This window comes from Cupressus sempervirens, chromosome 3, assembly GCF_028749045.1.
Source record: "Cupressus sempervirens isolate cs-2001-9-10 chromosome 3, ASM2874904v1, whole genome shotgun sequence".
NCBI lineage: Eukaryota > Viridiplantae > Streptophyta > Pinopsida > Cupressales > Cupressaceae > Cupressus > Cupressus sempervirens.
The window spans coordinates 1,101,255,205-1,101,327,293 of record NC_143120.1 but is presented as its reverse complement, the minus strand read 5'-3'; the positions used below and the strand labels follow the sequence as shown (position 1 = coordinate 1,101,327,293).

The 72,089-nt window shown below is 33.7% G+C and overlaps 1 protein-coding gene and 1 long non-coding RNA gene across 2 annotated transcripts; both read left to right on the top strand.

Annotated features, from left to right (window-relative positions):
• Window positions 1-19,835: 19,835 nt before the first annotated feature.
• LOC149570631 (uncharacterized) lies at window positions 19,836-32,510 on the top strand. Its single transcript, XM_089817226.1, has 8 exons — window positions 19,836-20,460; window positions 20,966-21,253; window positions 27,746-27,768; window positions 28,790-29,047; window positions 29,142-29,406; window positions 30,012-30,409; window positions 30,640-31,547; window positions 31,627-32,510. Exons 1-8 carry the CDS (start codon window positions 19,946-19,948, stop codon window positions 32,167-32,169), a joined length of 3,198 nt encoding a protein of 1,065 aa, XP_089673352.1. The 5' UTR covers window positions 19,836-19,945; the 3' UTR covers window positions 32,170-32,510.
• Window positions 32,511-36,423: 3,913 nt separating this feature from the next.
• On the top strand, window positions 36,424-50,053 carry LOC149570630 (uncharacterized). The gene is made up of 3 exons (XR_016362986.1): window positions 36,424-42,850; window positions 42,958-43,042; window positions 49,674-50,053. It is a non-coding gene; the product is annotated as an uncharacterized LOC149570630 (long non-coding RNA).
• Window positions 50,054-72,089: the final 22,036 nt, after the last annotated feature.

The following is a 72,089-nucleotide window of genomic DNA, read 5'->3' as shown; positions in this document are numbered from 1 at the left end:
TGGATGAATCCAATCTTCATTGTCTAAAGTATCCTTTACTATTTTGGGTTCAAATTCACAAATTAAGCATGTATCATCTTTGAGTCTTTTTCTTGTCATAACACTTGATTCAACATCACCAATGATTTATTTGGGTTTGTGATGTCTTCTCACATATTTTGCTAGCACATGTAGTTTCCTTATTTCTTCTTCTATGGGTTCATCTTGGAAATTAGTCTCAAGCTCATTTTCTCTTTCTTGTTTTGGTTCTGGTTCGGCTCCTGCATGCTCTACATTTGCAATTTTATGGTCAGCATTTCTTGTTTGTGACTCAACATCTTCAATTTGTTGCTTGACACCCACTCTCTATTGCTCGACAATTTGATGCTCTATAGCATTTCTAATTTGCTGAGAGACTTCAACTTGGTTTTCTTGTTAATTAGGATTGCTTGGAGCATCATCATCAACATAGATGAATGTACTATAGTCTTCTGGTTCTTCTTTTCATGCAGTGTCACTTCTTTTTGCAAACTCATCAATTTTTACATTTGTACTTTCCACAACTTTGTCAGTGTTGGAGTTCAAACACTTATAAGCTTTTATCTTAGTGGAATATTCTAGGAATATGCCTTCCTCACTCTTTGCATCAAGTTTTTCATTCCTATTATTTTTAAGTATATAGCATCTACTTCCAAAGATTTTTAAATATTTCACATTAGGAGCATATCCATACCATAGTTCAAAAGGTATGGCAATTGTACCTTTCTTGACTTGAGTATAGACAACAGTACTAATAGATTCTCTCCATTATCTCTTTGATACACTCTTCTCCATCATTAATGTCCTTTCACAGTCCATTATTGATATATTCCTTCTTTCAGCTATCCCATTCTAAGGAGGGGTCCTCGTTGCTGAGATCTATCTTTTAATTCCTCTGTCATTGCAGAATGTATTGAACTCATTGAAAATAAACTCAACACCTTTGTCAGATCTCAAGCACTTTAGATTCTTCCTTGTTTCTTTTTCAACCTTGGCTAAATACCACTTGAATAACTGAAAAACATCATATTTAGCTTTAAGAAACATCACAATTACCATCCTAGAATAATCATCAACAAATATAATGAAATACTTATCTCTATAGTAGCTTTGAACATCAATGGGTCCACATAGGTCAGTATGAACCAATTCTAAAATATCACTAGCAGTATATGTTTTTCTCTTAAAACTAGATTTGGTCATTTTTCCCAATTGACATTGTTTACACATGGCATTGTCACACTTCTTTAGTCTAGGAAATCCTCTTACTTTCTTCATCTTACTGATATTCACCAAATTGTCAAAATTTACATGACATAACCTCTTGTTCCATAACTAAACATCTTCTTGTTGTGCAAAAAAAAGTCTCATTTGATAAATCTAAATAGAACAAGTTACCTCTTGTTAGTTCACCACTTCCAACTAGCTTACTATCAACATCATGTATCTTGGCCTTCCTTACTTGGTAACCTGATTTGTTCAGCTATGAAACACTCAAGAAATTATAGTTAAGTCCTTCAACCTAGTAAACATTGTCACATTTTATCTTGTCAGATAGTTGAATAGTTCCTTTACCTTTACAACACATAGAATATCATTACCAAATTTTACACATCCACCATTGTATGGACCAATTTCCTCAAATTTTTCTTTATCACCAATCATATGTTTTGAACATCTACTATCAATATCTATCACATTATTTACATATGAAATCAATGTAGTTTTCTCATCTTCATTAGAATCTTCTTTCATATCAGCATAGACAACTTCATAATCATTACTTTTAAATTCATTATCAGTTTCTTATTCAGCAATATAACATGATTTCTTACTTTTGTCATCTTGAAGTCTCGACCATCTCTTCTTCCTTTATACTTGCTTTCCTTCCTTTCATCTATATCTTCTTTGTCAGGACACCTAGCAACAATATGACCTACTTTGTTGCATGAAAAATAGATAATAGGTAGTTTGCCTTTGTATTTACTTTTTCCTCTTCCAAATCATTTTGCAATGATGGCTTTAAGTTCATCAATCTCATCATCGAAACTGTCATTGCCTCTCTTCAAATGTTTTCCTTTTCTTTTGCTAAGGAAAAATTGTGACTTAAAGGAAGATTCAATAGTAGTAGGCGTGTAACTATAAAAGTTAGACATTTCAAAAGTAGTAAGTCTACTAATTACACCTTGGAAGGTCAAAGTGTTTGTTGGCGTGCATCTCAGTTCTTGGATTGTAGATACTTTAATGGCACAAATAGGATCTTATCACAATTTCATCTTTGATCTCTCCATTTACACCATGAATTGCATTAACAACTTCTTTAACTCTTGTGCAATATTGTACTATATTCTCACCTTCCATTATTCTCATGTCATCAAATTTACCTCTTAGGTTTTTTGATTTGGCTCTCAAGACATTGTCATCACCTCCATATATGATCTTCGGTTTGTCACATATTTTCTTTACACTATCACAGTCTTTCAAGTCATCAAGCTTAGCATAGCTTAGAGCTAAGGCAGTCTCCAAAATTTCTTGATTGTGTTCTTGCTTCTACTCCACTTGATTATCTGTCAGAGGAGTAGTAGTCACCTTTACACACTCATTATCCACAAAGTTGATAGCAACATCACTGATACTGGATATGTGCAACCTCATCAAGGTTTTCCATGAAGGAAAGCTCTCCTTGTTAAGCTTGGGTACATCTCTCTTATGACTCATGATCTTTGGCTTTAAGTACCTTCAAACTTTTCTCTGTAAGTACTGTTTTCTGAGACCAATTGTTAGAAATGTTTAGAATAACTGGGGGGGGGGGAGGTGTGAATCAGTTACTCAAAAATTAAACATAAAACTCGTATTGTTCTATTTATCCTATTCTTGCTTGGTCTCTATTATAAACTAAAATTATTGTTCCAAATATAACATGATTTTTTGAATATAAAATGTAAACATATAAAGCATTCGACACAAATTTGACACTAGGATTTTTATGTAGAAACCCAATTTGGGAAAAACCACTAGCAACATGTCGCAAAATTTTCACTCTTTCAAAGTGAGCTCTATTAAGAGAAAACCTTGATAAAGGTTACAATACACACTATTAAATGTGACCTGGTTAGAGGATTAATCACCCTGTTAGGAGTGGCCTTGTCAGAAGACTTTGATCATTCCATTTAGAGTGTCACCTTGTGAAAGGATTTAAACAGACTCTTAAGTCCTTCAAATGACTATTAGGTAAACCTTTATTAAAAGGATTTCAATACAAACCGTTTACAATGATTTGAAAGAAAATAGTAAGGTTTTGATCTATGTGATTACAACTCACTTTGCAAGTTCAGATCTCTATTCGGTCTAGGTGTTGATGTCAAATCTATTGATAAGATGTTTTAAAATGTCAAAATATTTTGTTAGGTGTAATTTATCCCAAAAAATGCCCCTTTTAAGATCTCCATAGTTTAGAAAACTAGGTAGGTATTGGGATGGGAATACCACAATAGTACACCAATTAAGGATAGAAGGTGGTGGTAGAATGCAACACATTGAGCAATAGACTATTAAATGCACAAACTTGGTGGTTTCTCTAGGCCACCCTATAGAAACCTTAGTGATGATCTAGGGAAAAATATCATGACCTCTTAATGGTAATTAATGAACAAGTGTTGAGACCCTCATACACTATGCAATCTACAAGTGCTACCCTATGTAGGTTGGTGATTGATGTTAACCTTATATACAAGTTGTATTCTAAAAAATGACAAATATTAACCACTTTTTAAATCTCATCTGTATAGTGATGATGTAAGACCTAAATAGTAGTGGGATTTCCTATAAATTGATAAATAATTGATATACTTCAATGATATGATGATTGTATAGTCATACAATTTGTACTAACTATATTAATTTTAGTACAACCATCATTAATGACATCCTAAAAAGTAACTAAACTTCTTATTGATATACATACATATGTACACACACACACACACACACACACACACACACACACACACACACACACACACACACACACACACACACACACACACACACACACACACACACATATGTATATGTACATGCACACATATTGAAGTTGATGAAAGATCAACCCTATAGCTCCCAGAATCGGAATCACCTGCATGCAAACACCTTTCAAAGAAAAAGAAGAGCAAAAGCTATGGAGGTTGGAATTCATGGGTCCACATATGAGGCATTCTTGATGAGTGAAAAGAGAAATTGTTATTAATCAAAAGTGAATGAATCAATACATTACAAAGAGAGATCATCTTTATAAAGGAGATCAAAACCCTAAATGGTAAAACCTAAGTTGCATGATAATAATTAATACAAGAATTAATTATTATATGCCTAAAGTTTAGCTTAAGTAAAATAGAGTTAATTAGAAAATATCTAATTATGCTAACACCTCCCTTAAGATAAACTTAGGGAGTAGCTAAAAACCTAGAAATTATTACTGAAAGTAGATTTGGGTCCCAACAACAAAGCTTGACAAGGTACCCAAGCGTTAACCAAATCTCTGAAAAGAAGAGTAATAGAGAAAATGACATGGGAAAAACACTACTCCAAGAAGAGATGGAATTTTTTTGAAAGAACTAGTGAAGGACTGAAGAAGCCTCCAAACTAGGGAATGTCCCAGAAGATAGGAACAAAAGATATGATCATATAGAACACCACTGAAGTGGGTAGAAGCTACAAAACTTTGTCAAAAGTAACTGCTAATCTAACGAACCTCCACTATAATAGAACCTAACTAGGTAGAAAAGACTATAATTTGTATGAGTGCTCTCATAAGACACTACTTGAATAAGGAGGAACACAAAAGAAACAACTAAACTCAAAAAAAAAGCTAGCATAAAACACCAAAGCCTAAAGAGCTGATCAATCAGACATGGAAGGCTTCAACCACAGTAAAATTAAAAGAAACATGTCTATATGATAAATAATCCATCTCACCGAAATCCATATGTAGCCAGCCATTGCATCTTCCTAGCACATAGGAACAAAAAACTAAATACATTGATCACTCCATCAAACCAAGGAAGCATAAGAAACAATAGAAGACCCCCCTCTCCCCTCCTAATGCAGACAAGGGTAACATGACAGGCAACTAGAAAAGTGAGCCAAAAGAAGTGAATGTCAAGGAACCATGATCAAGTTGCACAAAAGAATACATATGTGTGTACTAATATAATAAATCTCAGACATGTCATGACGCTAATTCCATGGAAGGAAAACTTACTAACAAAGGAAGATGGAAACAAGGCAAAATATCAACCCCAAAATGTCACTTTAATCAGAGTAGTGCATGTACAATAAGGCACAAGATATGGTGAATCCCAAGAATAGAGTAATCTATGAGTGTCCTTAGATGAAACTACTCTAATCAAAAGGCAAAATAATTGAAACAAAAATATAGATGAAATATGACACTTTATCTTAGTATGTTTGCAAGAATGTATACAATAGATGTCTAAATAGACTAGAAGAGATATAAGGCTGATATAATAGATAATACAACATATGAAGAATCATCTGAAGCAACAAAATTAATCCTCAAACCTGAAACAACTAAGATATCCACCAGAATGCAACAATGCAAAAAACTAAATAGAATGTGACAGGAGTAGAATCTAGAAAAATAACCAGCATCATTGTAAAGAGCTCTGAAAGGTCTTTCAAATGATATAAATAATTTCCAAATTAAAGATCAAATGCTCAATATATGTCTCCTAGATTGCAAAATAGAACTCCTCACTTTGATAGCAAAGAAATCCATTAAAAAAATCAAAATAGAAAATAATTTGCACCAGTATGACAAGCTCAGAACCAACTTTTCGATGATATCTCATTTGTGGAAAACAAAGTCTGTATGCCTGAGATATGAGTGAAAAAATCAATGTAGGTCTAAACAAAGCTAGAAGGGCTTGCAAGGTATGCTGATGTAGTGCTGACATCAGCAAGTGAAGATCCCAAATTTGATGGTCAAATGGCTATTGAGGTAAAAAAAAAAAGCCAAAAAATGACCCCTACGAAAACAAATCTTGCCAAAAACACATTGTTGGAGAAAAGATAATCATGGCAGAAAAGTTCGCCTATAAAGATTGGTTCCAGAAAAATAAATTCAGTGGTCATAAAAGCACATATGCAAAATAAAAAATATTGTGAATCCTTAAACAATCATAGTCAACTACTAAATAAATGACATGAAATCACCTTGAAGCTTGAAACACATTGTCAAAAGGACAATGACTTCACATTATGCATGCACAATACATATGTGTGTGGGCCCAAATGGGCATTGATGGAAATAGGTTGCCGGTGCCAGAAACAAAAATATAGTGGCCAAAACATGTCAAAAAACATCTAATAAGGTGGGTTGTTGAGTGTGGCTCAATCCAAAATCTTCCCACAATAATACATGTATGCTAATTAGGGGTGCATGAAAGGTGGCACCAAGTTCTCAAAATTAGGCCCCTCACATCCTAAAATTCAATTGCTAATTAACCACATAGAGTATGAAAAATAGAGCCTTAGCAGACCGTGGCTTGGAAGAGCACATACCCCAAGGGACAGAATGGATGTTTCTAAAAATCATTAACTCCCAACTATTAAGTGTTGAATCTGGCACTAACTAGGAGAGCCCAAGGTGCAAAGAAGCCTGATGTGGGAATAAAATGATGCATGGTATGGTCAAAAAGACCACATGGGACCAATAAAGGATGTATAGGGGCCAGTTCACAAGATATGCATTGTCCAAAAAATTGCAAGGGTCTCCAAATCCAAAGCGTAATGCGGCAAGAACACGGGTGCAAAAAAAAATCCCATGTGTAAGTTGAGGTCGCTAAGTGCACCAAAAAATGGGTGCCAAAATACATGCAACATGGTACACAAAAGACATAATGATGACCTGTGAGCAGAGGATGAGGAGAGCCGATGTGAGGTGCAAAAGAATGGTACGGGCTTGTAGTCCTTTAAATGAGTACCCCTCCAATCAAAATCAAGGGTACTTCAACACCATTTTTGAGGTTTTTGTAGGATGGGTGAGCAAAAGCCGACGCCGAGTGCTCTCCAAAAACCAATAATTCTATCCCCCAAACAATTTCCTCCCAATCAAATCACATGCTAAAAAATAAAAGCATGCATCTAGTATTAAAAACATATTTTTGAAACAAAAAGAATTTTTTTTTGTCCAATTTTTTTTAATATTGTTGTCTCAAGTTCTATGCTTAGGTCAAAACAACATGGGTGCAAAAAAGATTTGCCTCAAATTTCAATAGTGTCCAAATTATATGTATTTTATATGGAAATGGGGATTTTTGAGTGCTCCAACTCAATGGTGATGTTTGTTTGGGTTCAAAGTACTCTGAAAATAGGTCCCCCCAAGATCCAATAAAAAATCCTCTAAAAAGCATATATCTTAAATCAACACAAAAACTCTCATGAAGAAAACATGGGAATGAAGATTCAGTGCTCTGATACCATGTTAAGGTTGATGAAATATCAACCCCACAACTCCTAAGAATTACGTGCATGTAAACACTTGTCACAGAAAGAGAAGAGAAAAAGCTATGGAGGTTGGAATTCCCAAATGCATAGATGAGACATTCTTGATGAGCAAAAAGAGAAATTGTTATTAATCAAAAGTGAATGAATCAATAAATTACAAAGAGAGATCATCCTTATAAAGGAAGTAACAACCCTAAAAGGTAAAACCTAGGTTGCATGATCTAATAATTAATAAAATAATTACTTATTATCTGGCTATAGTTTAGCTTAAGTAAAATAGATTTAATTAGAAAATATCTAATTACTCTAAAGTATATATGCATATATACACACACATACATATACATATTTATATTTACTTTTTTATTTAATATTTTTTTGGGGGTATTTTGAGATAAATCATGAGATTAGTTTTTCTTAAAAGGGCACTATTTAAAAGTAGCTGACTATACTATAACCTGTGCAAATTTTAGAAAGGAAAACGTATTCAACGCTAGCTTTAGTATCACATTAGAGTCGTCAAGAGTAGCTTAAAAAATAAAATTAAACTTTGTAAAAACAATAAATATTTTGTATGTATACATTTCATAAAAATATACCAAAAATATTTACATATATGAACAAGGATGAGAAGACAAGTTAGCACCCATTGTAGTGTGTAGTCATTCTTCTATGCATGTTAATGAAAATAAACTAAAAAATATGTTAATAAATAGTAAAAATAATTAGATCAAACTTCATTTCTTCAAGAATAATATCTTTCTTACTATAAACAAAAGTTGTGTGCAACAGGATTCATTGCCTTATGTAAAGGAGTGTGATGGGGTTTAAGGTAGAGAACAAGATGAAGAACAAATTGCCAATAAGTTTTAAATTATTGTATATAGTATAGATTGCTGCATATATCCTAAAATTATAGCCTTGATTTTTATGTAAAAATACAATAGCAGGGGATGATTCCCATAGGTCTCCATACAATCTAGGATGGGTCCCAAATCTTGAAGGTGAGTATTGCGTTTTGTGCTCTTAACCAAGGTATCATCGACATAGTCCTCCATGGTCTTATGCATCATATCATGGAAAATTATAGTAATTTCCCTTTGATACGTGGTACCAACATTTTTCAGACTAAATGGCATTACACTCCAATAGAAGGTTCCCCATGCACAACTGAAAGTAGTCTTTTCATGATCTTTTGGTGCAATTTTGATCTAATTATAACCAAAAAATCCATCCATGAGTGAGTACATCTCATATCCTGCTATCATATCCACTATCATATCAATGTTGGGGAGTGGAAAAACATCCTTTGGACACGATAAGTTCAGATCTCATAAATCCATATAGACTCTAATAGAGTTGTCATTTTTGGAGATTGGAACAATGTTTGGTATCCATTCAGCATAATCAATAGCACAGATGAAACCAACTTTTAGAAGCTTTTCTAGTTCAACTTTGACAAGTAATGTAACATGAGGATGCATTTTTCTAAATTTTTGTTTAACTGGTTTAACTCCTGGTGCAATAGATAAATGATGCATTATGAGATTAGGATCTAAGCCTAGCATGTATGAGTATGTCCATGCAAAATTTATCTTTTTCTCTTGGAACAAGGCAATAAATTCCTCTTTTCCTTCTAGAGATAGTGACTATGCAAGATGTATCATGTGAGGTTGTTTCTCTATTCCCAAGTTGATTGGTTGTGTCGGCTCTATCAACACTAGTATCCCATTTTTATTAGATCTCACACAATGGGTTATACTTAGTAGAAAAACCCATTTGTTGATCTAGGTTGTTAAATTGAATATTAATCATCATATCTTCTTAGCCTAAATATTAAAATGATATTGAGTATGTGAACCAAGATCATAAGGCAATACGTAGGATAGACTTGTACAACAATGCATGAATCAAAATATAGATCGAACAAGATCAAGTACTTGACTTTTTTTCTAAACAATATAATCTTCAATAGCCAAGAGGTGAGAAAATATTTTTGTGTATTCCAATTCAATATTATTAGATACAATCTTTTTAAAACTAAATAGAGAGGGTAGTCTGCTAAAACATTCAACCTCCACAATTTTGACTATGATAATATATACTATCTCATTAGAATATTTACCTTAAGCATGTTTGGGGAATAAGTCTAGAAATGCATAAGAAATATCCATCCACATATTAGTTCATATTTTTCTAATTCTATAATACATGTGCATATTCATCTTTCCTGACTAGAAGATTAGTATCAACTATTGTACCATGCACAAAAGTAATAAAATATCATACATGCGTGTGTTGTAATTATCATAACTTTTTGCTTTTTGCACAAGGTTCACCCATGCCAGTGCTAGTGTCAGTGGGATCAACTACAAATGGATTTGAAGATTTAACAAATTTTGTCTTGGGATGACCTTCAGAAGTAAAAGTATAATATTTTTTTCCCTTTCTAGATGAATCATCTTCAATCTCATCAAAGAGTCCAATGTTTGGTTTACTTCCACTTTTGGGTTAGTTTGGTACTGCAATTGGATTCCAAATCCCTTCACCACTTGCACCAATGGGTCCTAGACTTGCATAACCCATTTTTTGTATCATAGTTTCCCCTTTATCATATGTTTGTTTAATAGAGTCACTCATTTTAAGATTAACAATATGCTTGGTTGAGCTAAGAGCCTAAGTACCTTGAATGTCTTCATTAGACTCGAGGTCCTTCTATCTTAGACTATCACCATCACTGCAAGTGCCAAATTGATATACTATAGATGGATGCTCTTTATTCCAATAATTGCTGAAAATTTCATCCTCCTCAATTTCCTCAAAACCTACTGAGGTCTTTGGTTCACCCAAATTTTGCCTCATTTTCCAAAAATCAGTCATTTTGGTTTGACACCATAATTCAAATTTGCATGCAACTCTTAGAAGGTTGAGATGCTTTCTTGTAGAAATTTAAGTATGTCAGAGGCTTTGATTTGTGTGACTCTAATATGTGCAATATCATAATTTGGAATGAAAATTCTTGCATTGAAATATTATTCTTTATTGCATGTTTCTCCATCTCTTTCTTAACCTCATCCCACGAATCCATTTTTTTAAAACTTTTCTATCAATGGAATCTCCTAATGTTGATGTTTTCTTGCAGAGTTCCCATTGGAAATAAGTCTTGTTTTTATTATGTTTAGTGGATCATAATTCTAGTGACTGACAAAATCAAAGCTAAACAAATTTACCAATTTATTTGCCACTTTGAAAGCCTTTCTCTCAAATGTGAGGCCTCCAATTGTGAAAGACAAGGAAGGAAATATCATTTTTTTTGTTGTCCAGTAAAAAGTTCATCTACACTCTCCATCTGCTATATATATTCTAGTGCAAAAACCCTTTCTGTAACATGCATTAAAAGTTTGCACAGTTCAACCGTTGAATCGTAAAACCTTAATACAGTGTAGTCTTCCATAAAGAACCAGTCAGCCACTTGAATTTGACTTCTTAGTTGAATGCAATATTTACAAAACACAAGCAATCTAGGCATCAAAGTGCTTGTGATTTTTTAGTAAATAGGTGCCAAAAAGAAATCTACAAAATGGTTGTAGTTATTATTGTTACCAATCATCCTCATCTTATGTGTCCACTCATATACTGGACTTGAAGTCTCTAATTTCTTCTGGGGTTTCTCATCAAACTTATAGACCTCAATATCAAGCTTGTTGTTCTTTGTCTCAAATATTGAGCGATGCTTTGCTAAAAGTAGGTAGCACAAGTAACTTATGAACCCAAATGTCTTCATCTTGCCTGTAGTTGTACTTTGTTTAATCATTAGTATTTTTTCTTGCATAGATTCAACAATGTGTTGAACATAATTATATCTTACTTCTACCTTCTCAACTGATTGGCTGCGACAATGGATATTATAAATCATTTCAAGAACACAAACCCCCACTTCCTTATTACTGTCCAATCCTAGACAAAATGATAACAAAAAAGTAGTATTTTGAACCCATGACACAAAAATATCATATTAATAAGGAGGCTTATGGTCTATGTCTAGTGTAACAGTAACACTAGTATGATAAGTAGATGACTCTTAAGTTTATTAAACCCTTAATATATGAATCTTGAAAAACTCTATCCAATTTGTCATAAGTCTATGCTAGTTTATCCAAGTCAATGTGCTCGTTAAAGCTTTCTAGTTTAAACTCTAGCCCTAGGTCTAATATATTGAAAAATTCACTCTAAATTATGGATAAAATTTCCTCCTGAGTGTTCTAGTTTACATTTTCCTTTCTATTTTTCATCATAATTCTGAGTGCATAACATTACAATTTCAGGGCAAGGGAATGCTTTGGGTACAATGAGGTTTGCTAATCCACTAACCAACGCAACTAGTTTATTTGTATATGCATTAATACTTTTGTTATATTTAAAATAATTTCTCCCATTTTGTGGATCTTTTCACTTATTAAACAATAAATATTTAATTCCCATGATTCCCAAATCTCCATGGATAACAGGATAAAAAATACCATGACATTCATCGGTGAAACCTGTGGTTTGTAGCACTTGCCTCAGTTCTATAATGTCTTTCTTTTCCTTTATGATTGCACTCATACTAGAGGTTTTTGACTTTTTTTTGCCCATGCCTGCTACTGGTTATTACACAAAATTCTTCTTCAAGCCCTATTTAAAAAAATTATAAAGAGTAAACCTAAAAGTAAGACAATAGAAATCAAGATTTCTATTGCTGCAATTACACTGCAATTTAAAAAAAAAAAAAAAAATCAGAATTGAGATTCGAGATTCGATAATACTAGTGCTAGTAGATACTCAGATAATTGGTGATGTCTTGCAATACTCAAGTTTTAGACTTTTAGTCTTTAGAATAGAAAATGGAATTCAGTCACAATCTTTGAAAAGTTAAAATTTGAAAACCTTATGGTATCGGATTGAGACTTTCGAGAACTTTGAACTTCATACTCTAAAAACATAAAAGTAAAAGGTTAATAGTTAAAAGTTAAAATGTAAATAATTAATGGTTTACAATACTTTACTATGTACAATGTACATGTAACTATCATCAATAATGTACATAATTACAATAATAAAAAGTAATAATTAATTACATTAATATACATTTAAATTTTGAAATTTGTACATTTTAAATAAATTAAATAATACATATCAAACTTAATAATCAATATGATTTTTAGGTCAATTTGTGAAATGTTATCGTTGTTGTCAAGAGTCATCCAGAATTGTGACACTTATCATGGACACAAGTCAGGATTCTAGATGTTTCTTGATAACAATGATAACATTCCACGTTTAATAATCGATATAATTTTTGGTCAATTTGTGGAATGTTATCGTTGTTTTCAAGAGTCATCCAGAATTGTGACACTTATCACGGACATGTGTCAGGATTCTAGATATTTCTTGACAACAATGGTAACATTCCACATTTAATAATCGATATGATTTTTAGGTCAATTTGTGGAATGTTATTGTTGTTGTCAAGAGTCATCCAGAATTGTGACACGTGTCACGATTCTAGATATTTCTTGACAACAACGATAACATTCCACATTTAATAATCGATATGATTTTTGGGCCAATTTGTGGAATGTTATCATTGTTGTCAAGAGTCATCTAGAATTGTGACACTTATCATGGACATGTTTCCTTGACACATGTCATGATTCTAGATGTTTCTTGACAACAACGATAATATTCCACATTTAATAATCGATATAATTTTTGGGTCAATTTGTGGAATGTTATCGTTTTTGTCAAGAGTCATCCGAAATTGTGACACTTATCACAGACATGTGTCCTTAACACGTGTCATGATTCTAGATATTTCTTGACAAAAACAATAACATTCTCAAAATTTACCTGAAATTCATCTCGGGCCGTTGATCTGTCTTTTACTTTACAATCAGGATTAACTAATAAACAAGACTAAACATATTTATTAATAACTGAGTCTTGACACTTAATCGAGCATTGCAATGACCAGACACGTGTGACAATTTCAGATGAATCTAGGCACATGGGAAAATATTGCCCAAATCGATGTAAAATTCATCTCAGGTCGTTGATCTTTCTTTTAATCAATGGTTGGGACTCAGACATAACTATAAGAAAAAATCTTGGACTACACATATCTTGATTTTGGGCAGTGAAATATTATTGTTATTGTCAAGAGTCATCCGGAATCGTGACACTTGTCACAAACACATGTCACAATTCTGGATGTTTCTTGACAATAGCGATAACATTTCCAAAATTTACCTGAAATTCATCTCAAGTCGTTGATTTGTCTTTTACTTAACAAACGAATAGTTGGGATTAACTAATAAAAAAGACTAAACATAATTATTAATAACCGAGTCCTAACACTTAATCAAGCATTGCAATGACTGAACATATGTCACGATTCTAGATGAACCTAGCCACATGGAAAAATATTCCCCACATCAATCCGAAATTCATCTCGGGTTGTTGATCTTTCTTTTAATCAATGGTCAAGACTCAGACATAACTATAAGAAATACTATAATCAATATTTTCTAAATTGCTTTAGCTTGATAATGATAAGTGATAACTTAATTTAAATGTAAATAACCATGTCATTTTTCATTTAACTCAAAATATGATAAAAAATTAAAAATATTATGATGATCATGATATTTAAATAAATTTAGATTTGAAAATTGGAAGTAATGAATAAATAAATTAATATTCAATATTTTATATGAACATTTATATATAATTTATAATTTAAGCTTTTTATTTTCAAATCAAATTTCAATGTTATTTATACAATTTAAATTGCATGATCAGGATTTATGAATCATGATTCATGAATCATGATGTTACATGTATCATATGTTTAACTTTAACAAACTAATTATTTATTTATTTATTATTTTTAGATAAAGTAATAATAGTTAAAACTATTATAACTATTAACTTGCATGCCCTTGGCCCTTGTGTTCATATATTATCGAATTTTACAGGTTTTGAAATTTAAAGGACATACATATACATATTACAAATTTTCATTGGATAATTTTCAAATGAATATATTTTTACTATAAATCATTAATAAAATATGAAACCATAAAGGGATTGTTGAAACCATTGTTTTGTTTCTAACTTTGTAACAGTTAATTTTTTATAACAGACTCACAAACTAACATTTAAAAAGTGCATTAAAAAGCCAAACATAGAGTCATTGACTACAGGAACAATGATTTGAATAGCCAAAAACTATTGTTTTCATTGATTATATTTTAGATTGTACAATGTACAGATTCATAACATAGATATTCAAAATAGATGATCAAATCAACCGAATTTTACTATTTTGTAATTTACGTTAAAGGGCAAGGTCCAATCCAAAGAAAAATAAATATCTTAAAAAAAAAAATTTCCCTAAGGGTAAGGGTCAAGGTAATAGGAAACATGGAACAAGAAACAAGGAGCATCAGTAGGCTGAGGGCTTGAAGCCTTCAATCAAAAAGGTCTTCAAGCCCCTCTACGAGGAATCTCTTGGAGCTGATAATGTCACTGAACTTGTGCAACCATGTGAAGTCAATGTCGTTGACATCATCCAACAATCACCACTTCCACAAAAAATCCCTCTCGAGCCATGCCCACTTCCGATGGTGAGTGAATTGGCATTCATTCATGTTGAGCAAGAAGGGATGCTTCTGAACAATGCTCTCTATGCCTTGTTCCCAAAACTTGTCTGCAACATCTGCAAAAGGGATGTCAATGCCCAACTTCGGTAACTTCTCAGCCAATACAAGAATTTTGACGTTGTCTTCTAACAATATTTCCTTAAAAACATTATGTAGAAATATCAAAATATTTACTTGATTTCTTCCAAGGTCAAGAAGAGACACGAGGAAGTAGGAGGTAATATCTGTGCATACATAGTACCTCTTCTCATTTCTTAAGAATTCATCATTGAGGAACATGAACAAAGAATAGTGGATAAAAATAACTTGTGACATATTCCTTGCAAACCATGGCTAGGACATCTTCAAGTATCATGCCTAAAAAGGGCTTTTGCGGACTCATTGTGGTGTATTTCAACTGAATTTGTGTATCCATGACAATTACAACCCTAAGATTCTAAGAAACTTTGCAAACCAAATTGAGAATTGAGAATTTGAGAAATGATAATGAGAGAGGAATTGAAGAGACTCTATAATGGAAGTTGCATTAAATTGCTCAACGTTCATGATATTTCATATCTTTTTTTCTTTTTTATTCCTATTAATTTGCAAGTGTGGTAAATGTACTCACATTATTGTTGGATAGTCAAAGTGCCTACCAAGGTGGATGTAAATGGAATGTAATAATTGTAACTGTTAGTACTACATTTATGATTTTAATCTTGATGTGATGTTCACTACATTCCAGTTAATGGTTTCCATGCAAAACTTGTCATGCATCTCCATTCCGGAGAATTTCATGTGGCTCCAGGTATTTTCAAGCAACTAGCCCCAAAATTCATCTTTTGTCATTGATATATAATTAATCAACAATTGATAAAGTTAACATATTAACAATATGAAAGTGACGGTAGACAAGTTGGTAATTACTAATGGTGACACAAATGTTATTAATAATAGACAGTATACTAGTCAGTAGTCAGTATAGTTGGTCATTAGCCAATGGTGACACAAATGTTATTAATAATAGAAAGTACACTAGTCAGTACAGTTGGTTATTAATGGTCACTAGCCAATACACTTACAAATTCACTTTCAGATTAAACAATTTTTAGTTTACCACTAAAGATTAGCCAAGACCATTATTATTTGTTTTCCTACAAAATAAGTAATTCGCATCTGACATTATAATCTCATTTTTGGTAGGGAAAAAAATAGCCATCATTTATTTGTTAGCAATAAAAATCTTAAATTCACCACATTTAAAATGTTTTTTTTTAGGGCAAAAAAAATTCGTCAATATATAATATTGTATTTCCCTACATGGAAAAAAAATTGCCCTCGACATTAAATTTTTCCCACCCACAAAATGTTGGATTCTCCAGCATTTTAGGCATTTTGAGAGGATTTTCTTAAAGTTATCCCTACACATAACATGTTTTTGTTTATGCTTTTATGGAGGAGGAAAACTTGTAGTTGATGTGCAATGTATTTCTACATGAAATTTATATACAAATTTTATATAGTATAATTTGTTGTGTAGCAAAAATATTGTTGCGATTACATTTGCAAAAGCTTCAATGTATTCAACATCATGTTGTGGATTAGAGCCTGTCAATGACAAAAGAAACAAACTTAAGTCCGATGACAACTAGATCTGGGATACTTAATGGATCCACAATTCACCAAAAATGGCTTTGTCAAGTGTAGAAACTTGGAAGCAAAATTAGTATCTGTTAAAACTAAGAAAAAAGAAAGATGACATAATTTTATCTTACATTGTTGGCTTCTAATATAATAGAGATGATGTTGTCATTGATTGCAACTGAAAAAGTCCCTTGTATTTCAAATGTTCACAGTAGGTAGACAATTGTTGACATATTCTTTTTTGTAGCTTTCAAATGATATGTTTACAAGCCGTGGCAAGTGTTATTCAAGTATTTTTCCATTAATGGTGCATTCAACAATTTTATTGTTAGATTGTATTGTGCATTGTAAGAAAAGTCCATAAGTGAAGTCTATGATTTTTTCGCATGCAATGCATTGTGCATTTTTAGTACTTGAGGACGGTGCCAATGATACTGGCTGGTGGAATTTTGTACAAAGTAGCTGGTATGGTTGCAAATGAGCATTCCTTGGTCTCAAAGTATCGATCAACTAGTATTTGAATCAAGACTTAGGTATGGGTTTGACACTTCTATTCTCTAGGATAGAATTGTAGTTTGATTTAAAGAGGTGTTATGGTTTTGTTTCTTACCTGGACATTGAAGGAGATAGTGTCTTGTAGAGCATATGTTGTACTTTCATCGTTGAGACTATTAACATATGTTGATGGTATTGTTTTAATGCTATTTGTTCCCCTTAGCCCATTGAGAACATCATTCTTGAGAAGCAGATTTGGTGTTCTAGTAGATGACATGATTTCATGTAGTGTTGTGTAAGCTTGAGCATGGCATTCAAGAACTATTACTTGCAAAAAAAAAATGTGTTAGTAAATGTAATAAGGAATTGTATTATGAAAAAATCATAAGTTTAGGTCTCAAATATGGAATGTGAAGCTTACAATAGTTGGTCTGATACCCCATGGACTCTCCATCCTTGGCATGGAGCTTGTACTCCTTTGGGGTTTGTTTGTGTGCTGCTATTATAATGCCCAATGTACCAATTGAATAGTTATTAGGTGAGTGGATAAGCTGACATATTCTTGCGATAGGCATTAGTTTCTCTTGCTTGCAAGCCTAGTAAATGGTTTGAATGGATGTCTGTGCAGTGAATTGTAGACAATAATTTGCATTACCTCTTTCATACTGTATTTTTTTAGAATGAAATCTTTTATGTAAACACTTGCTCTGAGAAAAAGCTTTGTTATAAATTTGTCAACTAGTTGGTTGGTAATGTTTGTTGTTATGGTCATCTGACCATCACTCTTGATGAGATCAACATGCACTATAAGAGCTTTTGTTGGGCTTGCAAGAATTTTTGGCTTCACATTTTTTATGGTCAGTTCATTACTAATTGGTTCAAGGATGCTATATTGCAACATTTTTTATGGTCAATTTATTGCTAATTGAAATATTTTTGGTGGCCAGTGACTGGGTCATGAACAATTGCAAGGCAATTGCATCAAAATGTTTATCAACCAAGAAAGCAATAGCTGCAAACATGCTTTCACCAAATGGAGAACTAAATGCAGGAAATTGTTCTAGACCAACCTTGGCTAATTCTTCTATAGTTTTGTTTGGAATATTTGTTATATTGCAAGGTAAAATTGACAATTATGTTTGCATAGTTTATATTTTATTGTATGTGCCTATTCTTGAGAAGATAGGTTCATAGTGTTTGACCAATGGATTAGCATCATGGAAAATGATTTATATTGCAGGATGAGATGCATCTTTTTTGAAATGGAGGTACGGTTTTTTTTGTGTATGTCAATGACCAAATGCATATGGGTGTGTTCAACCACAAATATCCAATGAATACAAAATGTATCACCCCAAAGGCTAGATTCATCAAGTGTGTTGACTTCAATTGCTGAGAGTCACATTCTTCGCAAGTATGTGGCCTTGTCACTTACTCTATGCAAATCGTAAAACAAGGAAGGGTGCAATTCATGTTCAAAAGAGCTTGAAGCCACATCACAACCATGGTGAAGCAAGTATAAGAAACGATCGACAAGTCCATTATGAAGTTCATTAGATGTATAGCTACAATGAAGCAAGACTTGCAATCAAACAAACAATTACGAACCTTGAAGTTAAATGATTTAATTCGAAAGCAATGCATGCTGTCAAGAGCATCATCAATTGATTTATTCTGTGATATGTCATTTGATTTGTATGTTTCTACTATAATTGGATTCTTTGATGCTCGACGGAATGTAGTTGAAACAACTCAATATGCATTGGTCATTTAATAGATGAAGCAAAAATGAAGTAGTAGTTTGTGTAGATTTGAGCTAAGTACAATGTGGTGATGTTACAGATGTTGAATCTACTTAACACAAGTTTAAAGTAAAATGTACACATACAAGATACATTTCAATAGTTTGTTCTAGTTACAATGACTTATGTTCTAATGGCGGTGTACTCCTTGTTTGTGCCCACCCTCTTTTATTAACTTTAAAATAAAAATAAAAATGCAATTCATTGGTTTCAAATGAAAGAGTCATGCAACTCTATTAATACTCATAGCATGTAACATTTGTGCATAACCATTGATAAAAAAACATGATGCAGGAAAATGTATTGCATTACTTGTGCAAATTGTTGAAATGAATGTAACGTGCATTTATTAGATATCTTTGAATAAAATATGAAGTGACACTTTCTAAATGACTATTTTTTTATTGCTCGTATATAAGGAATTCCTAAACATTCTTCTTGACTTTCGAAATATTTAAATCACATAAAAAATATTAAAAGCTATATTCTTTATTGAAAATTTATAAAATTATTAAAATCTCAAACACATTTTTATTTTACCATATTTACAATTATTCCCAGGATAATGTTCTACCCACGAGACCCGTAACGAAAATAATTCTCAGTGCGCAATAGTACAGTAATCGACTTTAGACCACATAGTCCAATCCGTATAATTCGCCCATAGTATTCTCGCTTTTGCAATATAGCATTCCTCCTTTAACCATTCCCCTCTACATACGAAATCTGGACTTTCCTTTCGGCTCTCCACCCTCCACAGGCGGAGAGAATTCCATGGGAGAAAATGCTTTTGAGGGCATTGTACCACACTCTCTTTCGCCTCACGGGCAACCCTCAGAGTATGCCGCCTACGATGTATTCATAAATCGCAGAGGTCCAGATGTTAAGAAGACTTTGGCAGAGGCACTGTATTCCCATCTCAGTGCCTTCAATCTGCGGGTGTTTTTGGATCAGAAAGAATTGGAGACCGGAGATTTCTTACCGGGAGCCATACAGCATGCTCTCGCCACATGCAAACTCCACGTAGCGGTTTTCTCCCCGAGATATGCAGAGTCGCCCTGGGGTTTGGCAGAGCTCTCTTTCATGCTCAGAACCGGGGCTAAGATCATTCCTGTCTTCTACGACGTGCAGCCCTTTCACGCTCGATACATCAATTCTGGCCCGTATGCAAAGGCCTTCGAAGATTTCAAGAACAAGAACAGAATTGATGTCCACATTGTTCAGAAATGGAAAGATGATCTCTATAGGGTTTCCTTTATTTCGGGCTTGGTGTTCGAGTCAAGCAAAGAGTAAGAACTGTGCAAATTTCTTTTTCCCATGTTATATGGATCAAACTTTAAGATCTATTTTTAAGAGAGAAAAGGAGTAATGAAACAGAAGGAAAAACTATTGCGGTCTTTTTGCTCTCTTCTTTTTAATGATAGACCATAGTCTTGCTATCATTTTTTTTATCACAGAATTTAATCTGTGATGTAGGGAAAGTCTGTATTGTTATTGTGCATAATTTCTTAATGATTGATCGTGGTCCTGCTACTTTCTTCTTTCTGATAATGTATCGCATAATTTGGGGAAAGTTTATATTGTTATTTTGCATAGTTTCTTGTATGAATTCTCTAAATTTATTTGCTGGATGTATCATTAAGAAGAAGAGACAAAGACAGAAGGAAAAATGTCTTGTTGCTCTCTTCTTCCAAATGATGGAATTTGATCCAGACATAGAAAAAATAAATTTATACCTGACAAATTTTGCCCCTATTTTTTTTTTTTTTCTGTAATTCGGTTTTGTACTTGTAGTGACAAGGATGTGCTGCTGAGGCGTATAGTAGATAGAGTGCTAGAAGAAACAAGAGGAGAAGTGTTGGAGGTGGCTAAACACCCCGTTGGACTGGATGATGCCCTTGAAGCTTTCCAAAACACAATATTGAAGTCAGATGAAGAGCAGAGCGGCTATGTAAAAGTAGTGGGTATTGTTGGAATGGGAGGATCTGGCAAAACCACTCTCGCTAAGAAGGTATACAACGAAAGGAGCTGGGCATACAATGAAGGAGCTGGACAGAGTGGATTTGTTGTCTGCTATGAATGGTAGAAACTATTCCCTTATCTCAATGCTTTCAAATAAGTTGCACAATACCTTAAAATCACAACAATGCACACACATACCTTTGCTTGCTTACCATACCTTGGTATTACATAGAATTGACTGTAGAATTGACTGTATTAGTGGATAATTCATATCTACTTCATATTATACTCATACATATATATTCACAATCATTTCGGTTCATTCACAATGTCAAGAGTGACCTTTTTTATTTTTTTGGGATATGATTGAAAATTTTGATTAATGCATTGAAGAAAACACATTAATTAAAGGGGGAAGAATGTCACTACCCATTTTTCAGATACCTAATAAAGTGATATTTTCATTGCAACCTTGGATTAGTTGAAGTCATTTGGAATCAAAATAATATTAATAACAGATGCATATTGTAATGCCCCACCCAAAGATCCTTGGAACACAAGGATAAAATGTGCACTGAATAATTTTTTTTTTTTAAGATAAGTTATTAAATCAACAACATAAAGTAACCATATACAATAATGAAACATCAAAACAAGGTGATAAGAATAGGGAACATGGCTAAAATCACATATTGACCTACACCAACGGAAGTCTTACAACACTTGCAAGGATCTCCAAGCACTAAACCATAACTCACAAACCAAAGATCACATGAATTATGAGATTATACAAGAGGATGTTCTCTTTCAAACCCAAAGTAAAAGCTCCTAGCATGGTTAGACAAACAAGTCCATTTCCACTAGTTACAACATAATCAAGAATTACAAGTAGAGACCAACAATGGTCATACACAACACAAGGGCTCAAAGTTACAACCTCACTCTTGAAATTTTGTTAAGTCTAAAATCCTAAAGCCCTGAAATTTGGCGAAGTCTAAACTTTTGAAGTCCTAAAATTTCTCAAAATATTTATCTTAACTCGGAGAGCTCTGGACCTATCTCAAATGAATCGTCACATATATTAAAATATTTCTTAAGAATATATTAAAATATGTCAACTTATACTTAAATGACATATTTTAAACTCCATAGAAAATATGTTTTGAACTAGGAAGGTGTGGAACCTAGTAGGGTGTCCAAAACCAACTTCCAAACTTTCCTCAGCCAAGCCAAAATGCCCATTATTTTTCATGCGAGGAGACATTCATCTGTAGTCTGGCATGAGACTTTGCTTCTCCACACGAGACCTTGCCTAACTATGCGAGAGGATTTGTATTGCTTCGTGCACAGCTTCGCAATGTCATGCAGTCTTTGCATCATATCGCGCAACCCTTGCATCACATTGCACGAGGAATGCCAACAACACAACATTGAGGCCTTGCCCTTCTAAGGATGTGTCTGATTTACTTTAACCTCTTTTTCTATTTTCTCCATATTTTGCAGTAGTTTGTTTGATTTTAGTATCATTATGATTTTATCATCAATTCCCATGCAACTTCTTACTTTTTAAGGAAGATTTGTGTATTTATATCAAATAGGGACTTTCTATTCCATTAGATTGTTCAATCCAGCTCAAACTTGGAGATGCTTCAAAAAGATTTGATGGTTTAGCCTGACTTTTACTTTTATAAGTTCAATTATTCAAGTAGATTGTGGATTGTGGGCTTGCAATTTTCACTGCAGATTTTTGTTTGACATCATTATGCTTTGTTTATTGCAATTATTTGTTACATGGTCAAATATTTGTTCATTGAGAAATATGCTCTCTACTCTTACTCATTTTCTCCAAGTTAACTCTTAAGGAAATCAATAATTCCCTTGTATCCTTGTGTTGTCATGGTTCTTATTTGGCCATCAAAAATGTTTTCTCTTGATGGGCCACGTTTTGTGTTGTGGCACCATCTCAATCCATCGCCTATTTTCTAGTCTTAATCATCTAACACTAGTTATCCCTACTTTCTCTTATTACCCTATCTAATTCTTGTATGTTAATATATGATGTTGTTTTCCCATTTTGATCTTATTGATTATCTATTCTTCATATTCAAATTAATCACTCCTCTAATTGATATTTTCTTTCTCATCCCTTAGCTATTTAGATCTAGTGGAAAATCGAGTAAATAGCTTCTTTTACATTTAATTAAGTAGTTGGTATTTGTAAAGTTTGAATTATAAGGGATAGTTTGTGAATTTGAATTAGTTGATTAATAGTAATGATTCTTTTAATTCATATTATGAAAAAGCATGAAGCGATTTATTTATATAGTAATTTGTTCACAATATATATATACATACATACTTGTAATTTATTTATTAATTACAATCAATATAATAATATAATAGATTGATGTGTTACCTTATTCTCTAATCCAACTAATTTCAAGAGTTTTATTTGTTAATGTTGCTCTTATGCTCCTCTAAGTTAAATACATCTACGATTCACGATATACTAGGTATAAAATGAGATGTCATGTGATGCAATTCCATTACTCCCTGTAGTTTTACTTGTTTAGTATTTCTCATGTTAGGCTGGGTATTGTTCATATTTACTAGATTTTCCAGTGGAGCTAAATAGCTAAGAGATAAGAAAGAAGAATCAAGTAGATGAGCGATTAGTCTGAATATGAAAAATAGATAATCAATAAGAACAAAATGGTAAAACAACATCACACCTTGGCATGCAAGAATTAGATATGGTAATAAGTGAAAGTCAGGACAGTTAGTGTCATACGATTAAGATTAGAAAAGAGGTGATGGATTGAGATGGTGTTGCAACAAGGAATGAGGCCCATCAAGAGAATACATTTTTGATATCCAAATAGGAACCATGACAACACAAGGGAATTATTGATCTTTCCTTAAGAGTTAACTCAAAGAAAATGAATTAAACTACAGAGCATATTTATAAACCAACAAATATTTGACCATGTAATAGACAATTGGAGTAATAAAAGTGTAATGATATTAAATGAAAACTGCAGCGAAAATTGTAAGTCCACAATATGTTTAAATAATGCAAATCCTTTTAAGGGCTCGTTTGGTTGTGGGAATACAAATATGGGAATAGGAATTGTTATTCTGGAATAGAAAATAGGAATATATATTCATATTCTTTGTTTGGTTCAGCCAGAATTTGATGGGGAATTCACGGACCCAAAGTTTTCTAAAATAAATAAAACTGGAATAGGAATACATATTCCAATTCCAGCTATTGAGGTGGAATTGAAAATATTTATTTTTGGGACGAAATTGGAATACATATTCCTATTTTATTCCAAGTCGCAATTCTGATTTGGTGCACCCAGACACAAAATTCAAAATTTTAAGAATTTACATATGCCTATTCCACTTGTATTCCCGTTGCCAAACAGACTTAAAAGTTAGATTGAAACAACCCAATGAAATTGAAACTTCCTATTCAATATAAATATACAAATATCTGCCTTAACAGTAAGAAGTTGTGTAGGAATGGATGTTGAAATCATAATGATACTGAAATCAAACAAAACTGATGTGAAATCTAAAGAAAATAGAAAAATAGGTTGAAGTAAATGTCAGAAGCCAAATGGGTGAAAATATTGGCTTTCAGCATAAACATTCTGATAGAAAATGAAGCGTCAAATCATGAAGTTACATGATCACTTCAAAATAGGAAGAGACACCTATGCTAAAAGGAATAATAGAGTCAATAAGTGTAGATATAAAAGTAGTAAGGTTCGACAGTAAAAACTCGAGGAGCGATGACCAAGGAGAAGACACAACCTTAGAAAATCTCACATAGCAAGGAAAACTTTGAAATTGTCAATTATATTTCTAATAAAAGTTTTGAATGAAACCAATACAAACAAGTAGACCATTCTCTAATCAGCCAAAAACCAAGTCCACAATGATACAGTCTTCGCCAATAGTCCCCAAACTTGCCACTGACTCCCAACTTTTCCCCCACAATCAAAAGGACCTCTTAGATGTCCCTTGGAGCATGGTCAAAGGCCATTCTATTTAACTTGTAAATTCCAGGCTACCAGCCATATATCAATGTCCATTATCTCAAACCACCTACATTATGGCCTTGAGAGAAGAAAGAAAAAACAAATAGAAACATCAAAGGAATCATTTACAATCCAAAGTCTTTTAGGCTGGTCATGGTGATTTAGGAGCTAGTAAGATGCAAACTAATCAACCAATCCTTAATCCAAGGCTAGATAACATGGAAGCTTAGGTCAAAAGAGAAATAAAGAAAAATGTAGTGCTTAATCAAGCTTCCTATTACTCCGACTACCTAATCTTGGAGGAATCTAAAGGCTAATGGCGTTATACAAAAAATGCATCCAATATTTCAGTTTGACATTAATTTGTTGGTTAAGCGGAGAAAAATTATAAGGTACGCATGCACGACCATATTCAATAAAGTAGGTGAGGATAATATAGATGGAAATTTCCTAGGGATCTCACTAATATGCAGAACAAAAACAAGACGATGCAAGAAAATGTTGAAACTGAGGTGTTATACAAGTGCAATTAACAAGATTATAGCAATAAATTTCACAAATAATGCTAATTGAGAGGAGAATGAAGAATTTCTTGAAAGTTATATACATTTAACCTTGAATAGAATATATGCACATACCTCTGAGTATCAAGCAAAAGAAAACAATAGAAGAAAACCATTGAAGACAATGAGTTCCCTTCCCAGTTTTTAGCGCTTCCCCCACCTCTTCCCTCAACTCTCCCATTTAACTTAAAAATATGCATGTTGTCCCAATTAGCAGCTAGGGAGTACGTTTTAGTTACTGTCAGATGATGGTTCTAAAAAAAATTAGTACTAAATTAGATTCCCCCAATAAATTTGTAACTGCTATTCAAAATCTAGGTCATCAGTATGCAACATAAACCTGTTATTAATATTATTTTGATTCCATTTTTTAATATATATATTTTTAAAAAGAAAATGGCTTCAACTAATCCAAGTGGCAATGACCTATTTGGTATCTGAAGAATGGGTTATATGACAATAAGCCATATATCCATAGACACATCTGCATCCAAACTACAAAAGGCACATCCTGTAATGTAGGATTTTATGTACTCAATCATATTAAGATATTAAGAATTGAACCATATCCACAAATACACCCGCATCCAAATTGCAAAAACATATTAAGATTTGAAGCATTGTTGAATAAAAGTTTTGACCACACAAAATAAGTTTGGAACAAAATCATCAAAAACAATCCAAGATTTCACAATAATAGAGAAACAAAATTCCTTCTCAACTTCCAATCAGAATTTACTACTACTAAACTTTTATCATATGGGATCAACACTGCTACTAGTTTCCTTTCAAGAGTTTCTGTTGATAAATAATTGAGCAGGAACAGGAATTGAAGTCCCATATGTGAGGTCCCACATGGTAGGAGTCTTGGAAAGATAAGATGCGCCATCTAAAACACCATGTAAATATTGAACCATTAATAGAAACCTCAGAACACATGACAAACTTTTTATGTGGATAAATCTAAGAGCTTAACAAAACCTATGACTTTCTCCTCAGAACTCTATTCTATCAATGCCACAGAGAGTCACAAATAAAGGAAACAACTAGGTGGAGGGTGTGTCAGGGCATGAGATATTTTGTATCAATTCAGGAACCACTCTTCTACTATTGGTTACAAATCCACACCATCTTAATTATTGACCTCCTCTCCATTTCAAATGGAATACAAAAAAATTACTTACAAATCATGACAAATGGTACAAGTGGCAATGGGTTTAATTCAATGTTACTTTGGAATGTGTTTCCAATATGTTTTTCAGCCATCCCCGTCTTGGATAAGTTTCAGGGATAGTGTATGCCTAGGGGACACTGACTTTGATTTCTAGAAGATATTTGTCTTTGACTCTTGAAGTAACAAAGTAAGAGAAATTTGAAAAAATGAATTTTGCTAATTCTTATATTTTAAGTTTCTATTATGTATAAGAGCATGCTTTGTCTATTCTTTATGAATCTCTAAATTTTTCTACATATTTTAATTTGATTTCCTTATTGTTATATAGCTGTCCCCAAAATTGCACAAAAAAGTTGTCATCCCAAAAACTCGTCCCCTGATCTACCAATCCCAGAAATTTGGGGTAGCACTAGTTTTAATTTACCATTTGTGAGCTTTTCTGTAGATGGGTTGTTCAACACATATACCGCTGTAGAATGCCTCTCAGCACAATAAAATATTAGCTATAGATAGAGAGAGATACAGCTATAGAGACCTTTCCTTTAACATATTACAGAAACTTGAAGTCTTCCTATAATCATTATTAATATTAATGTATCAGAATGTCTCTAATATTTTCTTCAAATTAATACATTTAAAATAGAGATTAACTATACATCGAATGAGTTCTTGCTAAATTTGCTTAGAAACTATAATCAGCTATATTACAAATGTGAGAACTAGAACTTTTCCCTTAGGCATTCTTGCAAAATCGACAACTGTCCCTCCCTAACTAATACATCTTCATCTAGTTTGTTTACTTTGAGCTTAAGTGTTCCAACTTCAGCGATGAGTTTAATGTTTTGCAAGGTAAGTTGTTCTGCATCTTGCTGAAATCCATTCCTTTCTTCTAAAACTTTGGGTATCTCTGTTCTTAACAACGTCAGTTCTTTCTGACATTCTTCTAAGTCAATCTGTAAACATTTTATGGTATTTTCCTTCCCTCCAAGCTGTAGATAAAATATATCACAGCATTAGTGCTCATAATCTGAACTAAATATAATGCTCTTCAAAAGTAAGTTAATCTTCCATTTAACAAACTGTTTGACATCCTAAATATAAACAATTGAAAGCATGACAACACATACCAGAACCTCCAAATCTTTCTCTTTCTGGTTTGAGAAAGTGAGCCTAGCCTGTAGTCTTTCAATGTTACTCCTCAAAACCTCTTGACTCCTTTCAAAAGTTGCAACTTTCTCCTCAGTTTGTTCTACATCAGCCACATTGGAACATAATTTCTCCCGTAGAAGCTTGACCAGTAAAGTTTTGGCTTTAAGTTCTTGCTTTAGTTGTTTGAAAACCTCCTCACTCTAAAATAGCAATGAAGAATAATGGTTGATCACAAAACCATGTTAATGAACACTCCCTAAAATAGCAAAATAAATAACATTAGTTACCTCTATATGCTGTTGTTCCTGTTGATATGCCACTGGATTTGCTGCATGTTGCTTGAGGGATTCATCATAGGATATATGAGAATTTTCTTTCAAGATTTCTTCTTGCATCCACACACTATTCTTCCAAGATGAAACTTCTTTTTGCAATTGTACATTTTGCTCAGCCAGATCTTGGATCCTCTTTCTCATCTTCCTCTCCTCCGACCTAATTTTTCCCAGCATAGAAGCCCATTCATTTGACCACCTATCTATCTCCTTTTCTAATGTCTGCTGCAGATCATTCTTCTCACTCTCCAGTATCTTTGTTCGACATTCCATCTCTTCTTCGATCAACCTTAGCGATTCAGTTGCTGAAGATGTTTCTCTCTTGTTGCTGGAAAAGATGGAAGTGGTTGATGAATGACTTTCTCTGTTATGGCGTACTGAATGGGGAGATGACCGCTTCGAATGTGGAGATGAACGCTTGGAATCCCCTCCCCCAGAGATAGTTTCCTTTGGAATAGCAGAAGAATTATCTGCCATCAACTGCTTTTCAAGCAAATTCTCCTTCGAGCTATCGCTTCCCTTCTCCAAACAGGGCGGCCCATCCTTATCAACCCTCTGGCAGGGTAAATTATTACTGATATTGTTGTATGCAGAGACCCGTTTCAATGGAAATAACCTCCGCATCGCTGCAACACTAGCAATCACCTGTAAAAAATAATCCGTATCATTTTCAAGCCGGAAGTAAACTGAATTATAAAAAGCATAGTCGAACACATTCACACCAAAAATGAATGGTTACAGCCTCGGCCGTTAGATTTGAAAGATGGCATTATAGTACCAGACAGCACAGGAGGACCCTAATGACGGTGAATTCCAGGCAGAGCTTCACACTCTTGCTCGCATCGCTGCTCCACATGGACGACAGGGGCGGCTTGGATCCTGCTCAAACCAGTAAATGTATAAACATCGGGAAATTTAAGAATACAAAGCTGAAAGAGTATGGCGATGCAGGTGAAGAAAAATTGGGGGTTTCAAACATCTCGGCGACAGTTAAAGAGGGTACCAGGTTGAGAAGCACGACAATGAAGCAAGAATTGGAATAATGAGAAGTAAAAGGCACAAAGTAAAAACTAGAGTGAGGAGATATGCACCGGAACATTCGGATAAAATGGAAGCGCTGATATTCTGCTTCTCCTGCATGTCCCTCGGATGCAAGACTCCCATGCATAAAAGAAAAACTATGCAAACCACGTGCCTCAGGGTAATCGCATTCATTTTGTTTATGTAACTGCGACCCTTGCCTTGAACCTGTGAGAGGATGAACGGTTAGTTTCAGGAGAAGGATAGCTAAATTGTTCGTATGCATACGGAAAGCTCATTGCATACTGATCTATATATCCTGTAATTTTATGAAGCCGTTGCAGCTGTCTTGAATGCGAATTAGGACACCTGTCCTCTTTAATTTCATTCAATTCCGCGCATTTAAATTCTCGGAGGGGCTGAGAAATATTAATGTAGGGACTTAATTTTGCGTAGATACCGAAGGATGGATATGTTGGAGGAGCATTTATACCCTGTTTATCCCTCAATCTTTTTACTGTCAAAAATTATGCAGTATCTAGTTGGAAAATCTTACATAGATTCCCAAACTGAAACTGCATATCTTTAAAGATTGAAGAACTCGTTTCCATACGCGTTCATACACTTCTCCTGTCTTTGCTTTCACCCCACCTGCCCAGACACTCCTCGTGATATCTGCTTCCACAACAGTCAATTCGCAACTTTAGGTATCTTGCTTCTCTGGGCCCCCGTGAAAACCACCAAAGTGAAAGTGCTCAGATACAACTCTGTAGTTCAGGTGATTCTTCAGGGGACTAATATCTTCACCGCCGAGAGCCATCCGATTCATTTGCATGGGAATGACTTTTACATTGTGGGAACGGGATTCGGCAACTATAATCCCAAGAAAGATCCTAAAAAATTCAATCTTGTGGATCCTGTCATGCGCAATACCGTCAATGTTCCTGTCAATGGATGGGCTGCTATCAGATTTGTAGCTGACAATCCTGGTAAGATATATCTTTTTCTTTCATCTAAATTTGTGGCATGATCTTTGTATTTGCAAATTCTAATTATAGTTCGATTCAATTTTTTAAAATCATACCCACAACGAAATCTAAAATCGGAATACATTGTTATGAAAATCTTGATCATTCTTCTCGATGTCGTATCCTTCAGCACACCTTTAGGTAGCCTTGGGAAGTTGGGTGATCACCGTAGAATCAAGTCCGTTCTTGTTGAAATGAAAGGAATGGACATAAATCCAAATGTTATCACTTATACCGCTCTCATGGCCTCACAGTGGAGACCTTACCTACCCACATTACATCTCAAATCTTGCTCATAAATCTCCGCGCATGTTGCCCAACCTTAAGAGAGTTACCCATAGACATTGGGGAACTGGGTAATTTAAAAGTAATTGAACTGGAACACACGGCGCTTACATCACTACCCACTTCCCTGGAGAAGCTTACCCTCTTAAAGTCGCTGTCTACGAGGGCTTGCCCAAAGCTCAGCTGCATACCGGAGTCTATCAGACAGCTGAACAACTTGCAATACTTAACTTTAATCGATACTGGTGTACAACGATTACCCCAGGGACTTGTACGTCTGAGCAATCTTGTGAAATTGTCTGTTCAAGGTAGTCCAGTTGGGGATATCATACTTTCGGAGGGAGATGAAGAAACTAGAGAAGGCTTTTCCAGTAAACCATATTCATTACCTAATCCCAAAGTCATGTCGCGACTCAAATTCATTAACTTGAGTTACACAAACGTAGTGAAGCTATTTATTAGCAAAAATGCGTGCCCCAACCTTGAATCTCTTGAAGATATAGGGTGTGTAAAGTTAGAGGAGGTTAAAGGCCTGCCAATAACATTGGTGAATCTAAGGATGTACCTGTGTGATAGACTGAAAAAGATATCGGGGCTTTCTAATTTATCAAAGCTTAGATACCTCAATCTGTGTGGGTGTTTGGATTTGCACGAGCTTGAAGACCTCTCACAACTGACTTCATTGGAAAGTCTTGTAGCAGATGGGTGTTGTGTCCTTACAAAGATGGAAGGACTCGAATGTCTCTCACTGCTCAAAGACATACAAATTGCAGCCTGTCATAGTGGTGTTTGGAAAGGCATTTGTTGTCTAAAGGTAAATAATTTATTTTGACATGAATTCTCATTTGGTATATCAACAAGACGGATTTTTAAATGTACTCTTGTGATTTCAGAGATTGCCCTCGAAGGTATCCAGTATAACTTTGAATATGAAAACTGTGGGTGCTGATGAAAAAGAAGTGAACTCAATTCTATCTTCTTTCCCGTTCACAATCTCTGTACTTGAGTTTCCAAGTTGGTGGGCGTGCAAACTTGGAGTAGAGGAGGTGAGATCCTGCACTACAATTATGCTAATCTTCTTGTGTGAAAGCTCAAGAGAGAAACATAACATACATCTATACCAGGAACATGATCTACATCTATACCAGGACATAATAAGATTGGGCAATAAATATTCCATGCAAGAGTACAAGGTAATTGTCAAGTTTGAGAGCGAATGCCAGTGGATGATTCTCAGTGTTTTTACGAGAGAGTCCGCCTTCCTTCAAGACTTGAAGATAATTAAAGTTGAAGATGATATGGGTGTGTATGCCAACCTGCCTTTTGAAAGGAACAAGGGCTGGTTGGTACTCCTGCGAGACGGAGAAGAATGGAAAATCAAAGATATTTGGGAAAAGCTCTTCACGTATGCCTACTCCAAACAAGCACTTTTGTGAAGATATGAATATCACACGCTAAGATTCCAAACAAGCATTCTAGTGACAGATATGAACATCACTCATTAAGGGAGAAATTAAGATTAGAAAAATAAGTCAAATTTGACTATTTAACAGTTTTAGTCTAGGAATCAAGCTATAGTGATGCTATCCAGATATATACACTCTCCAAAAAAAACACTAATAAACTTTTGTATTTCTTTGTAAATTCTGGTAATCTTGCCTTTTTGTAAGGACAAAGAGGAGCCTATTACAGAAGAAGGATAGTATCTTTCAGATGCCAGCCCAAACCTTGCTAATCTATGAGATTATGAGAATGACAATTATCTATTGCTATCTAATTGTCTAACAACTTTTATTTGTGTTTTTTTTAATCTTTGAGCTTTGCCTGTGTTTTCTATTTTGAGCTCTATACATTTGATTCCTAAGAGGTGATCTTATGTCTCCCTACCTTTTTACCAATGTACTCTATTCTAAATTAACAAAAATGTTGAGACTATGTTGGCTATTATGTTGTTGCTTGATGCACAATGGTAAAAGGTGGCAAATAACAACTTAACTCTGAAAAATTAATTTATTATTTTTATTTGCTTGACAATTGTTTGATAGCGAAAATATCATGTTGTGATTATTTATTGTCATTAATGTTCATCACAATGCTTGAAGGGGTTTGAATCATGGTTTGAAAAACGTTTTAAGAAACCTGCCAAAAGTATAACCATGTGTCTACTTTGTATGGCGAACATCATCATTTCATAAAATCAGTTTAATGCTCTTTGAAAGGTATTTTGAGTGAACGAAGACATTCAAAACCCTATCTATAAACAATGCCGCCATGATTCATTCTTTGACCATGATCTGGGTGATTGTTGATTAGATTTTCTTGTGGGGTTTTGATATCTTAATAAGAATGCAAAGGTGAATTGATTGACAATATTATTCTTAAAATGCATTCTATGAACAGGTTTTGAAAAGTTATCAGATAGTATGATGTTCTTGTTTATATCTAGTATTTTTCAGTTATACTCTTTGTTCTCCTATTGATTGTTGGCTATTTTGTGTGATTACATTGGTGAGCACCAAAATGGTCAAAAGAAAAGTGGAAAAGATAAAGACCACCTAAAAGCAACAAAAAAGGTAAAACAAAGCTATGCATTCTTGTGAAGGTAAGCATTCTTGCTATATCCTCAAATCTTTAAGGAAAAGGAACGAAGATTTGGAAGCATAATTAATTCCTAGAAAAGAATCATTAGGGCTCATTTGGTTGTTGGAATATGTTGGAATATGATTCTAGAATTGACATTCGAAATTCTAAAATTGGGATTCTCAAACTTGAAATCTAGATTACGATTTTGAGAATTTGACTTGGATCGTTTGGTTCACAAAGATTGGGAAATGAGGTTGTTCTTCCTTGAGAAATAAAGCTATTTTGTCAAATAGATGATTTGTCAATGAAAGTGAAACAATTTTTTTATAGGGTTTGAAGATTTTTCTTCTTTCTAAAAGCCAAAATTAAGGGTTCCATAAACTGTTTTTTTAGCATGCATTTACGGCTCAAATAAGCTAAAACAAAGACAAAGCTTTGTGTCGTCAATACCATAATGGTGATATTGTTATTGTGATCACGAAAAACCATAATATTTTTATTGCATGAGAGTTATATAGTTGGTTGTCAAACCATTTGTTAATTCAGTTTTTTTTGACATTTCTTTTATCTAAAATTTAACAAATGTGAAATATCCTACATAAATAGACTAGACTTGTAAACAAAAATGAAATTAATTTTTTATTGATAGTTTATTTCTAGAAACATAATGCTTTTTCAGCATAAAGCAATGTTGGAAATATTTTAGATGATACTACAAGTTGATAACCAATTCAACTTTTTTGTAAAATTAGCTTGGTTCAAAGAAGTGAGTTATTTTACAAATGTTTGTATACTTTTGTGATATTTTTGAAGATCTTTCTCATGAAGACTTGAAGCAAATCATTGTTAAACCCTTAAGGGGTTTGTTTGTATAAACTATTATCAGTTCTTGTAACTGATTACCGTCTTGCCTTAGTGAATGTAAAATATTTTAAGTACTTTTCTAAATAAGTATGGTTGTGTGTATAAAGCATGAAGTGAAAAATAGCAAACACAGACATATTGTCTTGTATGTGGAGCGTACAGGTTGAGCATTGAAAGAAGAATGATAAGAATATATATATATATATATAGGTGTGTGTATTCAAAACATACAGTTATGTATGTGAATGATTTGTGAAGAAACACATTGTAAAAAGAAGAGAAGGGTTGAAGCATAAGCAGTTGTAGCTTCTATTGTAAAGACGAGTTGTTGCTTAATAAAGATGCTAGGTTTCAATAGAGTGGTTTTTCCCCAATAAGAAAATTGAAAGGTTTTGAGGGTTTCCCACTTAGCACAAAATCTTGTGTCTCTTTCTTTTGTGAGTTGTCTAAATTGTTCTGATATCGAGTGCTTTTGTTTCACACTAGTTTATTCCAATTGTTTTGAATGTTAACTGTGCATTTGATTAAGATAATTCAAAACAAATCTGTTATTCTGATTCACCCCCACCCCCAACCCCCACCCAAGAACAACCATTACTTCCAATAGACTATTTCATCAAATTTTTAGTATACATTCCTTAACTAGACCACTCTCACATTTACTTTTTAGATCTTTAAAGTTTGAACTGAACTTAAGAGATACGAACACATGCAAACTTTGATATGAGATTGAATGAAAGTAGAAAATTATTTAATTTTATAATCTTATTATCTTAATTATAAATAAATTTAAAAATATGTTCATATATAAAAAAATACACAGCCTTACAATTTCATGTAACATTTTCGCCCACTGATAGGGCAAAATCCACAATCACAAACAAATGTTCTTCATTTTGTCAGCAAGGCCACGTACGCTTAAACCATAGTAAATACTTCTATCACAACATCAGTAAATGGATGTGCAATAAATGGATATATCAAATAAAGGTTGTTTGAGCTTGTAAACACATGAAATTGTGCACTTATAGAGGCACAGTTCCAGATTGATAGGATTCTGTTAGTTGGACAGGAAGACAAGTCCACCATTAATCACTATGCGCAACTCCATTTGTTTACAAGTTTGAACAACCTATATTTAGTGTATTCGTTTATTGGATATTCCAAGTACATACCCTCCCGACAATGGAACGGGTGTGTTGTAAAGATGTGCCCAAGGGGTTGCTTTGTGCTATAATTTAGTGTTATCAAGAAGTCATCCTGAAAAGATTGGTGCCAAAAATTATGTACAAGAGGAATAATTGTACCATTTGATAGGAAACTAACACAATGTAACTTCTTAATGATCACTCTAACAATATGTTGCAATATTGGATATCAATGACTCATTTGATGTTTGAAATTGGTGTTGAGTTGTTCTTTCATAGAATACTTTAAAGAGATGTCATCTCATGGAAATCCATGATTGTGGGATATGTAGTAAATGGTATAGGTTATTCAAACTTGTAAACAAATGGAATTGGTGATGGTAGTTGTCAAGAAACATTTCACAATGTTTTTAGCATGCTTCTTACCTGTGCTAAAATGGGAGCTTGGGAATAAGGTATGGACATCAAGAAAAACATAGTGGTTAATGGTGGAAGTCTTCCTCTCCAACCAATAGAATCCTATCATTCTTGACAACTACCATCACCAATTGCATTTATTTACAAGTTTGAACATAATGGTGGACATCAAGAAGTTATATTGTGTTTGTTTTCTATCAAATAATGGAAGAGTGGAATCATACTTTAGTTCATACATTGAACTAGAGAATAATTCACAATAATCTAAATTATACATTAAGTTAAACTTTTGTTAGTTCATAACAAAATTGTGCTAAACTTGTATAATTAGAATAGTTCATAAAAATTGAACTATTCTAAGTATGATTTTCAACCTTTAACTATTCCAATTATGAACTAATAGTTAGTAGCAAAATTACAATATATGAACTAAAGTATGATTGCCAACCTTTCACTATTCAAATTATGAACTAATACTCTTGGCTCTTCTTTGTAATTGTTCAAATTAGATAGAAGCAAAATGTTATTTTATTTGTTCTGTCTTTAGTATATTGGAGTAAGTTTAATGGTGTTAATAATATAATTGTCACATATGGATAGTTAGGAAAAGGAAAGGAACTTGTGCTAGCCCTCGAGGAGAGCTTTGATGAGGAGGATTATGATGCTATTATCGCAGAATCTACTGAATCAGTAAGTAGTAATGAAATCTTTAATTAAAAAAATAAATAATAAGGATTTATTTTTTATATTCTTTTATGTCATTAACTAAAATATGGTCATGTTATTTTTATAATAATTTTGTGTAATCATGAGCCTTGTCACCTTGATCTGTGTATTTTAGGCGGTCCAGGTGATGCCCATGTTCTATCCTCCACTTGTGTTTTCCACTTAATATATAGGAATGAATGCTAGATGTTAACAGGGAATTTAGAGTTATGTTAAGGGGTTGGGGTAGTTGAGCTTCCACCTTCATATGCATGGCCTTGTTAAGTAGAGAATAGTAAATTATTCTGGAGATAAAGAAGCTCGGTACCCAATCATCTTCTCAAACTATGATTGTACCAAAAATCCTTCACATTCAAGAGCCCTATCAATGGTCAGACTCCATCTTAGGATCCAATACTCTCCACATATCACTTACCTTTGTAATCCTTTGATTTAACGACTTTGATCAACTTCTCAACTTATGACATGTATACCCTCTCCTTCTCCCAAAGGATTCTATTGAGCTCTGATACCACTTGATGAAGAGCAATATGGGGCTTACGAAGTTTTAATGACAAAATTCTCAAAAAAGTTTACTTTCCCACAAGTTTCCCAATACAACTTTTAGGGTTTTAGTGACCCAAATCAAGTGCATAATATTTCTAGTGGCATGTTATGAATAAAATGGTCTTGAATCCACCAAATCAACCCAAATAGTAAATCCACCAAGTCTCAAGTTCCTATTTCTAAGGCAAAACTAAATTACTTTTCCTATTTTGCCTAATAGCCTCGATTAGGCATCCAAAAAGTTTAATTAATTCTTTCCAAATTACTCTCAAAATACATTGTATATTAGAATATTCATTTGGCTTCTCTATGGTATGCTAAAATATCTCCCCTTGTTGTTTTGGACAGAACCCCTCAACTAGGTTGATGTACTAGTTTTTAAACCCAAAATAGGATGCATTTACAAAGGAACCCCTATGGATTCTCCTACCCAAACCTTGGCACTTTGGAAAAAGTTCTAAAATATCTCCAATTAGATGATTCTTTAATCAATTTGGTTCTATGAGCCTTCTATGCATAACCCCCAAATCAATCCTATGAAACCCTCAAAACTAGGTCATGTTCAATCCAGGCCTTTTACTCAAAATCCTTACAAAAAAAGGTCATTCCACCATCCATTCAATATATGCTAAGTCTTTCAAACATTTAAATATGACCTCCAATGGTTAGATTCTTTGTTGTTACTCCTTAGCCATGAATTAGTGTTCTTATCAAGTCACAAAATTGTGATCACCAACAAATGTTTCCTATCCTTCGCACGATATAATGTTAGCCAACTTCCCCAACCGATCCAAATTGATTTGAGCATATTAAGGATTGGTTTGAGCATATTAACAATGTATTTAAGGGCCTAAAATAACTTTCCCTCCAAAATCCTAGTAACCGTTAGAATTCAAAAATTTGAATTTCTAATTTCATGCTTTAATGGATTCAAATCTCATTCAAATTTATTCCTAATATTCTTAAAGGTAAATCTAACCTATCCAAGACCCTTACATCATGTTTTATTCCCATGTAACTATCACTTGTAACTATAATATACAAACACTACAAACCACAATGGTTTCTTCTAATTATGTGGTTCGCTTTGTAAGTTTATAATATTGAAGTTTAAAAAGTTATTTACATTTACATACATCTTTTTCAAGTTTGACATTTCTCTTTTGCCTGGCTCATAGTCCACCAATAATTTTTCAAAACCCATGTTGACCAATTGGAGATTGAGCCAAAAAATTGTAGGCATAATTGTGCCAAAAAAGCATAAAAATCATTGGTGCATGATCATAAATTTTTTGCACTCTTTTTGGCACAATATTTCTTGAATTTTATGATTTATAGTAAGAAAAAATCTCAAAATGACGTAGTACAAGGTAGGTGTGTCCCTAAAGGAGATGACCAAGCTCCCTACAAATACAACACAATAGAAGTACACAAGATTTAATTGCAATAAACACTTTATTATCAACCGATCTTCAATTACATCAATGCTCCACATACATTTCACTGATTCATAAGTCAACTCGCATGATAAAATATGCTATATGCCAAGCTATAAGACCTTATTGGTTACGACCAATGTATATTCCAGATTACAAACCAAAGTTCGCTATGCAAGCTTTTTCTAAGTATCTTCTTGAATTATACTACTTCAATACTACTTGAATGATACTTCCATTATGCCTCCTAAGACATTAGGACATTACATATATAGCCATCAGGACACACAAATCAGGGTTAAGTTCACAATCTCCAATAATAGGAAATGTGCATTACATTGTAGGATTGACACACAATAAATTAATGACCAAATACATAATACAAGAAATAACATTATGCGACCTTAGGTATAGGTCCACCTATTAATCAAATGCCTAGATCCAAGAGCACATAAGATGATTCTTAAATATAGAGCCACATTGAATTAAACACTAGGAATCACAAGAAGAGAAATAAAGGAAATCAACAATCGAGAAGATGAAGCATAAATTCTGCCAACTGTCACATAGGATTATGTACACTTAGGGTGATGATCCATGATATGTCCACAACATGTAGTCAAGCTAGCTAGATATAAAAGTAACAAACAAGAGTTTTCTAATATAAACTATCAGACAAGTAACTAAAAAATAGAAAATAACGAATATATTTTTGGGTGATGCAAGATTGCCAACAACACAAGGATGTTCTTGCATCAAAAACCCAAGGTGAAAAAAAAAATTCCATAAGGACTTACGAATGTCTAAAGGAATTCAGAACATAAATCACATGCTCCTTCTTAATCCACAAATCTTCTCCATCAATCAACAAATAAGTTTGTCCAAACTTACTACTATAGCCAATCGTATCATTAGAAATCTCAGATCTGTTAGATAAATGAGAGGCCAGCTGGTGCTGGTGGGGTGAATCAGTTATATCTAATTATCCTATAGAACTTTCAAATGCTTTATTTCGAATTCAAACTTCATAAACTTTCACTATTTAATAACTTGGTGATCACATTCAACTTCTCAAATCAAACTTATAATTATTTATCACCAAACTGGTATCTTATTGTTCTTTACATTTACCGAGTATTAGAGATTTCACTTAGTTTATACCAAGTTGCAATGGTAAACATTTAGCTTGAAAGTAAACTTGCAACACATAAGAAATCACACATTAGACACATATATTTTAACTTGGAAACCCTGTAAAGGGAAAAACCACCTAGGAACCAACAACCCAAATAATTTCACTCTTCTAAAGTGAGCTCTTCTAGGAGCCAACCTTGTTAAAGGTTACATGCATATTTTAGTGTAACCTAGTTAGAGGATTTTAACTAAAGATCATCTAGACCTTATTACTCCTTGACATTTCTAAGAAGTGGCTTCCTCAAAAGGACATACAAACATCACTAATTGATATTACCATATAGGATTTCAAAGACTTGCTAGATCCACTCAGTTAAGAGATTTTTCTGCTACAATGGTAAGAAAGTAATAGTGAATTGATCTGTTAGGTTGACAACTACCATGCTTGTTTAGATCTCTGCTCTACTCTGTCTCTTCCTTCTGATCCCCTTGTGGCTGATTCACACACTCACTCTTTCACTTTACACTTTCCTTTGCTTGATCTTTCTTCTTCTTCTCTTCTTAGTTCACCTTGATCTTCTTCTCTTTTCCAACTTCAATAACAATTCAACATCTGTCAACAAACAATCAACAACTTATCAACAACAAGAACTCACTTGTTCATCTCCTTAAATAGTATTATTTCAGCTTCCATATTTTGCTGCTTAATTACTATCATAGATCTCATATTCAATGAACTTAGAAAATTCAAAAAAAAAGAAATTCCTTGAACTTTGTGCTCATCTTTATCTTGGTTAATTCTTCTTCATCAGATCTTCATCACATTTTCCCAGTCATTGATCTCATAACAAACTTTGACTTTAGTCTTTGAACTTCTTGATCATTCTTTATTTTTATCATAAGTTAGCCTAAGATTCAATCCTTTCTTAACTTGTTCTTCCAACTCATACTCAATGATCATTACATCTTTACTCGGGTAATACATCACTCGGTTAACACTAGAATTACTCAGTTAATACCAAACTCTAACTTCTCTTTGTCATTTTCTTGATGACATTTGCAGTCACTCAGCAGATATTGTGTCCCTTCATTTGCGTTGCAGTTTTACTCGATGCAACTAGGATAATTTGGTGATTACATGAACAATCAAATCAACATTGTTTTGTCATAGTCCAACTCATTCAAGTGCCCATTGAATACCATACTTATCAATATTATAAATCAATACACTTTCTTCAAATCCTCTTCATTAATGAAATGATATGACACTACAAAAATATCATAATGCCTAATCAATTAAGGCTTTGACATCAATGACAACATAAAAACTATTATGACTCTTTTATGTACATTAACAACTTGATCTGTTGGGGATAACAATCTCCCCCTTGGCATTGATGTCAACACATAAATAAGATTCTACATTACAAAATATTACCCATAAGATAATCAAATGTATGCAAAGACAACAATACAATTTTTTAACTCTTTGACTTTATTCAGGTTCTCTGCAACAGATTGTACTCAGTGTATATCTCCAACAATTCTCCCCCTTTGGATATGTTTCTCTTTCTACTCAGTAGCATCTTCGTATTATCTCCCCTTTTGACAATTCTTCACTTCCTTTCATTCCACTCTCTTTGACAACAATCTTTCATAGTCAAGTTACTCATTTCTTTGAGTCACTGACTACCCCTTAGCATATTTAGTATATCACTCCTTGGCATGGAAAATGTGTCTATAATTTGTTTTTTAGAGTTCACATATTCAAGCCTTACTTGTTTCTCTAGTACTTGCTCCCTCAAGTAATGATACTTGATTAACATATGCATGGTTTTAGCATGCATCACTATATTCTTTAAATTATTTATTGCACTAGTGTTATCACAATAAATAGTAGTAGGCTTGGTTACCTCTTCTTGCATTCCTTCCAACATTTTTGCTTAATCCAGACAATATTAGAGCAATTAATTGCAACAGCAACATACTCAACTTTAACAATAGATTGTGAAATGCAGCTTTGTTTCTTGCTCAATCATGTTATTAGTCTTTCTCCTAAAAAGAAAGCTCCACCACTTTCACTCTTCCTATCATCAACATTACTAGCCCAATTTGCATCAGTGTAGACTTTAAGTGTAAAGTCGCCATCTTGTTCAAGTACACCAATCCAAAATCTTTATTCCCTTTAAGATATTTAAATATCCTTTTAACAAATAGTCATATTTTTTGCCTTTGAATTAGAAGAAAATCTTGCAACTATTCCAACTATGTGTGCTAAAAAGGGAAATCATTAACTGATAAGATGAAACATAACTTCTGCCAATTGTCACATAGGATTATGCACACTTAGGGTAAAAATCTAAGATATGTCCACAACTTAAAGACAAGCTTGTAGAATCTGGAAATATTAAACAAGATTTTTCTAATACAAACTGCTAGACAAATAACTTAAAAACTAGCAACAACAAATATATTTTTGGGGTGATGCAAGATGACCAACAACCCAAGGATGTTCTTGCATCACAAACTAATCAAGTAGCTGATCCAAAATCGATAGTAATTGGTTGAGGTATGTTTTAATACCTTATTTCACATGTTATTGAATGTTATGTATTTATGTGCTATTGTTGATAAATCTTAAAGAAAGAAAGAATGTTAAATGTTAGCTTTGGATATTATGAGACTACTTTATGCATGTTCATAATTTGTTTTACTTCATGTTATAATGAATGAATGTTATATTTTATGGGGGATGAGGCGATTTGAGCGTCCCTGTTCACGTGGTTGGCCTTGTTAAGTAGAGAATAGTTGTGCAGTGTTTATACATTCTCCTTCTTGTATTAGTTTCGACAATGATTATTGCATATACATCCTTTTTCTTTCTAATCTCACATGTATACATTCTATTGCATGATTTTCCTCCAATGTTTGATTTTCAATTTGGCCTCAAGCCAATATGTGCAATTTTGTACACGAGAGCTTGTTTTAGCTTACAATGAGATTAAACATTGTTGTTACACTCTGGCCATATGGATTTTGGGAGGAAGAGTACAAGGTTCTACATCAACTGTTTATTGATTCTATTTACATCAATATAGTACTTGTAGAAGAAGAAGAACATCATTTGAGAATGTTCCATTTTAAAAAGGGTTATGTAATCTTGATTGATAGGGTGAAAGATTAATTTGATCTTGATTTTGTCTAACTTTTTACCCACTCTTCATTTTGACATCTCCTTTTCCATGGAACCTTATCAGTCTAAGGTATGTTTCTCTCATTTTTGATATTTTACATTTTATTATTATGTATTTTAGACTTTCTTGGTTTATCATTTAATGAAATTGATCTTTTTGATGGATGACTATCACAGAGCAGTGATTTTTTTGGCTTCAACATTTGCACTATCCTAGTCAATCAATTGTTTGCATCTGTTGTTTGTGCTCCTAGAATCAAAGGTATGCAATTTTATCACTTGAAACTATAACTTGCAAATACTGCAAATAAGCAATTTCTACAATAGTTTCTTCTAATTCTCTAGTTCTTTTATACTATGAAATGAGTAGTCTAGTTACTCAAAAATTCAACCAATGATATTGTAATTTTTATAATTAGCTTACATATCCATCTATAAGTCTTATGAAATATTGTTGTTTTTATAAAATCAGCTTGCATATGTTGCTTTGTAACTTGACATAGTGTTGGAAATGAAATAGACGTATAGCATGATATAATAAATTAGAAAGTTAAATAGAAAGAAACTATTTCAAGAATATCACTTTAACATTATGTTTATGTTAGAAACCTATCATGGTTGAAAGCTTCCACAAATTCAAACTCTAAAATGGCTTGTTACAGGGCAAGCAGGTTTAAAAATCTACCAGTGAAAAGATATAATGAAGTAAAATATGAATGCTTCCCCATGACAATTGTATTTACATCAAACACTCCCCTTGGTATCTTTTTGTCTATTTAAGGGGCACCTGGTCAGATCAAGGATATGAATCCCCAGATGTTGGAGTGATAGGCATGCACATGGAAATCTAAGACCTTAGGACTGAGCCCTCAACCTAAAAAAAAGTTCGATATCAAAATGTAGTTTTGATATAGAGGGAATGTAGTCCAAACCCCCCCACCCAACCACACACATGAGGGCCCTAGCCCCTAGGTTCAAATTTCCCTTTCACTTAGGGAAGACCTTAAAAAAATATGATTATGAGCTTTGATGAGTTGTTAAAACTTGAAAGTATTTTAATTTTTAATTTTTTTTACACATGTCAGCTATATTTTAGTTCGACTCTACAAGATAAAAACATAAAACTTCTTTATGTGAGGTCAAATACCAACTAGATTAAAACACATTAGCTATTTAACTCCAAGTATAAACTAAAAAAAATGGTTTTAACGTATATCCAAATGTATACATATAATGAAAATTAAAACAAATACAACTATTTTCATTTTCTCTTACGCATTTGTATTGAAAAATTAAATATTAATATTTTATTTTATTTTAATAAATAGTCTCCATCATCTACTAAATTTAAGAACATTGGTATCTCCTGGAAAAAAATTTACATGCTTCAAATTCAATATTATTTCATCAAGATAAATTAAAAACACATGCTTCTTTTTAAATAAATGAAAGCAATAGGTGGCTCCCATAGTAACTATATATAAGATAATGATCTTATATTAAGTTTACAATCCCATGTTGATGAAATTGTTGCATGCTTTGACCTTTGACCTGAACAATGTTTATATTAAGACAATGTTTGAATATTGAAATTTAAAATAGTAGTTAAAGTTAGAAGGGATAAAGGTTGTGCTAAACATATGAGGCTAAATCTTGTTTCTTAAATTGAGAGATTCAAATCCAATAAAGGACTCAAATGCTCATATATGTGTGGATAAGAATATGTAGAAAGGAAAAAAGTATATTATAATAGGCTTGATGTATTTGAAATATTCCCAAAATATCAATCTTACAAGTTTTGCATTGAATCTTCTATGAAGAGGAACCAAAAATATATTTGACCAAAGATATTTTATCTTATATTTTTTTATTGCAACACCTTTCTCTAAACTGTAATTGTAAGGGTAACTTGACGAAAAGGTAATAATCTTCTCCTATATTCATCTTCTAAGAATTAAGATTTGTATGATTGGATGCAACTTAATTGCAAAAAAGAAAAATCTGGATAGAGAAATGAGATCAACCTCCAAATTATGATATCTCAGTATGAAAGAATCTAAAATAAATAATAAATAAACTATGCATAGTGCAACCGTGAGCATTGATGATTTTACATTATAAATGTGTAGTATTGACTAAACTAAAATTCCTCAACTAAAAAAAAATGTTGTAAACCCATCTTCCCTAAATAACTGATCACTTTAGTTCCTCCTAAACGTATGCATGACAACAAATAACACATAAAAAATTAAAAAACCATATTGTGAATGTTGCTTTATTGATGGTATCTACAATGGCAATGGACTTTTGTTTGGAAAACATGGAACCATTAAATGTTTAATGATTTATCTAAAATAGAGGTTCACATTCACCTTCTGTGAAACAAAGGAAATACCTTCCGGTTTCATATTGATTCCACCACAAGCACACACATTAGAGAGAAGTTGATCAACACTTCTTGATTATTTTTTACAGTTCTAATTAGCATCTTCAAAATGAAAGTATAAAATATTGGAACAAAAATACCTCTCAATTGATCCAAAGCATGTTATATGAAGAAATGAATTACCACCTATTATTTGTTCTACAAAAAAAATAGAATTAACAAACATCAATAATTCCATCTTTACAAGTTTTTAATAATAATTTTACATGGATTATATTTTCTCTATGAATCTTGTTTAGAATGTTTTTTTATCATTCAAAATAAAAAATTTGATTTATTCTCAATTAGTTTTCAAGGAGATTATGTAGGGACTTCTACACTAGTAGATTTTTACAGAGCGAATTAATCCTGAAACTTTATATGTTCTATGTTCTAAATTATATTTTTTATTTATAAGCGCTTGAGAGGAAAATATAATAGTCATAACTTTATCATAATAACAAAATGGAGAGGTAAAAGAAAGCTATCTCAAAAATAAGCTGGTTTCTGCCATAAACAATGCAAATACTACTAATCTTCTCCACCCATAGATGGGGGAGACAGCTATAAATGATTGCATGGTATAGTTTGTAAAAAAATTGGTTACTCAATTTTAATCCAAGGTGTACCTAGAAGGTAAAGAACAAAAATTAGTATGATGTTATCAACAAAATATGTGTCAATAATCAACACTTTTTCATGGACAATTTGTTCTTCGAAATCTTTAGGTTAACATTTCTAGTTCTATAGAAATAAAATGGACATATCTATAGAATCGGGCTTGGAACTCTCTTAAACAATATTCATATGGTCCATCATCATAAAGAGAATGTATTTGGAATTGTGGGTTCATGATGAAGAAATGCTAGATGAACTCCCAAAAGTACTTCTGGGTATTGAGTTGTTGGTGTTACCAGTGACACGTGCTACAAGTGCACATCAAATGTTAGTGAGATGACAACCATATTAAATAGTTGAAGTGCAAAAAATTACCTATTTTCATGATAGTAGATTTGATTACACCAGGACTCCATGTGGGAACAACTTTGATTAGTGCAACTACTATGCCCACATGAATGCAAGTCATTGACATTCCAAATATTTTGTTGAAATTTAGTGGTGTCACTTACCTAGTGTTGTAACATTTAGTTAAATTGAAGCAAATTTAGAATTGATGGAGAAAGTTAGTTGAGAAGAGTTTTTTGTATGATCAATTTGCAATACTAATGTTTTTAGATTTGATTGATTCCATTAGTATTTAGATTTGGTCGATTCTAAAGCTATATTTGAACAAAAAAATCACAAAAGTTTACAATGGAAAATACTCTGATATATTTGAGGGCCATTTTTCTCTTTATCTTGATTTTATTGATTCATCACAGAGGCTTGAGGTTTCTGCCTTGCATGGGAGAGATTTGGATTTCCCTAGATGAGTGAGTTGTTGAGGATAGTGGACAAAATTTGTTGCTTTGAATAACCTTAAGATAAATTCTGCAAAGTCTTTCATATTTTAGTTCAAAATTTGTAACAAGTTTGGCACTACATAGAGTCCTCACGTAGCACCTATCCCTATCTTACTGTGCATATGTGAAATGTGGAATAATAGATAAGGTGCATATGGTATTATTGACACAAAAGTTCACACCCTTGCTTGAGGCATGACCTCAAGCGACCTTGTGTAACATTGAAACGACCACCAAGTGTGGGACTTGTGCTTTGAGGTCAAATCTCCAGAGAAGGTCAACTTCCTTACAATCAGGATGCACCTAAACTATAGCTTTTTAGGAAATGGGAGAAGGAAATGCTGAAAATTATATTGCTAAAAGGGAAAGGTGATGCACCAGATTGAAATGTGGTTACAACTCTTCCCACAACTGCACAAAACATCAATAAAACTCTCCAATACACATATCTCGACTCTAATCTACCTTTAAAGAACTCACATGTAGGTTGAAAAATAATTGGGTGTTGAAGGGAAGGAGAAACTTCACAACACAGCACTTCACTAGTAAATTAAGCGCAACATGCAAACCTTGGTAACTAGAAAAGAAACATTCCCTACAAGGCATCAAGTATGCACCAATAATGAATGACAAGAAGAGGTAAGAAGTAAAGCCATTTCATCAATGGAAGGAAAAAGTTGTAGAGCACAATGTTGCTGCAAAATACAAGTAGAGAAGAACCCAGAGAACATATTTACAACTGTCTTTTAAAGAGTTTAGGCATAACTCGAATCTAACCCTGGAGTTCAAACCTTGAACAAGTGGAGTTGAGTTGTAGAGGAGAGCCATAACTGAGAATCATAAAGAAATCTGATCGTGAAGTGTAATCTATTGTTGGAAGTGATAGGAAGAGAAAAAATTGAGTGTGCCTAGCTGTAAGAGATCAAATCACCAAAAAATTGATCATATCATGCATTAAAGAGGCATGGAGTGTAATGGTGTCATGCAAACAAAGCCCAAGAAGTCATTCCTCAATAAAGAATAAACCCTAGCAGTGTGCCATGGCTGCAAGAAGTCACAGGGATGGATAACATGATGTGTTATCCATCTGCAAATTATAGAGTTGGGGGGATTTAATTTCCCTAAAAATAAATGTTGGTCATTAATGTAGACCATCCCTTTGAAATTGATAACCTAGATGGCAAGAGAATCTCCCCAATAAGAGATTAAATCACCACCGTCGATGCAGATCTTCCCCTTGAGATGAATGGCCTAGATGCAATGAGGATACCTCTAAGATGCACCAGATCCAACTGTTGTCATGCAATTCCAAGTTTCAGAACCTCACAAAGACTCTACAATATGAAAAAACGGAAGAATAGAGATGCGTGGTAATATCTCACACTTTTAGGAGGATGGGAAGATAGCACGCAAAAACACAGGTCGCTGATCTGGTGATCTCAACAAAGAAGGAAGCGGATAGCACAAAAGGTGGGACCCTTCGCCACATGGTGCAATTCCAGACTTTGGAGCCTCACAGAGACTTTTTTGTATGAAGAAATGTCTAATGGAGACACGTGATAGCAGCTTGAGCTAATAGTCCATGAAAATACAAGAGTTGTCGATATGATTTATTGTTTGATAAAACAAACGACAACCTTTTAATATTTTGTTGAATCTCTATTGTTGATCTTCACATGTGTATATTTGGTTAACTTAAACACTGGAGATGGGACATGACCACCCGAAGATACATGGCACGATTTTGAGTTCCAGAGCATTGAAGAAGCACTACGACATAAAGAAATGGTAGAAATCAAATGCATGTCAGCATCTAGCATTTTCATAAAAATGGGCAAATGTATCACGAAAACATGAGTTGTTGGATTTGCAAGCCAGTCAGCTAGGGAGAAGGGTTGGGAAAACATGAAATGTTATCCGCCAAAAATGTGTGCTATCCCACAATAAAGAAAATAACCCATTGAAGATCTCCTAGATCAATTATCAATGATGGACTGAATGGGGAGCAAACATGGACATTAGGTATGTCTACCATCTTGCAAAGTGTTATTGGGAAGCCAACAACATACACGTCATGGTGAAATTTCTAGATAAATGTTTTTGACATTGACACTCTATTGTCCTATAAAATTGCCACATCATTACTACAATATTATTTTTTGTGATATTTCTCACACAAAAAATAGAAAATACTACTAGGAAAAATAACAATATCCAATAGAAAAAAAGAAATTTACATTTCTAAAGTGCATTTATTTCTAGAATTTCTCAACACCATAGTTTATGGCATGACTTTTTTATCTTGTAGAATTCCCAAGAAAGAAATTAATGCTAAAAGAGCAACCAAAAACATTAGTCTCCTAGATTAAGAACAAGGACTAATGATGAGGGTATATTCTATCAAAACCTACTAAAAATCATTATAATAACACTAAAATACCAATTTCTACAATACACACTTCTCATCCATTCAACAACTAGGACTGAGCAAGTTTGGTTTTCCAATTTCCTTTTAAATTAATTGTTAGAAAGTGAAGTCATATTAAACATGTCTACAAGGTTTCCCTAGATCTTTATTTTGAGTAAAATTGAAACTCTATTTTAAATTCTAGTTGAGTTTTTTAAATTTTTGTTTTGAAGTTTCCCACCCAACTTTATTGAATAGAAATTCAGTTTGATGGATGCATAATTTGTTTGTAACAAGATTTAGTCAATAAAATTGTGGTTTGATCCTATTTACTTAGGATAATAAAAAAAATTATAAGTCAGACAAATTGTCATTTGGTCTTGGCTTCATATCTCATACGAAAGACCATTGAAAATTCAATGAAATTTAACTCATTTTCCCTATTACAAAATTACTGTGCAATCATTGTCTCTCCGTAGTTTCCATATTGGTTTTATTGGACAATTACATTTCTAATATCTTAATTATATATTTTTATTTAATATTTAATTATTACTTTTAGATTTGATTGTGTGAGCATTTTTAATCAATATTTTAGATCACACCATGATCCACCATCAAGTTGATGAGAGAAAGTATAAAGAAGAATTGAGATAAGTTGCAGAAAAGTGGGGGATATTGTAGGTAGGAGAAAGAGGTCAAAAGGAATGATGAAGAATGCAAGTTGGAAGTATTGAAGATTTAAAATAGTGGACAATCAAGGATCCTTAGCATGATGTTTGCAAAGTTCTTTGTTGACCTTGTTAGTGCTTACATGTTGTGCTTATTGGAGAAAATTTGCTCCAAACTTTTGGGGAAACTTTAGAGTTAATGTATTAAGTAGATGTTTTGTGAGATATGAGAATTATATTTTTAGACAAGGACCATGTGAAGCACAATTATTTACTATAAGAAAGATATTACTCTTGAAGAAAGCAAGTTCGATCTAATCCTTTTGACTATTTATCAACATAGGTATTAGTTTCTTTTCATTAAAAGACTAAGTTCTATGATGCATTAGAGAACGACAACACACTAAAATAGGTGCTAAATAAGTATAAATTTTACACATTAGCAAGGTGCTTACAATTTAGAATGTTACATGAATTTTGGTGCTAGATATTTTGGTCCATATGATAAATTATTAATATTTCATGCATTGAAATATTTTTAATTCTATTGATATTCCTAATATATATCTGTCTTCAACTGATAAAATCATCACAATAGGTTGCTTTTTCACATATGTGATACTACACCTAGTCAAAGACAAAACACATATCTTGAACCATTCTTTCTATCATTTGTATTACCTAAAAATTTATTTGTAGAATAAATAATTGTTGGTGCAAATAATAGTAGGCCTTATTCATATTACATAGGGTACTTAGGTCCTAGAGAGTCTTTATAGAAGTCTTTGTTGTCACATGATCTTACCTAAATAGTCATTTGATATTTGTTAAGTTAGTTGTCTCATAACATGGAATTAAGATACATGTCATAATCTTGTCTAATCCAATCTCTCAACTTTGCTTTTACAAGAAATTAATCCTATGTAGATTTAATATCGAGTCAATTTAATTTGTATCCATAATCAAGAAAACTCTATAATTCATTCTCTCTTTTAGAGAATATTTTTTTTATTTTGGACATAATCTTGAGGTGCATGAAGTTCACAATCAACTCCTACACCAAATATTTCAAAATGATTAGTTATTCTAAATATCATGTTTTTTCTCACTAGTAAATATCTCAATATTCTCTTTCCAAATTTCAAGATTGAATATTTTATGATGATTTTGTGATTCTTGAAATAAGATGAATACCATACACTATATATAACTTGTCATTGTGTGTACACCAAAAATTTAATGAGCCTTTTAAAGATTGTTAGATTAGAATAGATCCCTTATCTTCGTTGTTGAGTTTGGTTTGTCATGTTGAAAAGTCGTATTACTTAGCCTTAATTCACACTATTATTAAGTCCCCTTAGAGAGAAATATCGCCGTTATTTAACATAATGTAGACTCATCACATGTCTTGTAGCAGTTGTTGCTAGATTAGCAGTTGTTGCTAGATTCCTACACGAATTTCATATCTAGAGGGGAAATCAAACTTTTAGATCTACTTTCTCATCTCCTTATCCTTGTCAATATATGTGATTTTTTTGATATATTTCTTATAACACGCATGCATATAAAATATAAATTTGTTATTCATAAAATGCAATTTGATTTTTCAAGCTAATCTTGACAACTCTAATGTGGCATCAAATCTATCTTTCAAGACCCTTCTCTTTCTTTCCTGAAATTCTCTAAAAAAATTGTGGGTTATTCTCTAAATAAATTGTGGGTTTATAGTCATTTACTTTTAAAAAGTACACTCTAATACCATTAAAGTATATTAATTATTTATTACTTTATAGGCAACCCCACTGAGGTTTAGGTCGTAAATCATCTGTTAGGATTAAACCATAGACATAAATAACAATTACATGAAAATATAACCAATAATAGAAAATAATAGGTCACACAGAACACAACACAAGACACCAAGATTTAACGTGGTTCACCCAATCCCTAGGCTACATCCACCAAACAACAAGTCTAATATTATTAAGATCTAGTGATTACAACCTGATTACAATCCGTAATCCCTTACAGCTCAATACCGCCGCAAGAACCAATTTTCACATCACTCACTATGAAAACACCTAACCCTAAGCCCTTTTTTTCAAGTGATTTTATGCTGCTTTACGGTTACAACATGTCAGCCATATGTTGGCCATACATCGACCACAACATCGATCACGACCCAAATTTTTTTTTCTTTATGAAGTATGTACAATACTTCCTTGACTAGTCACCACAAACTAAAAATCTCCCACTTGGGGACTGATTAGACTCCACACTAGATAACAATCTCCCACTTGGAGATTGATCCTGTAGCTGTGTTGCTACTCCATGAGGCTCCCACTGGATCAAACCACCCTGGACTCTGCTATTCTTTTATTCATGTTCAGTCTAGAAGACCAACCAAAGTTGAAGAGGAAGTTAGCTTTTCTCTTGTCACTATCTTTGTAAACATATATGTTGGATTGTCATCTGCATGTATCTTATCCAGCTTTAATCATCTATGTTAGACCTAGCTACAAGCATATCATCAACATATAAACATAAAATAATGTAGTTGTCATCATCCAACTCCTTAAAATAAACGCAATAATTTGAATGACACCTACTATATTCATGCTCATGCATAAAACTGTCAAATTATAGAACCATTATTGAGGTGCCTGCTTCAAGCCATATAAGCTTTTCTTCAATCTGCACACTAAGTTCTCTTTACTTTTGACCTCAAATCCATGTGGCTACGCTATATATATCTCTTCATCCAAATCACCATGAAGGAAGGCTATTTTAACATCAAGCTACTCTAAATGCAAATTTTTAGTAGCCACAATGCCTAAAACATTGTGAATAGAAGTAATTTTAACAACAGGAGAAAATGTCTCATCAAAATCAATGCCCTATTTCTGTGCAAATCATTTTACAACTAACCTAATTTTAAATCTTTTTTTACCTCCATCTTCTTCTTTTGACCAGTAAACCCACTTATTCTGTAAGGCCCTTTTACCTACAGACAATTTGCATAAATCCCAAGTCTTATTTTTTAGCAAAGAGTCCATTTTGTCTTTCATGGCAGACTCCCACTGAATCTTAGTATCCACCTACACAATTTCATCATAACATTCAGGTTCACTAGCATCTATTAGTAAATCAGAATACAAAGAGGGAGAAAATATTTCTGGAGGTCCAATTTGCCTTGTTGACCATCTAAAATTCACTGGTATGTGTGGTAGTTGTTGCGGTTGTTGCACATCATGAGGAATGGCTAGAACATCATCTTTTGGAGTATCATCCAGTATAACATAATCATCTTCTTTCTTCTCATGTTGCTGCAACAAATCTTTGTACAACACTTTCTCATTGAATATGACATCCCCACTTCTTACAATTTTATGATTTTCAAAAATTCCAAAGCCTATAACCAAATTCATTAATGTCATACCCAACAAATACACATTTTTTTGACTTAGCTTCTAGCTTGGTTCTATTTCAGAATCTATATGAGAAAATGCTTCACAATCAAACGTTTTGAGAAAAGAATAACTCACCTTCTTACCAGTCCATGCTTCCTTTGGAATACTACAACCCAAAGAAGTAGAGGGACCTCTATTAATCAAATATACAACAGTATTGATAGCCTCCACCCACGTGTCCCAACATGTAACCTCATGTTTTTTGTATGCTCCATTATAGTCTTGTTCATGCATTCAACCACTCCATTTTCTCGTGGAGTCCTTGGAATAGTTTTTTATCTACCAATACCATTAGTGGAGCAATAATGTTCAAATTCATGATTGCAATACTCACCACCATCATCAAATCTGAGACATTTTAATTTCTTAATAGTCTTATTTTCAACCAAGCATTTCCATTTCTTAAAAGTGTGAAATACATCAGATTTTTCTCTAATAAAATAAACCCATACTTTTCTAGTTGCATCATCAATAAATGTAACATAATAATGAGAGCCTCCGAGGGAAGATACCTGAGCCGGTTCCCATAATTTGTAAGCACAAGATCTTATTTCTTCTTCTTTTTTTTTTTAATTCCCAGTCTTCACAAAACTCACTCTTTTGTTTTCCATACACATAACGTTCACAAAAATCCATATTAACACATTTCAGACCTAGTAGAACTTTCTTTGAATGAAGTACTTTCATACTTTTCTCACTCATGTGCCCAAGTCTATTGTGCCATAACACTGTATTAGAATCTACAACAACTATTTGTTCTCCCTGCTCAACTACATCAACTATTCTTAAACATTCATTTTTCTCTGAAACAATTAAAGTAGAAGGAACAATATACCTATACAAATATATAATATGCTTACTTTCACACCTTTTGCTACTACAAGGGAACCTTTTGAAACCTTCCAGGTTTTGTCAGTAAAAGTAACTACACAACCCTCATCACCGAGTTGCCCTGCTGAAATTAAATTCTTACTCAGCCTTGGAACATTTCTTACCTCACGTAGTAGCCAATGATTCTCATTCTACAACTTAATCTTAACTTTTTCCTTTCCAACAATTTGATAGGGTTCCTTATCCCTCAAATAAAAAAGGCCAGAATCCCCTTGGACATAATCAAGGAAATAAAATCTATGAAGTGTAGCATGAAATGAAGCATTAGAATCCAAAACCCATGAATCATCAACACTTTCTAAAGACAGAAGCAAAGCATCCTCTTCGAATTTGTTACTTACCACATTTTCCTCTTTATCTCCATCTGGTTTATCCCATGGGAATCATTACATGTTGCATGTCCATCTAGGTGCTCCTAGATACAACATTACATAATAAAATAAAATAATACAATATAACAATATAACCCCATGATCTCAAATCAATGTAAGTGAAACTGAACACCCAAGAAAGAACCAACACCAAAGAGAAACTGTGCAAATCATAACCTGTAACAGAAAATAATAGATCACATAGAAAAGAACACAAGACACCAAGATTTAACATGGTTTACCCAATCCCTGGGCTACATCCCCCAAACAACAAGTCCAATATTATTACAATCTAGTGATTACAACCTAATTATAATTTGTAATCCCTTACAACTCAACTGCTGCAAAAATCAATTTTCACATCACTCACTATGAAAATGCCTAACCCTAAGCCCTTTTATACAAGTAATTTTATGTTGCTTTAGGGTTACAACATGTCGGCCATACATTGGCCAAAACCTTGGCCACGACCCAAATTTATTTATTTATTTATCAAGTATGTATAGTACTTCCCTAATTAGTCACCACAAACTAACATCATCACTATAGATATGAGATTTAAAAAGTGGGTTAATTTTCCTCATGTTTTAGGATACAACACTTACCTAAGGTTAATATCAATTGTGAACCTACATAGGGCTAGCACTACTAGATTTCATAGTGTATGGGAGTCTCAATGTTTGTTCATGAATCACCATCAAGAGGTCATGATATTTTTTCCATGATCATTACTGAGGTTTCTATAACTATATATAGGGGAACCCAGAGAAACCACCTATTTTGTGCATTTAATAGTTCATTGATCAATGTGTTGTATTCTACCTCCACCTCCTTGTTGAAGTTGATGAAAGATCAACCCCATAGCTCCCAAGAATCACCTGCATGCAAATACCTATCATAGAAAGAGAGAAGCGAAAGCTATGGAGGTTGGAATTGCTAGATCCATAGAGGAGACATTCTTGATGAGCAAAAAGAGAAATTGTTGTAATCAAAAGTGAATGAATCAATAATTACAAAAAAAATCATCTTTATAAAGGAGATCGAAGCCCTAAAAAGGTCTAACCTTGGTTGCATTATAATAATTAATAAAAAAATTAATTATTAGATGCCTAAATTTTAGCTTAAGCAAACTAGAGTTAATTAGGAAAGTCTCTAAAAGACAAGAAAGTAGATTTGGGTCCTGACAACAAAGCATGATGAGGTACTCAAGCATAACCATATCTCTAAAAAGAGGAGAAATGGAGAAAACCACATGGGAAAAATGTTACTCTAAAAAGAGATGAAAATAATGTTGAAAAGAACTAGTGAAGGACTGAAGAAGCCTTCAAACTAGGAAATGTCCTAGAAGATAGGAACAAAAGATGATCATGAAGAACACCATTGAAGCATGTAGAAGCTGCAAAGCTTTGTCAAAAGTAATTGTTGATCTAAAGAACCTTCACTAAAATAGAACCTAACTAGTAGAGAACACTATAATTTATATCAAATTAGGAGGCATGAAAAGGCAAACAATTGAACTCGAAGATACAGATGGCATGAATTACCAAAGCCTGATGAGCTAATCAATCAAACATGGAAGGTTGCATCCAAAGCAGGAACAAAAAAAAAGTGTCTATATGGTAGATGATTCATCTCATTGAAATGCATAGGTACCCAGCCACTGCATCTACCTAGTACATAGGAACAAATATTGATTACATAGCTCACTCCATCGAACCAAGGAAGCATGAGAAATAATAGAAGAAACCCCCCTAATGCATACAAGGGTGAGGTGATAGGCAACTGGAAAAGTGGTCCAAAAGAACTGCATATCAAGGAACCATGATCAAGATGCATAAAAGAATACATATATATGTACTGAGATGATCAATCTCAAACATGTCATGAGACTAATGTCATAAAAGGGAAGCTCATCGAATAAAGGAAGATGGAAAACAAAGGCAAAACATCAACCCCCCATGCCACTTTAATCATGAGTAGTGCATGTAAAATAAGGCGCAAGATATGATAAATCCCAAGAATAGAATCATTTGCATGAGTGTCCTTAGATAACATTGCTCAAATCAGAATGCAAAACAAGGCAAAACTACTGAAACAAAAATACAGATGGAATATGACACTTTGCCTCAATGTGTTTGCAACAATGCATACAAATGATCTCTAAATAGACCAAAAGAGACATAAGACTAATACAATAGATAGTACAAGTCATGATGAATCATCTGAAACAACAAAATTGATCCTCAGATCTAAAATAACCAAGATATCCACCATAATGAAGAAATGCAAAAGACTAAATAAAATGTGTCTAGAGCAAAATCTGGTAAAACAACCAGCATTACTGGAAAGAGCTCGGAAAGACCTTTCCAACGATATAAAAAAAGTTAAAATCAGAGATTGGATGCTAAAGATATGTCTCCTAGAGTGCAAACTTGTACCCTTAACTTTGATAACAGAAAAAACCATAAAAATCAAAAACTAATTATACCACTGTGACAGGCTTGGAACAAAATTTTTGGTGATATCTCATTTTTGGAAAATGGAGTCCATATGCTTGAGATATGATAAAAAACATGAAGGTAGGTCCAAATAGACCTTGAAGGGCAAATAAAAACGTTGATGTAGTGTTGACATGGTGTTGATGTGAACAAGTGACAAGCCCAAATTTAATGATCAAATGACTATCAAGGCAAAAAAAAAAAAAGCTTGAAAATGACCCTTGCTGAAAAAATCAGCCACTAGAAACATGTGTTGGATCAGAGGTCCAGTGGTTGAAAAAACTCTAGTGGCCAATAAGCTGCCATGTGGTGGAAGAGGATGCTGTCAGTGGTGAACAATAAGACCTGCGTGCATGGAGGTCGCAGATACAAAGGTCCTACAATGACCAATTTGTTTAGGCACAAATCTCAAAAATATTTGGAGCCAAAAAATAAGTGTTGTTAGCAAGGAGATGGCTTGGGTCACGCATTCAAACATGTGATGCCTTCATAAAGAGGTTTCAATCTTGCCAAAAAAGAGAAAACCAAAAAGATTTTCATGTGTGTCAAAAAATATTAGGAAGCATTAGAGACAAAAATGCTGAACATATTTGGTAAAAAAGGTCCAATAAACCACATTGGAGGCATACAAAAAAGTCCACAAAAAATGTTGATTATTCTTGAGGTAATAAAAAACCTTTTTGCAGATTTCAAACACAACTTTTACTAATAATGGACAAGATGGACCTATCGCGTGGAAAAGAAAGAGGTGTCAAACCCAAACAACCAATCATCAAAAACTATGAAGCCGAGGGAGTGGTTGGTGCTCAATCAAATTAACATCTCCACTTAAGCATGCAGGTCTAAGGCATGACCAATGACACAATAAAAGGAGCCACAACACACACAAATCACAAGGGAAACAAAGCCCCATCAGTGCAATTGAAGTATAAGCAGGCGGGCCATGTCGACGCTACTACAACAAAAGCCCAAGACTAACACAACCCACAAGCTTCAAGTCAAAGACTACCAAGCATTTACCTAAACCGCAAAGGCACCATGTCCCAATTAGAAGGAGCCTGCCTAAAGCATGCCAAAAATAATTAGTATGAGGCAAAACCGCCCATGGGCATTGTTGGTGTTTTAAAATATTATGGTTTCAAATTACCCCATGAGAACATAATACATATAGGGGTAGCTACTTCCCATCTACAACATATCCTTTCAAACACTGGGCTGACTATAAGGCTAGACCCTTCTTCTACTTCAAGCTCTACAAAACCTAGTGAGTGGAATTATTAGATTCTTCATATGGTACTAGTGTTCCAAAAAGCATACAACTAAATCTAAAACAAGGCAAATTAGAACCCTTATATCTTTTGTACTTATGCAAAGATCATAGACATGAAATAGCTAATAAAATGACCTAAGAAATTGATAAGCTAAGTGAGGGCATCCTTTTAGCTCTTAAATAGAAAGGGAAATGGATGATTATAATGTTGATTTTAGCAAAACTAAGACATGAACAAAATAACACTTTGATCTTGTAGTTGATCAGTGCCTTGTCTATTGGGCAATCCCACAAACCCTTAACACACATCCCTAAAAGTCATTGACATATCCCATACATTAGGACCTTCCTGATCTATCCATTCACCTTGTGAATCAAACATCTGGATCTTTTTGAACCTCATATTCGACCTATCGCTTCATGAGATTTGCAATCCAATGATGATAAACCAAGCATGAACATGATTCCTTGAGTCATAAGCAAAATAAATAATCATATACAACCTTAAAAAAATTGCAGTTGGTTTCATAATCTTTCTTTACAAAACACTAAAGATCACAAACATGAATGGGAGACAAGATATCAGAATGAAGATCAACTTGCTATTGCATTTTTATTCATTTCTTTGAAACAAATGCAATAAGATGCATAAAATTGAAATGTAGAAATGCCTAACAGATTAGAACTATCTATATTCTTATCACTTGTTGTTCATTCCAAGAGAAATGCTAAAGAAAAATGGTGGAATCACAGTTCTAGATCCAACAATGTGGTCTCACAAACAAATTAGAACCAACTTGGTCTCAAAATGGAAACTACCAACATGGTATCACATCAATGAGAAATTTTCTCCATAATTGAAACCTTTACGATGGATGAGAAAGAGAAAGATATAGGAAATGAATGTAATCTTGGATCTAATCTAGAAGCGACATGTGTCCACTTGAATCTTCATTCCCTGTTGTTGCAATGCATCTCTCATCTTTCTACAACCAAAATCTAATATGATTCTCATCATTGTCTATAACAAACTTTGAAATATCTCTTCCTTAATGATGAAAACCCTTGTTTTGCCAAAATATCTAAAATGCTGATAATACCTTCATCAAACTAACTTGGAGGTGAAAATATCCATCCCTGATTGCATTCTTACTATCTCTAGTATTCATCTAGTTCACCATTTCATTAGAAATCAAATATGAACTGCCCTAACTGAACAAGGTTGAAAAAGAAGCATCTGGCATAAAACCTTGTATAGCTCAAGTAGGTGGCTTCCTATGCAAAAAAAAAATTCACAAAAATGGAAAATTTACTTCCTCCCAATTCCAACGGTATATAATAGTACTATATTGGTGCATCAGAGATGCCTAGAATCTCAAAATGAATTTTAGGTCCTTGGTATGGCTCTAAGACTACATTTTTAGCAAATATTTAATATTACCCTAAAGTCAAAACTTTAGAGTATATACCTTTTTGATTTAAAATTGGATGTACGCTAAAAATAAGAAAAGACTAAAAAAAAATATTTTCTAGACTTTGAAATTTTCCTCCATTTACTAATCTGGGTCAAACTTGTTTGACCAAGTTGTGACATGTGTCACACTTTGGTTGGTTGGCCTTTTTTATTGTAATCTAACACATCATCTTGCGTTATTCCCCTCTACCACATGCTAGTCTATTATAAGTCTATACCACCTCGTCAACATCCTTTGAACAGGTCTACCACCTAGGTGCCATGTGTCACTTCCTAATTGCATCACTATGTCACATGACATCTCAGCCTTGCCACATCATCGTGACATAGTGACATCGTGACACATGGCACCTGTATTCACATCACCGCTCTTTCACAAACCACCACATCACTAAATTTGTGTCACCGACCGTACCACATGGCGACTTGTTTCTATGTCGCTATCCTGGTCGATGACCACCACGTCACTAGCAACTAGTGACATCGCACCATGTGTCATTCCTACCACATCATCACCTCATTTGCATGCCACATCCAAAGTGCTCTGCCATGTGTCACTGAGTGAATCATTCCTAGGTTGTTGACGTCATAAGTCTTGGGCTACATGTTTGTTCAAAATTATCTTCTCTCTAGCTAGCCAAGTGAGCCCCATGCAAAGCTGTTTGTGGCTTACAAAAGCCTAGTGTCTTTTAAGACACATAACTATATTGCATTGATGTATTTAAACATCTTAAAATATTCTCGCATGAGCAATATGGGATTAAAAAGCCTCATCTCCCTTTACTGTCATTCACGCATTTGACCCTATTTGTTCTGCTCTATGCCTCCTTCTCATGGCGTCTCCTTCATTTCTAACCAATACAGATGACATATTATTGATGGAGGACTGCTCCAAACCTTCTTCCTTATCTCGCTTGGTCTCTAGGATGCATGAGGGGAATGAAGCTCGAGTCACCTTTTCTCTTACTCCAAAACAAAAAAAATTCAAAATTGAAGGAAATGTCAATCATTTTTTAGCGTAAGCATGTCTTTCATCAAAACATGAGGGTAGGCAACAAAATGTCACATTCTACTTTTAATGCCAAGTTAGAGTGACTTTTGTTTGGTGAGATTGATGAAGTGTGACTAGGCAAATTCTTACTTTAATTTCCAAGTCAAACATCTCACCCACCAAAACCTTCTCCTACTCTTCCTTTAGATGCTGATACCAAGCAGAGTATACTCTTTGTTCACCTTTATTTATGACTTCCATCAAGTCAGAATGATCTTTTCTCTACTTTCCTCTCAATTTATGTGGTTGTGAGCAAAAACTTCTCCAACTATGATGAGTATAAACCCATCAAAGAAGTCGTTCTTTTTATTGCTGCCTGCTACATGGATTGATGACTTTCCTCTCATTCCTTGCATCAAACTTCATGAGGGCTAAAACAAATATTGGATGATGCTCTAGTAGAAATAAGAACTTATCTTTGAGGGACTTGTCATCATCTTTTAATCTAAAGAGGTGGTTTCTGAAAAACTGTAGTACGAAACAAGCACCATGATCCAACATTAAATGAAGCACTTTAGCTTTGAATGATGTTTCCCTATAGTAGCACTACTTCATGTCCTTTTCCCTCACACACATGGAGATTGGAGATTGTAGACGAATTAGTTGCTTGTTTTAAGGAGTCAAATCCATTCTGACTAGTGACTTCCCCAATCAAAACATTTATTTCTATGATTTAATTCACATGAGAATCAATTTATTATTTATGCCATTGCTTAGGCCAGGGCCTCCCATGTTAGAAAATCTTTATATCTGAAACAATCATCAAACTTGTTAATAAAGGTTGTAGTCACACTAGGGATGATGCACAAGTTGTTTGATGATCTGGTTCTCCACACCATGTCCTTCCTCAAACGAAAGTAGCTCTAAAGTGTTGCAAGGAAATCTTGAAATGGCCAAACTTTAAGTAACAAATGGTCTTAAAAACATTTATGTTATGAATGGGAATGTTGAAACATCACAACTTTCTATTTCATAACCCAAGATATTAAGATCACTTTGATCTCTCAAAACATACTTAATCCCCTCCATATCTATCAGCCTGATGCAATTAGTCGGGCCCCAAAGTGGGTTCGGCTAAAAAAAGTTTTGTTCTAAAACAACTAATCTCTCAAACTAGCCTACAAAACATCTGGCACTAACTAGAATCAAATTCAACTACTGAATAAAACTTTAGAACTCATTTCACCTCTTTCTGCAACTTGCCAATTTCATGTCGAGGGGTCCTCTGTCTGGCCTTAAAAATAGACAAAAACATCTGATTGGGCCTTGAAATCAAACCTACTGATTCTTTATTCCACATTCTTGCACCCTGCCAAATCTTGTGTCATGACAACACTTGGGTCAAAAGATAATTGACCATCAAAGTTGCCTTCTTAGAACTGCTTGCAAGCAAACATGTTAGAAAATAATAAAATGTGTTTGGTTTTGGCTTCAAAAACAAGTCAAACTGACACTTTGGGGCATGAAAACTGGGGCACTAGTTTAGTGTCATAAGGAGAGTATAAATCTATGATTTGGGCTCATGATGGATAACTGGGTACATTTGGCGAGCGGTCAAAGTAGGCTACTTGAATTTGTAGGACTAGGAACAATGGCAAAAAAATAATTTTCACAAATGGAATGGACCTAGGAAAGTGTAGAGATGGATTCATCAAGACTTGCAAACTGACACAAGTAAAGGGTGAAAGCACAAACCTATGTCACCATTTGTGATATTTGGTGGGGTTAAGGCTGAAATAGTTTCGGCCGTAACGGTTACGGCCGAACAAGTTTTGGTCGTACATATGTGGCAATTTTTTCGGTCGATGTGGCACACACAGTTACGGCCGGAACACTTCCGGCCGAAATAGTTCCAGCCGTAACCCCCATGTTTCAAATGACTCAAAGTATCATAAAAATAGCCAAAAAGTGATTGATGATAATTTTATATGCTAGGGGGTTATGACTGAAACCCTTTCGGCCGAAACGGTTACGGCCGAAATTGTTTCGACCGGAACTACCTATGTGGCATCCTAGGCGGCAGCCACACAAGCAAAAATAAGAACTTCTGCAAACTTGTCACTTTGAAGGCCAATTTGACTTACTAAATTGAAGTTTTTTAAAAAATTAAAATTATAGTTTTGTAGGTCTCGAAGTCAAGATTATGATTATATAATTTTTTTAAAATTTTGATTAAGGATAATATGTTATAATTTGAAAATAGTACAAGTAGGTATTTTAAGATTCAGGAAGATTTCTATTCAAAAATTAGAAAAAAATAGTAAATCATGTTCAAAAATTATTATTTTTTAATGCTGCACTAGAGGAGAGAGTCTTCTTCAAGAATATGTAATTTTTTTTTAAAAATATGTTGATTTGATGGAAAAAGTTTGATGGGAGAAAAAAACTGTCAATTTCTGATAACTTTGACTTTGACCAGTTATAACTTAAAAAATATTATCTAAATTTCAATTTTTCTTTTTTGGTGCACTAGGTATACATGTTGACTCTAACATATTCCAAAATCAGACCAAAATATGAATATTTTCATATATTTGTTTGACGGGAAAAAAGCTCTATATTTTCAGCATTTAAAAAAAATAAAAAAATAGACTTTAAAAATTAAAAAATAGATAAAATTTTTACTCAATTTTTTTCAAAAAGATTACAGACATAAACTTCATCTAATTTTACACATTTCATTAGTTTACATCATCTTCAAATTCTAAGCACAAATGCCACTTTTATGTCATTAAAGTTGAAGACTTTAAATTCTGATATCACTTCTCCTTTATAAAAGGTGACACAAGTTTGTGCTTTTACCCTAAAGAATTTTCAGAGTAGAATGCAACGACACAATCCATTTGATCTCCCCTATCACAAATTCAGAGTTATGACATCCTGTACAAGGGAAATGATCAATTTGCATTTCTTGATAGTAATAAAACTTCACAAATTGCATATGAAACTACATTCAAAAATTGATTAAACAAAATTTTCATAAGCTCAAATAAAAAAGATAAAAAGTCTCTGACCTCTAGAATGCGATGCAAAAGGAATTATCTCATTTTGGTCAATTGGGTCAAAGTTACAACTAGTCAAATAGGGCCTCCAAAAATTCTGAACAATTTACAACATGACAGTAATAAACAACGGACTTTGAGAGATTCAAAACTTAGTCAAAACATGTCGAGACGACTTGAAATTTGAAATATAGGTTCTAGGCATACTAAACATTCCCAAAGCAATGAGTCATGAAACATAACTCGGTGCAAGATATTCAATTTCAAACTGGGCCTCCTGTCATTGTTTGACACTTATGCAAAAATGTAGATTTGGATATTGCTCAAAATAGAACTTCACAAAATGACTCGGAATGACAATTTATATTTATGGGATGAGTGGATATGTTGAATGCAAGGTGTTAGAAACATTAAACACCTCTTAGGCCTCAAAAGGACAATCGGGTACACATGCATTAAATGCACTTATAAGGCTCAAAAGCTTGGAATGGTACTCAAAACAGGAAGGTGATTTTGAGTCCCAACAGGGACCCCAAATTTGCTAAAACCACCAACTCCACAAATGCAAGGAACTCAAGCATGAATGAGTCTGAAAAGGAGTTGATGGAGTTGATTTTGTATGGGCTACACAAGTCCACACATCTTGTGCTCTCCCGTAAACAAGTCGTGTGGAGTTTGAGCTTGCAGTTGATCAAGGTTGGAAATAATGACACAAACAAGCCGTCAATGAAATAAAAATCCACCAATATTGGGCATAAAATGTGCACAACTGAAAAAAAAACTTCAAAACTTCATGCTCTCATCGGCCACATGGTGGACGAAATCTCTATGTGGATGCCAAGGTGGCTCTCGCATCCTTTCAATTTCATCCCTCACCCACTAAAATATTGTGCTATCCAAGGGTGTTGACCTACACAAAACGAAGCGCCAAGCTTGATTACTAAGTAAACACATTCATATAGCATGTCAGTGTGCTTCAATGTAGAGATCAGGCAAGGCAAATGACAGATTCACATAAAACAGGGACTTCAAGATCAATAATGCATCTCCTGCCTTCAACAGTCTGTATCTTCATTGTTCCCAAAATTCTCGTCGACCTGAAGCATGATGCTTATCTCCCTTAAGCAGTTTCCATCGGCCCTTGTTACCAAGGTGCCATAGATCTTTATGACATGGAAATCCACAAGATGTGTACTACTTAGAGAATGATCAAACGCCTCCCTGAAAAGACAAAAAATAATTTTGTGGTCATGGTGATTGAGAAAAAGAGGAAATTAATTTCATGGTCGTAGTGATTGAGAAAAAGGATGGTCAAATTAGAGTCACCGAACCCAAAGGGGATACAAGGGTTGTGCAGTGCAAGTACCAAGTGTCAGCAAGGGCCCATGCTTTTTGAACCAAACAAACACCTCCTTCCACCTTATGCATGCGCATTAAAAGCCATGCTTTTGAAAAAAAAATGCCTCAATTTCTAAGCCTTTGTAAACATGCATTGTTCTTTTTTTATGGCATGTACCATAATTTTTTTAAAATAAAAAATTAGAAGACCATAAGATCCAACACTCCTAAAAAACACTTTTTTAGTAATAATTCTATCCAAAAAATATGTTTGCCTTGATTTGTGTGAGTGTCAAAACTGGACATATTTCGTATGAAAATGGGGTTTTAGAGTGTTTTGAGATAATGGTGATGTTTTTTTGGGCTCAAAGTGCTCCAAGAAATAGTTCCCCCCAAATCCAATACAAAATACTTCTGAAAACTGAAACCCTAAAAAAAAACCTTCAGATCTGAAATTCGATGCAAAATCTCTCAAGAATAAAATAGGGGCATGAAGATCTGGAGCTCTGATACCATGTTGAATTTTATGAAGGATCAACACCATAGCTCCCAAGAATCACCTACATGCAAACACCTATCACAGAAAGAGAGAAGCAAAAGCTAGGGAGGCTTGAATGGCCAGATCCATAGAGGAGACATTCTTGATGAGCAAAAATAGAAATTCCTATAATCAAAAGTGAATGAATCAATGATTACAAAGAGAGGTCACCCTTATAAAGGAGGTTAAAACCCTAAAAAGGTCTCACCTAGGTTGCATCATAATAATTAATAAAATAATGAATTATTAGATGCATAAAGTTTACCTTAAGCAAACTAGAGTTAATTAGGAAATATCTCATTACTCTAACACTCCTATCCTTTATTGGTGCATTATTGTGGTGTTCCCATTCCAATACCTATTTAATTGGCCAAATTATGGAGATCTTAAAAGGAGCATTTTAAGAATAAATTACACCTAGCAAAATATTTTGAATTTTTTGAAGGTCTCGTGAAAAAATAAAAATAAATTGCTAGAAGAAGTTCTCCTTTTTAGAATGACAAATTCAAGCATGTGTAAAAGGACACTAACTTTTCCAAATTTTGAAACTTAACCTTTTAGACTCAAACTCTACCTAAAAAGTTCACTAATATGTCCACTTAAAAATAATCTTTAAAGAATTAAAAATACTTATTAAATTTAATCCCCCTTTTATAAGACCTCAATGTAAATGTCTATAATAATGATAAACTCATGAACGATGCGTCTAAAAGTGATTTGAAATTAGTTCTTGATTCATTGGTGATAGGCATCACTAAAATGGGGTATTCTAATTTTTCATACAAAGATTCAATTAATGGCTTGGCTTAGCACAGGAGAGACATGAGCCTTGATGAATGTAGCCACTGCATTTTTCTTGCCAGATAAAACATGCTCCAAAGTTGTAGGGGAAATTTTGTAGTCAATGCTCGAAGTGGGTGTTTTGTGAGGGATATCGACATGGAAGCCTGCAAACAATATATAGTTGAAGCATCCACACACCTCAATAATTGTAGCATAGGCGCTCTTGCGGGACACTTTGTCTTGGGTTGTTGTTATCTCCTCTATTTGACTATTAAATGCTTTTATGGGGATGATTCTTCAAGTGAGATGGATTCTTCTTTAATAGTTATCCTAATATCTGCCTCCACTTGAAGTTGAAATTTTGGATGCCTAACCGAGTTAAATGTTACTTACCTAGGAAGCAAACGTGGAGCCCTTCTCATCATTCTATTCACTAGCTTGTCGAGAACAACTAGCATAGATTTTTATGGTATTCATAGTAGTCCTTTGCAAGGGGAGGATAAGAAATTGATTAAACAAGAATACTATATACAACAAAAAGGTCAGTATCTATTTCTACTTGTTATGTTTATATGAATAATACATTATGCACCAAATATGATGTAATAATTGTATATTGAACTCCCACTATCTCTCCTCTCTTGCGCGATCTGATCCAAATCTCAGATCTAACTTGATCTATGGCACACATTTCTAAGGAGCCAAGTCAATAGTTTCAACAATCTCTCCCTTAGCACTAATTGAACCTGCAACACTTATTGAAGGGAGACTCAAACCCATGATCCAAGGTTCTGACACCACTTGTTGAAAGCATTTGTCTTTACACCAAAAATTCTCAAACTATTCATGCCTAATACAAGTAAGATTTAACCCAATCTACAACAAAAATCTTCAAGAAGGTGTTGACCACTAAGTCAACAATCTCAACAACATATTATGCATAAAAAGCTTTTTGAATTAGTCTACTTGTTTATTTCTTTGTTGCGGATTTGATTGAAGAAATTAGGATAACTAGAAATTATTGTTTGGAGTTTTAAAGAGGTCTTAGAAATAGAAAACAAAATTTTGAAGACCTAGAAACTTATTCTGCAATGTAGGGATATTACAATTCCAACATTCTTCTTTTTATTTCAACCACAAATTGCGCTAGCACAAAAATAATTAATTATGTGGCTACCTACATAAAACTTAACTCTACCCCATGTCACATGCAGATGCTTATAGACAATTTTTGCTTAAATTTATGCAGCCACTATGTTCCCATGTAATTCTCAAATTAAGAGGAAATGATAGTCTATGTTGGTGTAAATAAGTATTTACTTATTACACTTTACTTAAGTTTACTTAGGTCAATGCATTATTTTATTATTTATTAGTTTGACACTTAGGAGTTTGCATACTCATATGAGTTGTCATGTTGACAACACTAGAGTAAGCAACTATAATTCGACACATGGTGTCTACAACACTAAAGTTTGGATAAATAATTGAGTTGTCATGTTGACAACATAGTAATTTGCACTCTTATTTTAGCACATGGTGTCTACAACATAATTTTATGTGCTACACCTTTGTAGGCTTATCCTCACATCATTTCACTAACTCCTGTGCTTAATGGAGGATAATCCACTCTTGGTGGACATGTGCCTTGTAGTAAGACTTATCAGTGTGTTGACTCCTAGTCAATCTAGAGGTCTTTATATTAGGTACTCCTAGTGTACTTGTACATCAATTGAATATCATATTGTTATTCTAATCATACTTTATTGGTCCATTCTGTGCTTGTGCTTAAGTTCCCTGATCTTGGGTGATTTTGCCTTAAGGAAAATTCTTACATGGTATCAGAGCTGAGAGAAATTCTCTTCACATAACCATTGGAGACCATTTTTTTTGCTTAACCTATCGGATTACCTCGACCAAGATCCAGATTATTGTAGTCATTGGGAGCATCTAGGGCCAAAGCGGACCTCACCATTGCATTTGGAATGTTGATTTGGTGAAATTTGACTATAAATTTACTGACCTTAGGCCATTGTCAAATTTGAGGCTCGATATAAACTAACACACTAACACTGTGAGCTCGAAAGTTAGATAGTTGAGACTTATTTACTAACACTGTGAGCTCGATATAATTTACTAACACTGTGAGCTCGATATAAACTAAATCACTTGGTTGAGACTCCTTGGCTTAGTCAACACTAGATTCACATCACTAACACTGCAAGCTTGGAAGACACTAGAGAACATAATTGACACTATGCAACTTGGTTAATATTGTGAAGCTTGATTAGCATTGTCACTGATCAACTCAGTAGATACTGCTCAACATGAACTAAATATAGATTTTGAAACTTAGTAGCAACTATAGAACATGGTAGTAACTGTATATAGATTGCTTGCCTCAGTAGTAGCCTTAACCAATTGACTAAGTGTGAGTCACTGATAAACAAAATTGACCTTAATATCAACAGATCTTTCATGAACTTCAACATGGTATCAAAGCTCTAGATCTTCATGCCCCTATTCTGTTTATGAAAAGTTTGGCTGGACTTTCAAATCTGTATATTTCAAAGGGTTTTATTTTTATAAAAATATTGTATTGAATCTGGGGAGTTACCATTTTTGGTGCACTTTGAGCCCAAATGGACATCATCGTTGAGCTCAAAATGCCTAAAAACCCCTATTTTCATATAAAATTTGTCCAATTTGGACAAAGTTGTAATCTAAGGCAAAATAATATTGGTACCAGATTGGGCACATTTTTTGAGGTAGTGATTTTATATTTTTTGGCACATTTCCCAATGTGGTGATTTTTGGATTTTATAAGTAAATTGAGATTTTTGTTAGAAAATTGAGATTTTTGTCACATTTCCCGAGGCAACAATTTCTTAAATTTTGGCATGTAAATTGAGATTTTCAAAATTCAAGATTTTGCATGTTTCCCAAGGTGTGTGATTTTTTGATTTTTGGGTTGAAAATCAAGATTTTTTGGCATGTACATCGAGATTTTTGGTCACACAAATTGAGATTTTTGGGCACATAAATCAAGATATTTTTGGTATAGTAGTGACATGCTTCCCAAGGTGATTTCTAGTCTTGATAAGCATGCTTTTCAAGACATTTTGGCACATATCCTAAGATGGTAAAAATATTTTGCGATTGCTGCACTTTTTTGACCTACATGTGGTTTTTTGGCCATAACTTGCTCATCCAGACTCCATTTTTTGCAAACAAAATATCACCAAAAATATGGTTCTAAGCCTATTCCAGTGTTGCAGGTTATTTTCAATTTTGGTGCTCTTTTGATGTTTTTTTGGCTATCAAAGTCAAGTGTTCTATTTTGTATTCTGGGAGACATATCTTAACACATTCTATTTTCCAGATTATGCCCTAGGAAGATGCCATTCAATTTTTTTCTTTTTTTGCATTTTGATGGATATCTTGGTTATTTCAAGTTCGAAGATCATTTTTCTTGTTTTAGATGGTTTTTCATGGGTTGTACTATCTATTATATAAGCCTTATATCTCCTTATACGGATGATCTCTCTTTGTAATTCATTCACTTTTGATATTAGCAATTTCTCTTTTTTCTCATCTATGGATCTGGCACTTTCAACCTCCATACCTTTTGCTTCTCTCTTTCTGTAACAGGTGTTTGCATGCAGGTGATTCTTGGGAGCTGTGGGGTTGATCTTTCATCAACTTCAACATCTTCTCTCACCTTGTTTAATTTATTCTATTATTTCTCCTAGTTATGATCCCATGCACATAATTTTTTGGATTTTAATTTCCTTTAATAATCACTCCTTTGGCATAGTTAATGTTTATGCTCCTAATGATGTAGTGGAAAGATAATATCTATGGAGTTGGATGTCTATTTTCTACCACCTGTCACTTGGTTTGTCTGTGGGGACTTCAATATGGTTGAGTTGGCCTCTAACAAAGATGACATTTTGCCTTTACGATGGATAACTAAGGAAAGAGAAGTTTGGTACTATATGCATAGTGAATTAGGCCTTTTTATCCCAATTAGCATCACCACCATTTTGGTGGGATTTGGCATACTTGGTCTAATTTTAGAGCTAGATCTGACAATATTTTTAAAAGGCTTGATCGTGAGATGATTATTGCATAATATTTTTTCTCCTTTTATGAAGATGGGGAATCACCTATCATTCCTCTACAAGATGTGACCTTGTAAGACCACTATCCCATTATTTTTACTATTACTTGACAAACAACTCAAAGACGTCATTCTATAATGCAAATTTTCCTCAACATGTCACTATCGAGTCATGATCTCACTATTGCTCCCATCTTGCATGTTTGCAATTTAGAGCCTCAACCCCATACGAGCACATTGGGTGGATTCAATGGTGGAATGTTGTCATCCCCCATACGTTGAACTTTCTTTATATCTATGATAGACACCTTGCTTTGTACTGCAAACGTTCCTATGATGCTAGCACCAAAGATCTTTGTGTGGCTTCTAAGGTCCTAGTCCTAAATCCATTTGATTCAGATCCAGAACTTCACATTGCCAATCTTTACCATCAAAATAAATTTGATGACAACTATGCTACCAAAGGTGCACAGATCAAGGCCCATCTTCACTAACTTAATATTGGAGACCAAGCCTCAAAGGATTTTTTTCATGCTCTCAGAGCTCAGTACAACTTGACAAGGATAAATGGAAGGTCAAAAAATATTCTTAGATCTACCTGACATTCTTCAAGCTTTTGTCTCACATTATGAAAAGGTATTCTCTTCATAGGGAAATTCTATTGATAGGGACTAATCTTTGAAGGAATGCACTATTGTTACTCCTAATTGGCTTTCAGTTGAGTAGCACGATTTCTATGATCCAATGCCCACCCTCAGTGACCTCAAGGAAGTCATCTTCTCTATGGAATATGACAAGGCCCCTGGGTGTGTCGACTTCCCCTATTAATTTTACAAAGCTTTTTGGGACTCCATTGGGCTCGACCTACACAAGGTTTACCTTGAAGCATTCCATTCTAAACCCTTAGGCAACCTTATTAACAAAGGCAACATCAAATTCATACATAAATTTGGTGATCCTGAAGATATTTACAATTTGAGGCCCATCAATTTGTTGAATGTCTCCTACAAGATCATTAGTAAAGCCCTAGCTATCAACATTCATCATCTATTGTCTTTGATTGTTTGACCCAAAAAAACTAATTTCATCAAATCCAAATACATTCTTGACAACAGTATTGTTTTCTGAGAGGGTATGGAATGGGCTCATCAATCAAAGCAGCAAGCCCTCTTTCTCAAGATTGACTTTTCCAAGGCTTATGATCATATAGAATGACCTTCATTCTTGATATGTTTATGCCTTAATATTTGGTCCATTTTTCCTTCATTCTATTGAGATGTTGTTCAATGATGTTTCTTCTTACATCATGATTAATGGCAGATAGTCCAAGGCCTTTAGAATTTTCAAATTAATTTGCTAGGGTTGTTTATTGGCTCCAACTTTATATGTTCTTGATGTTGAAGGATTTGGGTATTGGCTTTCCAATGTCATCTCCTATGGTCATGTTAGAGGCATTTCCCTGCATGAGTCTCCTACTCAACTTGTCAGTGGGAATTTTGTTGATGATTCCTTCCTCACTCTCATCAAGGATGAG

Bases quoted from the DNA above. Each gene is read 5' to 3' on its own strand.
- LOC149570631 (XM_089817226.1), top strand. From the start codon at position 19,946: ATGGGAGAAAATGCTTTTGAGGGCATTGTACCACACTCTCTTTCGCCT. The intron at 27,769-28,789 runs GTAAGTTGTTCT...CTGAATGGGGAG, and splicing joins TGAGTTTAATGTTTTGCAAG to ATGACCGCTTCGAATGTGGA. The intron at 29,048-29,141 runs GTAAAAAATAAT...GAATGGTTACAG, and splicing joins TGCAACACTAGCAATCACCT to CCTCGGCCGTTAGATTTGAA.